Genomic DNA, 60,948 nt, shown 5'->3' on the forward strand with positions numbered 1-60,948 from the left:
ACTAGAACTAATACTACCATTTCTAGTGGGAATGTTTTCAAGTTAAGAGAAGATGATTACATGAGTGCAAAAATCAGTATGTTAACTACAGAAATTGAGGCACTCAAAATGAAAGGAAGTAAAAGCGTTAGTGCTACCTTTAGAGAGGACCCGATGGAGGTGTGTAAAATCTGTAATGAGATAAACCATGCTAGAAATGAATGTGCATCACTTTCATCATTCTTAAATGTACCAGAAGAAAAAGTACAAGTATTTAATTCATATTGGCTAAATAATTCTTCATATTATAACAATTATAACCCAAATATGTGAAATCATCTGTATTTGAGTTATAAGAGTGACAATGTGTTGAATCCTCCCGCTCCAAGGAATTTTAATTAACCAAATGCAATCTTCATACTTAGGGAGAGTTATACCAGATTAAAAATGAAAAATAAAAAAATAAAAAAATAAAAAAAAAAAACCTTGAATTTGAATGCAGAAGAGTTATAAGCTTTATTTTTATATCATATGATGGAATGAATAATGCTAAGTTAGTTATACTATTTGTTATATTAAGATTCTTTCATGAAAAACACAATTGGAAACTTTTGAGCACAATAGCTACGTTAGCGGACGGTTGGATGTTGGATGTGCATGGATCATGAACAAACTAGATATAAGCTAAAACTCAACCCATATAGAGTCCTTGAGCCTTACTTTTTTTTGTGAGAGTATATCTTTATTTGAACTCTTAAATTTCTCCCATATGTTTCAATTTTTGTAAAAGATCTCTATATTTTTTTTTTTTTTTTTTGGTTGACTACTGGAAACATTATAGGGAGATATACCATGATCCTACTTATTTTTGTCCCTAGGCATGCTGGTTTATGTGGAATTTTAGGAGATGAGAGCCTAAGACCACCAATTTGTTGTCATCAGCTAAACAAATATTCAGTCTACTTTTACATTAATCATTGTCACCATCATTTGAGCCATAAGAAATACTTTTACAATACTACAAAACATTTTTATTTATGGATATTTTCATGGGGGTTCAAGTTTTGAGCAATTGATGTGTTTAGATATCACCATTGTCTCTCTTTTCTTTAAAAAAAAAGACATACATAATCAATCAATAAATCATTGGTGTCTTACACGTCTTTCAGAAGGGTTATATGATTGAATAAATGTTATTTTGATTCAAGTTGGTTGTTATCGCTATGAGTTGAGTTTGGCTTAAATTTTCTGCATTTGATTCATATACCTCATATTTCAAAGAGAGCAGTTTTGCCTTTACCTAGCCATAGGATTATACTACCATTGACCTTAAAGTCCTACTTGATTCTAAAGGTGCATAGTTGGTATGTGTTTGGGATAAAAACTAGAGATGAAAATGGTATTAACCTCATGTTTCCAGGAATTCAACATCCTTTCTAAGAGATCTTTTTTCATTGTTTTAGCGACTGTTTTTGTATACACATGTGATTTGAAGAGAGAAACCATTACTTCTATGTGTGTTCTTTCAGAGTGCTGATGACTTAAGAGAGGTTTTGGAGCGGAGGCTCTAATCTAGATTATTCTTGGTCTATGCATGTTTGGAAAAGCTGGTTTGATTGGATGGGCTATGCACATACACACTCCAAAAGTGAAGCTAGTGAAAACTTTTTAATATGATGAATAGTATCTCAACTCAAAATTGAAAGTTCATTTGTATGATATAATGATAATGCAGACTAACATTTGTTGCAGGAATTTTCAAGAAATCTTTGACTTTTGTGGGTAGAGTCACTGCAAACCCTCATGAGAGTAAACTCGTCCACTAGGGTGATTTAGGGGTTCAAAGACTTGTTACACATGGGAAGTGCAGTCGTGTAGTCTATGAAAGTGGCTTGTATTTTAATTTTTACTTTTAGTAGACATGGTGCTTTGTGGATTGCTAAGGACTAACAAGATTTAAGTTGGGGGTGTGATAATGTCTTAAAATGTATATTTGTTATATATTTATGTGGGTGTTATCTTCTTATCACTATGCTTAATTCGTATAATTAAGTCATGATTTGCATTAGTCTCTATTATTTATTTTTACATAATTTCTTGAATAAGATACTATTCATTGTGTGTAATTTTCTACTTTCAGAAAATCATGTGAGAAAGATGAATTTACAGGAATTTGTAAGAGAATGGAAGCCAAACTAGAACTAAAGTGGAGCTAAAGGACCATGCTTAAATGACTAAGGAGGTGCAGCTGGAGTACTTGGATCGTCTACCATGATTAGAAACTTCAAATAAGTAAAGAAATCAAAGAGGCAGAATCTAAAAATGAAAAATTTGATTTGAGTACTGATTAGTATTTTAGGCGTATCTCTCTCCTCAAAAATCCAATTGACACAAGGCCGGATGGGTTGGAACCGTGACTCAAATATATACAACTTTACAATTTTAAGTTTTTCGAAATTCTTAATTTTTGAATGTCGAAATTAACTCACAAGTTGCTACTATAAACCTGGACGGAAATTAAAATAATAAAGGCTTTATTTTCTTTGAACACTTAGACGTTAGAGTTTTGAAGGAAGGTTGTGTAGAACGAATTTGGCAGAGAAAACATTGTATTTTCCTTTCTCTAATGATAGCCTAAACCTTTTGTTAAGGTTAGGGGTTATATTTCTTCTATTCGATATAAATATTCAATGTGATTCTTTTTAAGATTTTAGACAATAACATATTTGACTGTTCAATTAGATTTCTTTTGATATATTAATTCTTTTATATTTTCAATAAATTCAATCATGTTTTTCTTATTGTTTAAATGAATTTCTAATAGTTTCAAATAGAAATTACGTTTTAAAGTGATTGGGTTTTTTCTAAAAAGTATTTTAACCGCATTATTAATCGAGGTTATCATGCGTTCTTAAATTGTTTTAGTTCAACCGAATTATAAGTTTTTAATTGTATAAGAACAATCAATTATGAAATATATATTTTCTTAGATCACAAAGAATCTCATATCGATATAGGGAAACATCCTAATGTCCTAGTATTTACATTATTGGTTTAAATTAGATTTTATTAACAATCATCAAGTAAAGTATTTTTCTTCTTCACCCTAAATTATTGTTTAATTATATTGTCTCTGAATTTACAATGTTCTTTGTGATTCAACATCAATACTCCGAGAATTATATTGCTACCATCTTCTACACTTGAGAGTGAGCAAACACCAGAGAGTAGGCTTGCTTTGAGTACTATAATTTCTTCAAAGTAACAGCACCAGAGGCACGGTCCGGCCAGTTAAGGCTAAGAGCACATCGCTGGTAGAAGGGACGAGCAAACCGGTGCACACTAGGGGCAAATCGCTCTGCCCAATCCAAGGTTCAACTACGAGCTTTTTAACTGCAACTTAAATATACGATATTGGAGATGGAATTACCGCGGCTGCTGGCACCAGACTTGCCCTCTAATGGATTCTCGTTAAGAGATTTAGATTGTACTCATTCCAATTACCAAACTCGTGAGGGCCCGGTATTGTTATTTATTGTTACTACGGTAATAAACCCTAAACCCTACTAGTGATGTAGAACTAGTTAATTTAAGCAACTTGGAGGTCCTCATCTTGGGAGAGAATCGCCTTAATGGAACCCTGCCATTCAAGGGTAAACATTACAACATCTATTGTTAACAGCTACAAAAATTTGCTTATGATTAGACAAGTCTTTTTGTATAAACTAATTAGCAATATTAAAAAAATTTGGGATAATTACACATTACTCACCTGTGGTTTACCTCTAATTCTAAGTGCCTACCCGTGATTTGAATTTTGACACTTTGCCCACCTGTGATTATCTCCGTCTATGTGCCGTGTGCCTACCTCTCCCTCACCGTTACTCTAACATAGGAAATAGATCAAAGGTCACTCCCATCCAGATCAAAACAGTCTCTTTTCCAAAAACTATTCAGTCACTCTCGTCCAGCTTACTCACCAAAAATCACTCAGTGTCACTCCCAAAAATCACTCAAAATCACTCACTCACTCACTCACTCCCATCGTTCATGCAAACCGAACCGACGAAGACGGCTTCTCCGTTCAGCTGTGGCAGGAAGACTCACTCCTGGGTATCGCGCTTCGCTTCACTTGACTGGGATTTGAAAGCTTGAGGTCGTGCATGCAAACCGATTTGAGTAAGATCAAGATTATTGCCTCTGTTCTGTTCAGCTGTTGTAGGTAGATTAGGATTTTGCGTTTTAATCTTTGAAATTTAGGGTTCTAAATTGGGTCTTAAAATGCCGGTGGATTTTAAAATGCCGGTGGATTTTAAAATGCCGGTGGTGGGTTTTAAAAACCCTTTTTTTTTTTTTAACAAAGTCGAAGAAATTTCCAGCTGAAACCCAATTTTGTTTTTACAGTTGCTCCTCATTTTTTTATGTTGGAGGCTTTGATGATTGTTCTGTTTAGTATTACCCGCCTCTCCCTCACCCGATCATGCTCATGATTGTTCTGTTGTAGGCTTTCTCTCTGTCGTGATTTGTATTGTTTAATTGTTTTTGTGGAATGTTACCAAATTGAAATCAGTTTGATCATTGGTTACTGCTTCTGTCAATTTGAAATCAGTTTGATTTACTGCTTCTGTTACCAAATTGATCATTGGTTCTGATTTTCAGATTAATTAGAATGTTACTGGTTGAGTCTGTTGTGGACAACATGTTATAGTTAGTGTCTAATGGACCAGTGAACTAATGGACCAGTAAACTAATTATGAATTTGACCAGTGAACTAATGGACCAGTGAACTAAAAACCCTCAATTCCCTTTAAAAGTTGAATAATGCTCATGATTTTATTGAAATAATTATTCAGTCAATTATGATATAAGCTGGATGGTTATATATGCATTTTTAAAATAAGTCCAACTGCATTCTGAGTTCTCTTGTTTGCTCAATTCTGTTTTGAAATAAATTTGTGATAATAATCAACCATTAACTAATGGTGCTGCTCTTATTACTACTCTTATCTATATAGGTATTGAGTCTTTATTAACAATAGAACTAGATGCCTCATTTTTATATGTATGCTTTAAGACTTTGATCATCTTTCATTTATAAATTTTATCATCTTCATTTATTCTGTTGTATTTTACATGCAGATGGCTGACTTAGTATTCAATTTTGAGATTCATCATGGTGGACAATTTGTGTGGAACCCAGATTTGGTATATTTAGAAGGTAGTACTTCTTTTGTTGATAATGTTGACCCAGATAGACTTAGTTATTTTGAAATACAGGATATTTGTTGTGATGTGGGGGCACTTAGTACAAGTAGATATCATTATCTTATTCCTGGAGGTAATTTGGAGCAAGGGTTAATGCTTATAAATGAAGATGATGATGTTGTTTATATGTGTGAGATCCATGCTGCATGGCCTACAGATAAGATAACACTATATGTTGAGGGTGGTGAGGAGCCACCTACTGTTGAACAACCATTTGGTAATGAGGAAGTAGCAAATGATGATGATGATGTGCATGAGGTGGGTGAGAGTGATGATGATGTGCATGAGGTGGGTGAGAGTGATGATGATGTACATGAGGTGCATGAGGGAGGTAATATGGATGCTGAAGAAGGTGATATTGATTGGTTAGAGGAAGGGTTTGAGGGGCCAAATTTTGATGATGATGTTTTTGGAAATGTAGATGATGGGCCATCTACACATGCAGCCCCACATAGGCCCTCTGAAGGAGATGATGGGCCATCTATCCATGAGGATATATACATGTGTATGCAGCCCCACATAGGAATACTGCAGCTGACAATGACCCACCTCTTGAAGATAACATGGAAAGTCTAATAGGGTCTGATGATGATCAGCCAGCACCAGTTGCAAAAGAACCTGAGTTTAATGTCCAAACTGACATGAGAAAGTCAGAGTTAAGGAAATGAATTAAGTTTCCAAACTCTAAAGTATTTAGGGAGGCATTGAGGGAATATGCGATAAAGAAGCCAGTAAATATCAAGTTCAAGCTGAATGAGAAGAAGAAGATATCAGTTTATTGTATCAATGAATGTGGATGGAGGTGTTATGCATCTCAACTACCTGAAGAGTTGATATTCCAAATAAAAACATTCAATCCGGAGTGCACTTGCCCTAGATTCTTCAAACACAGCCAAGTGACTTCAACTTATGTTGCAAAGAAGTTTATGCAGGAGTTTGACAAAAACCCCAATTGGAAAGTGGCTGGTGTTCAACATCATGTGAAGCAAGCACTTGAAGTTGACATAAGTTACAGTCAAGTGTATAGGGCAAAAAGGAAAGCTACTGACTTGGTTACTGGGGATGAACAGCTGCAATATGGGAAACTTAGGGATTATGCAGAGATGATAAGATTGACTGATAAAGGAAGTAGAGTTATTTTGCAAACTGAAATGGAAGATGAAAATGCACAGCCGAAATTTAAGAGAATGTATATTAGGTATAATGCACAAAAACTTGGGTTTTTGGGAGGTTGTAGACCAATTATTGGTTTAGATGGGTGCCACTTGAAAGGCAGATTTGGGGGGCAAATACTTTCTGCCATAGCTAGAGATGCAAATGACAATATTTTTCCAGTTGCATTTGTTGTTGTTGAGTAAGAAAACAAAGATTCAAGGGTATGGTTTTTGCAGCAGTTTTCAGATGACATTGGGGATCCAGAGCAACTTAATCTGGTCTTCATCAATGATAGACAAAAGGTATGACCTACAATTGTACTAACATATTTAGTAGACATTTTTAAAGTTCAATAATAATTGAGATGCTGTTTTGTAACAATTGTACTAACATATTTACTTGTTCTGTTTTTTAACTTGTATAAGGGCCTTATACCTGCAATTGAGATGTTATTCCCAACTTGTGAGCATAGATATTGTGTGAAGCATATCTATAATAATTTCAAAGTGGATCATAAAGGTTTGGAGTTGAAGGATGCACTGTGGAGATGTGCTGGAGCCACAACAGTCAGGGAGTTTAAGAGAAGAATGCAGGAAATGAAGGATTTGGATGTCAAGGCATGAGAGTATCTTGCTGACATCAACTCTGCACAATGGTCTAAGTCTCACTTTAGTAGTAGAGTTTTGTGTGATTGTTTAGCTAATAACTTGAGTGAGTCTTTTAATGCCATGATTTTAGAAGCTAGGGATAAGCCAATTTTAGCAATGTTGGAGTGAATTAAAGTTAGGCTCATGACCAAACAATACAAAAAGATGAGAGGTATAGCAAAATACACTGGAAAAGTTTGTCCTAATATTCAAGACAAATTAGAGAAGTTAAAACATGAATCTATACCTTTCAGTGCTACTCCAGCAGGCAGCTTCATGTATGAGGTTAATAATGGTCGTGAGAAACATGTGGTTGACCTGACTAAGAAAGCATGCGGCTGTAGGATTTGGGATTTGACAGGACTTCCCTGCAAACATGGGATCTCTGCTATTGTTAAGAACCTGGAGAAAGTGGAGGACTATGTGCATCCTTGTTACTTAAAAGAGACATTTGCTGAAACATACAAAGAGATAATACAGCCAATGCCTGGCTAGTCTGAGTAGGTTAAGACTAACCATCCTGCTCCTATTGCTCCTCATGTGTATAAACCACCTGGCAGACCACCAAAGCAAAGAAAAAGAGATCCTGAAGAGCCAAGGAACCCTTATTGAGTTTCTAGGATGAACAAGACAATCAAGTGTGGGCAATGCAAGAAAGAAGGACATAATGCAAGAGGGTGCAAGGCAGGCATCACTAGTGAAACTCCATGGCAGAGAAGAGATAGACTTGCTAAATCAACAGCTGTAAGTATTTCCATGCTTTGAACTATATTCATTTCCTTAAGTATTTCGTGTGCATACAGAGCTTTTGGTCACCAAGTATTCAGCCACCAAGTACTGGATCTCAGAGTGCATACAGAGCTTTTGGTCAAACTACATCTCAACCTGCACCAAACAATAGATCTGAGGCTGCAACTCAACCTGCAACTAGATCTAAGGCTAACCGGTTCTCTTCATCCTCACAACCAAGCTTCCATACCCCTAGAGAGACATGAGATTCTTTACCATCTCAGGCACTTCTGGCTTGTTCTATTTTATTTATTTTTTTCCTCTTACTTGCTATTGTTGGCTCATCTTGCTAACTGTTGGATTTTGGTTATGTAGCCAAGTGCATTTGCTAGGGGGTTTAATGGTAGAAAGTTTCAACCAGTTGGTGGAAATGGCAAAAATGCAGCTGGCAAGGGCACCTAAAGTAGTAAATGACAACTTGGAAGATGTTAAAGTTTCAACAACTTTTTTGTTATAGTTCACTTGTTTAATGTATATGTCAAGTGTAAAAAATAATATTGACAATTTCGGTTGGAAATGTGTATGTCTGAGCACTAGTGGACTAGTTGGTGGGTTTTAATTGGAAGATGTGTAAAGTCACAGGATGTGCCAAAAACAATGTTGGCAATTTTGTATGCATGTGATATAAAACTTTGTTAATGTCTTCACTTTTATTTTGTAAAGTCACAGGATGTTAATGTCTTCACTTTTATTTTGTGAAGTCACAGGATGTTCTCAATGACTCTTCACTTTTATTAATGTTAATGTGCATTGAAATAGGAGAAAGTATTTTGTTGTGTTGTGCTTGTCTTGTGCTTTTGGTGGACTCTATTTTTCTTGTCTTGTGCTTTTGGTGGACTCTATTTTTCTTGTCTTATTCTTTTGGTGGATTTACACAGGTGTATGTATTCACACAACAAATCATGTGTCTGTGTAAAACATGTTCCATTTATAGGCAGGTGTGCAACAAATCATGTATATGTGTAAAACATGTTCCATTTATAGGCAGGTGTGCATTGACACAAGTGTATATATTGAACCAACATGTTCCATTCAAGTTATTATGTTATTAACATTTCCACATAACGCTTTGTGCCAATATATATCAATCACAGGATGAAGTAAAAAGGAATTAAAAAATTATACTAAACAATATTTGCACAAAAACAACACTTTCCATTTCAATTACTCAATAACATTTCAACATCCCACCAAGCATCATGGCAGATTAAGGTTCCTTGCTCTTACATTATTGTTCACTGAGGCAAAACACAACAACAACATTACAAAAATGAAAAATAACCATGACAAAACTAATGCCATCTTGTACAATCTCTCACTCTCTCTAACTCTCTTAAGTTTCTCTCTAATTTCTACATAAAACTCATGAGTTTCTCTTTCCCTCCGGTTACATCTTTTTTCCATTTCCTTAGTTGTCATTTCTCTCTGATTTGCAAGCTGCAATTCATTCTCAAGCATACTTATCCTTTCACGGCCACTCTTACAAGTTTCGTTATCCACCCACTGAAAGAAGCCACATTTGGGACCAACCTGAGCATTACAATTATAACAATTAATTTCACAGTTCACAATTAATCACAACTAATAATTCAATTCAACTCAATTCAAATACAACAATGTAATTGTTACTTACATTAAATTGACTACAACCAACGAATCTTCTTCCATAGTTACCAGCTTTTCGACTTGTTCTTAGGACACAATTCTCAAGGGTACATAAATGACCATCTCCGGCACGGTAGAAACCACTAGTTGTAGAGCCATTGCCAGTTGATGAAGACATAGCAAAAATTTGTTACAAGCTTATAGACCAACAAATCTGTTACGAGTGGCAAGAATCAACTCATCTAAATTTAGTAACAACTACTCATGCTACAACCACATTATTAAAAAAGTTGATGGGCCACAGACCTTTATTTTAAAGTAATAAGAAAATGCAGATATACTCATAATTGTTAAGCCAGTAATAAGAAAATGCAGATATAAACCAATTCCATGGTTAAGCAAGAACCGAATTTGGAAGAAAGAATTTGGAAAAAAGACTACCCAATTTTAAAACTCACAGGAATTTTAACACTCACCGGGCATTTTAAAACCCACCACCGGCACCGGCATTTTAAAACCCACCACCAGCATTTTAAGACCCAATTCAGAACCCTAGATTTCAAAGATTAAAACGCAAAATCCTAATCTACCTGTAACGGCTGAACAGAACAGCAATAATCTTGATCTTCCTCAAATCGGTTTGCATGCACGACCTCAAGCTTTCAACTCCCAGTCAAGTGAAGCGAAGCGCGATACCCATGAGTGAGTCTTCCTACCACAGCTGAACGGAGAAGCTGTCTATCTCGGTTCGGTTTGCATGAACAATGGGAGTGAGTGAGTGAGTGAGTGATTTTTGGGAGTGACACTGAGTGATTTTTGGTGAGCACGCCGGATGAGAGTGACTGAGTGGTTTTTGGAAAAGTGAGTGTTTTGATCTGGATGGGAGTGACTTTGATCTATTTCCTATGTTAGAGTAACGGTGAGGGAGAGGTGGGCACACGGCACATAGACGGAGATAATCACAGATGGGCAAAGTGTCAAAATTCAAACCACGGGTAGGCACTTAGAATTAGAGGTAAACCACAGGTGGGTAATGTGTAATTATCCCAAAAATTTTTGTTGACAAAATTTCTCGTCATCTCTCTTAATAGATATGGCAAGTTTTAGCAATTTGGAGATTTTAGATTTGAACTTAAATTATTTCACTGGAAGTATTTCTCCACATATTGCAACACTATCTTCTCTCAAGGCTATATCATTAGAAGCCAATAGTCTACATGGAACTTTAAATCAAGGTAAGAATCTACCAAATTGACATGCCTTGCTGATTCTTATGGTGGCACATATTTAGCATAGACATTGCTAATCCTTTTGCTTTTGACAGAACTATGTTCACTAAAAAAACTCGAAGAGTTAGATCTTTCTTCTTTTGAAGGGATCCTTCCTCCATGTTTAAACAACTAGACATCTCTTACATTGTTCGATATATAATACAACCGGTTCAGTGGAATCATATCTTCAACTTCAATAGCTAATCTGACAACCCTCATTGATTTGAGTAATAATCTTTTTGGTGGAAACTAGTCTCCAACTATAATAGCCGGCATGACATCCTTGAGAACATTGATCTGAGTAACAATTTTTTTGAAGGTTTATTCCCTTTTAGCTCATTTTATAATCACTCCAAGCTTAAGGTGATTTAACTAATGAATGACGACAACAACAAACTTAACATAGAAATTGAAAACCCCAGTTGAGACCCTTTGTTTCAATTATAAATCTTAGTATTGTCTAATTGTAAGCTAAACAATCCCACTACTTTTGCAAGTTTCTCTCAAGTCCACATGATTTAGAAGTTCTTTTTTTGTCCAAAATGAAGTTGAAAGGAAGCTTCCCCAGTTGGTTGCTTAAAAACAATACTGGACTACAATGGTTGAATCTTCAAGATAACTCTTTCATGGGTCCATTACATTTGCCATCAAATCAAAGTATAAATCTTAATTTTTTGGATGTCTCTAATTATAGCTTTGATGGATAGCTTCAAGAAAATATAGGAAAAATTATTCCAAAATTAGTGAATCTAATTTTATCCAACAATCTTTTTTAAGGTAGACTCCCATCCTCAATTGGTGACATGAGTAGTTTGAGAATATTGGATTTGTCCTCCAATAATTTTTCTGGAGAGTTACCAATGGAAATCGTTGCCAATTGCACCTTATTGAGGGCATTGAGGTTATCAAATAATCACTTTCAAAGTGAAATTTTCTCAAAGCACTTCAACCTATCCTCACTGGAGTTTTTGGAATTGAGCAATAATCATTTCATAGGTTCTTTTCCAATGGTACCCTTAAAGTACTTGTTGTACATAGATGTTAGAAACAATCACATGTCTGGTACAATTCCTGAATAGATAGGAGGAAATCAAAGTTTAATATTAGCATCGACTATTAACTTGAGTAGCAACTTTTTTGAAGGTCAGATTCCATGTGGAGTAAGTGCATTTTCTATAATAGACCTTTCTCGGAACTTGCTTTCTGGATTGTTACCGTCTTATTTGAATTTACAGAAGGTTCTACACCAACTTTTGCATGGGAACAAACTCACAGGATCACCAACAAAAGCCATTCTCAATTCATCATATCAGTCATCACCGTGTTCATGAATCTAGGACCTTTAACAAAGGTCGAACATGGTGTAAACTGACGATCACCCCAATCAAAAGGGCGCACGCAGAAAGTTGAAATCATCTCGTCTTTGGACGCAGTCCTCAAATGCTCACATTCGGGGTAGTCAGGATGCTCTACCCTCGAGACACGGAGCACATCGGATACCAACTCCGGTGTGACAACAATGCGTGTACCTCGAACGCGAGTATAAAAGAGAGGTACTGAAGAATCAAGTTCATGCATGTTGGATTAAAACTCCTGGATCAGCACGGAAAGACATGTGACCGAGACGTCACATAGTGACTCCCAACCCCGACTGTGAATGACATCGGGTAGGTCAATGTTGGCGAAGTCCGCCAAAATGACTCGGCGTTCCGAATGAACACCTCGTCAAGAAAAGGGGGTAGGATCAGAAGAAGACGATGCCCTGGAACGAAGAGGGTTCCAGGACGAAGCAGATTTACGTTTCGGTGCCATTGACGCACTAACGTAAACTAGAGAGAGAAGGGGGGAAGAAAGAAACACTCAGAAAAGTCCCAAACAGTTCAAATATACGCAAATATATTGAATGTAAGGTACGTATGCATGAGCATGTAACGTGCAAAGTAAAAAGCATCATAGGCTCAGCCCAATCCAAACCTACCAGCACACAAACAGTTCAACATGTATAACACATAACTAAATGCATGAAAATACAGTTACAATGCACATGAAATGCAATGCATGAAGTTTTTAAGATTAAATCTTCAAAACCCATCCCAAAATTTCACAAAAACCTCTTTGATTTTGAAAAACCCCAAATTTTGCAAAAATCCCAAAAACTTAAGTTTTAAAGAATGAAATGCATGAAAATGAGGGATTAGAGACTTACCAAGTGAGGAAAAACTTGATTAAGCTCGAAAATTGCTTGAGAAAGAGGTTTAAGGGAGAGAGGAGAGTGTTTGGGAGATGAACAACCATAGACAAATCGAGAGAGATCGAGAAAATGAAGTCTGGATCGCACAAGAATCTATTTATAAAACCTTAGTAAATCTCAACAGATCAAGGTGTCAAAAGGTATCGAGACAGGTGTCGAGCTTTAAAAGCTTCTACAGAAGCAGCTATTGAGATGTGTCCAGGTGTCCACACCAAAGCAAACTCGATGGATCGAGGAGGTATTGAGGAGCTATCGAGAGGGTAGAAGATTTCTCGATCGATCCACCTAGTTATCGAGAGGTGTCGAGATTGCAATAAGAATCAACTGAAAAGCTCGATAGATAGGCTAGGTATCGAAATTGCTTAAAAACAGTTTTTCAAGAAGGGAAAAACACAGATATGAATGCAATCAAGTATGCAACACAACTAAGGATCCAAACATCATTTTGAACTCTTCAAAACATCTCTCAACAATAAAAATGTTAAGCACATAGATCCCAAAAACACACACACACACACACACTAAACAAATCTAACCAATTTTATATTTCAAAAACAAGTCAAGACAATTTAGTGAGCATACATTAACACATGTAAACCTTATGATGGTCAAATCACATTGTATCTGCACATGTATCAAGAGTAGTAAAGAATATTGCATGTTGTGTGTGAAAAATATCGCAAGATTGCATAAGTATATACATGTTATGACGATTTGAGATATGAGAAAATCACTTTAACTCACACACAATCATAACTGTTTGATAGGGACTATCACCTTTAATGTACATCCTATAACTCCCACATCTCTTAGAATACACGCTTGCAATCATATATAAAGCATTTTGATCTTTTTGCTTTTTATTTTTTCTTTGCATATTTTTCTTTTAAGCAAATCATGCATGGGCATATAAGAGATAAAAAAGAAATACCCAATTATGTTAAGCATTTGACATTCCAATTTTGCTATGCCGAAGCACACAAATGTCATTCATGATTGGCGGGCAACAGTGGTGAGATGGTTATTTATGCCTTTCTCTTAGGATTTTCTAATCCTTCCCGTCAAAAAAAGTAATACGAGTGTTAAGTAAAAGAGATTACTTAATATTACTCATCACAAACACGAGTCACAAAACTCACTTACTTGGTTATGCATAGAGATACTCATCTAAGTTACAAAAGATACAAAATTTAGAAAATTTTGTTTCAATGGCCATCCAAGGTACACAAGTACCAATGTATACAAAACACACATTGTTTTTGTATTTTTCTGATTTTTCAATTTTTTTTATATGAAAAAATAAATAAATAAAACTGAAAATAATAAACAAAAACATGTTAAACAGAGTAAAATATAAAACTAGACTGACTCAAAATAAAAGCAAAACACATAAGTTATGAAAAAACAAAAACACGAAAAGAGAAAAGAAAGTGATAGAATCACTTGAAGCCTTTTTCCTTCCACACTTTAGAAGAACCTTTCCTTTAATTAAAACCTTAAACCGGCGGTGAGGGGGAAGAATTGAAACCGTCCAAGTTTGAAAGGAATATAAGGGCTTTGAGAAGATCTCCAAGGGGAGCAAGAGAGGATTGAAGCTGATTCTGGCTTCCAGATGCTATCGTACCGTTGCTCTATTGAGTGGCTAACCACTTATAGCAATTTGATCATGTATGACCGGCAACTCCACAATGATGATAGAGATGCTGCTTCTTCTATTTAAGCTTTTGAGAGTTAGCCTTCTTAGCCCTAGGGTTTTCAGCTTCCTTCTTATCTTGCTTAGGGGGTGCTCCTAAGATAGATTTACCCTTATCTAAGTTCTCACTAGCTAATTCATTTTTAACAACATTGTTCTCATTTTTAATATTATTAGCAGGATGAACAAAAACAATAGTACTAGTAGAAGCAATACTAGGAGAAGAGAAATCAGACCCTAAACCAGTTCGATCAGAAGCAGATTTCTGAAGACTGAGCATCTCATCAAGTTTTGCACTTGAAGTCCTCTCCAATTGAGCTCTGACTTGGAACAGCTTCACTTCGAGGTTCTCGGTCTTTTCAGCCAAGAAATTATTCTCAAATCTCAATATTTCAATAGTCTGATTGGCTTCATCAAACTTTGTGGAAAGCTCTTCTCGCTCAAGCTCCATATCACTAAGCTTCTTGGAGGCCAACCTATACATCTTCTCATGCTTCTCTGAGACCTTGTATAACTTTGCATAGGTTGTGTGGATATCATCTTGTTCATCCATCTTCTCAAACTTGGACTCCACCAATTCCTCTTCTTCATCCACATCTTCAACAATACCCTCAGTAGGATTGACAGTGGCAGTGAAGGCATTCAGGATTCCATCATCCTCATTGTCGAAATCATCCTCAAGCTCAATGTCACTTAAAGTAGTAGCAAGTGCTTTGCTCTTCCCAATGCTCTTCAGATATGTAGGACACTCCTGTTTCATATCTCCAAAGCCTTAACACCTGAAGCACTTTGATCTTGAGGTAACAGTGTACTGAACACCATCCCTAACATCCTTCTTCCCTTTATCTTGGCTCTTGAACTGAGAAGAACTGGATTACCTACAGTCCTTGTCAAAGCCCTTCCCATTGGCATTCTTCATGAACTTCTTGAATTGCCTTGTTATGTAGGACTTCATCTTAGAATCTTCATCATCTGAAGACTCATCCGTGTCATTACTCTTAGCCTTCAAAGCCATGCTCTTGCTCTTGCTCGGCTTACCAATTCTTGTTAACCCTAGCTCGTAGGTCTGCAGATTACCAACCAGCTCTGTCAAAAGAATCTTGTCAATATCCTTTGATTCCTCAATTACGGTGATCTTGGTATGGAATATCTCGGGTAGAGATCTGAGCACCTTTCTCACAATCTTAAGTTCAGGAATGGTTTCCCCAAGATTGAAAGGTGAGTTCACTGTGCCTTTGAGTTTGGCATAGAACTCATCGAACGACTCATCTCCATCTTAATCTCTTCGAAGCTTGTAGTGAGCCTCTGAAGTTTCGAATCCTTAATAACCTTAGTTCTTTCATAGGTTGTTTGGAGGATGGTGAATGCTTCCTTTGCAGTTTCCGTGGAGGATATCTTCTTGAATTCCTTATTAGTGACTGTACTAAACGAAGCATTCAATGCCCTATTGTTAAAGTTTGTCGCCTTGATCTTAGCTTCATCCCAATCGGTCGGCGCTTCCTTTGGCTTGGTCCAGCCTATCTCAACATCTTGCCACACCTTCTCATCTAGAGACTGCAAGAAAACTCTCATGCGTACTTTCTAGTATGCATAGTTAGTGTCATCAAATAAAGGAGGTATAATTAAAGATTGTCATCTATCAATGACAAACAAGGGTCAATGGATCAACACAGTAAAGATTAAAACCTAATCAGAGTGTGTCTGCTCTGATACCACTTCATAGACCAAAAACGAATTGATCCCATGTGATAAATTAATTGATTAATTAGCCAAATTTATTAATTAATCAAATTAACATGCAAATGCGTGGTAACACAAACAAATCATCAATTAAACTAAGCACAGTAGAAATTAAATTGACACGGTGATTTGTTTACGAATGGGGAAAACCAACACAGCAAAAACCCTACCGGGTAATTTTAAGATCACCACTCTCGAGAATCCACTATTATCAAAACAAGCGATTATAAGTAAAGGAATCCCAGTACCTTATACCAACCTACAATTGAACTCTTACCCCAATACGCAATTGGATTTGTTCTGTAGTGACAATCTCTCCTTGTAATGCACGACTCCCAGTACCTGACTAACCAATTACGCGAATCCTAGTACGCGACTTCAATCACCAACGAGAGAAGGTTGTTGGCTGCAAAGTTCTTCAGTTCATCCAGACGATGAAGATCAAGAAGATGCTTGATTACAAAACCCTACGGTGCACAAACACAACAACTTCTTCACAAGAATGATGAACTATGGCAAAACTGTGTATCTACTCACAATTTGCTTGAATAAATTTTGTTCAATACTAGTGCAACTTGTGTCCCTTTGACGGTCCTTAAAATAATCCTTTTATATGTCTAAAATTGTGAAAAAAGAAAACTCAAACACATAATCACGGATTAGAGTCAAAACAGAACTGAAAATTTGCTTTTCTTAAACCTCGACAGATACCCTATCTATTGGGCTACTGTCGAGCCACAGGGCTGGAACAGCTCTTCAAGCTCGATAGATGGCTAGCTGTCGAGTTTTAATGACAAGCACTTTTCAGACTTGAATATTGGACAGACTTGCATGGTTACACTTGATCTTGAAACAAAGTTTCTTGAAGTATTAAACACATCCTAGATCTACCCAAATACAAGTAAAGTGCGTTTTGTCAAAAAATTAACCAATTACATAAAATAGTGACATGTTCCTAACAAGTGAATCACATATGTCCTGACATATTCTATTGACTAATAAAATGATCTTTTTTTTTGGTAATCAAAATATATAGAAAAATATTTTATATATATATATATATATATATATATATATATAATTTTTTATTTTTTACAAGTTAGGGCTTTCTTTTATTTGGGAGTCTTAGGCGATCGCATCAATTGCACCTATAGTTTAGCCGATTTGGTGGGTTCAAAGAGCCATGCCTTGGTGATGGCCCATGTCATTAAAAATGAAAAAAAAAAAAGGGGGGGGGGGTAATCTTTGAAAATTACTATAAACAATTTTTTAAAAGGCTCGATGCTTTCCGTTTTTCAAAAAAATATTTGTCAAGGCAGATGTAGACTGACCAAACACTTTGCTCAAATTGCCAAGTCATTAATTTTCATTAGCCTTACATACAAAATTGTTAAACCTTTTTCCCTTCAGATGTGCTATGCAATTCCTTCTTTAAAATTTATGTTGTTGATATCTCGTAAATGGATCTTGTTGGTCTGATATGTCTGTATGGTGTGGTTAAGGTACTGCTCACTACACCTAATTGGACCCAATAAAAATTATTTAATTATTACAAAGAACAAATTATCTTCAACAAATTTTAAAGAAAAATTTATATATTATATTACAGTACAAAATAATTATTTATTCCCATGCATCGCATAGATCTGTAATTAGTTTATGCAATTACTATAATGAAGACTTGTTTGTAATATAATTATGTTTATTTATTAAAATAAATTCAAATTTGCATATGAATTGAAGGATATGCAATGCGGACCTTCTTTGTGATAATTTGTCCACAAACTACTTAACGTGTACAATTTTTTAATATTGGTGTTAACACAACACAAATTTACAAAATAAATTACACATAGGCACACAAATTTCATTACTGACAACGAGGATTATAATTTGTATAAACTGCACATAGGTTCAGAATTTTTTCTATTAAAAACAAAATGAGGATCATAATCTACTCATGATAACATCTCACACAAATCACTAGTACCTCATTACCAAACCAATTAGCATATAAACAACCATTAGAGCACTTAACCAAAGTTTAAAAAACATGATTCTAAACTAGAAAAATTGCTTGACGTTGTGGACCACCCGTTCCCTCCACTTGCAACACTTCTATGAGTTGAGGGATTTCTTGCACCATCAATTTTTGTGGTTGGAGCTTGCAATACTTGATCTTCTCGACCTAATACAATACTTGTACAAGACATCTACATGAAAACAATTACACAACACAAGAACTATATCATGCATTTCTAATATTTTTGAAAGAAATAATCAAGAAAAAAAGAGAAGAAAAACAAATGTAAAACATCAATGAATCATAAAGCAAGCTTAGCATTAGATGTACTAAATTATCCTATTGTGCATTTAAATTATAGCTAAAACCTCTACTGTATTTCTACCAAACCTGAAAAATTTTACATAACCAAATAAAATGGTTTAATCAAATCTCAATTTATCGTCATCAACCACAACCCATTAGTCAAAGGCGTAAAAAATATCAGGGCAAACTTCATAGTCTCTACTCTCTTATCTTCATTCCACCTTGCTTAACTAATGTTCTATTGAGTGTGTGCGCATATATGGGAAGCCAGTATGCTAGCGTATTAAGTGGTTTTCACAGTTCTAACATTCTATTCCTTTAGCCATACACATAGGCAAGGTTCTTCATTTGGACAAATTCAGTCTTTTGGTAACTTTTTATCCAGAAATTTCATTTGATAAGGTTCTTCTATTGCCTATTTCCACTTTCTATCTAGAAATTTTTGTATATAGTTCATCCAAATGGCACAAACGAGTATGTTTACAAGAATTGTTTTGGTTATTCAGTTATTTTATTGATGAACAAACACATTACATCTAGCAGAGTAAAGCCACTTTGAAACTCACAGTCCTTCAAGGACAACCTAACAAAGATTGCTAGCTTACATAACAACAAGATTAAATATACAAAACCAAGTCATTTAAAGCCAAACTAGATTAGAGAAAAGGCTTAGCATAGACTCCAGGATCTGCCAGCTACAACCCCACCAAATTAAACGGAAAGAACATATCACATAATCATTGGGACAATTTATCAAACCGTTGGAATGCACAAATAATGAACCTAAGTTGAGAACTCAATTTACAAATGGAATCCTAAAGACCCAACACAAAATTAATTAAATCGACATCACTTGATCAATATCTAATGATAATCATCTCAAAAATCCATGAGTATCAAAGGAACTAAAAAACAAAACCAAAAAAAAGTGGAAAGAATTTTACACAGCCAAAACTTCCATGGACTTAAACTTCTTAAAATTTCATCTTCAAAGAAAAAAATAAAGAAAAATGTAGACTCACCCTATTCATTGCTTGAAAAGATATGTGATTATTTGGATCTTGGAGCAAATAAACCCCAACCCCAACAGAAACTCGCACATAGCAAAGAGTACTTGCATTAGAAAGGAACAATACTTGCATTAGAAAGGAAAAAAAAAAAAAAAAAAAACCAGAGCCTGAAGATATAGGTGGCAAGACGACAGCCGGATGAAGAACTCAATGCCGCTCCACAGTGGCTCTAGTTCTACAGCCTCTCTCTCTCTCCTCTTTGCCAGTTAGACCCAGGTCTCTCCTCTCTCTTCTTTCTATGTGTGATATTTAGTTTTTAAAGTTCACATGCTTCTCATGTGCTCTTATTCCATTAGTGTTTTAACATGAAATTAATTGGAGTATTGATTTGGCAGGTGTATATAGTTTAGGAAGTAAATTGGCCAATAAAAAGGTTTAGACGGTATCTTGGCCACTAGTCCAAAGTTCAGGGAGTGTATGAGTATTTTTCCGGAAAATTAATGAATGCCTCCTATAACAAAAGTTTGCTACAGTGACATGCTGAACAAATTTACAATAAGCCATTCAACTATAATTTTCTTTTGGTGTTCAAGTAATAACTTTGTTATATTTTTCATCATTAAAATAGAAAAGGCATGCAATGAGGTTAATAACATGATGAAATGGATAAATGGTACCTAAAAGAAGCACAAAAGTGGAACACATTCCTTTAGAATTCAAGAAAGATACTATCTATTCTCTTGAGCAGCTCCATCTCCCCCTCACTGGCAATTCCAGGATCAATGTAACACAACTGAAACAAAAACAGAATATCATGCCCACTGTTAAATTATAGTAAGACCAAGGACAAAAGCTTACTAAAGATATATAACCTGGTATTGTGGCTTCTTCAGTGTGTGAAACCCTCTTTTTATAAGCTTTTGCCACCCATCATTCTCTTTAAGAGATGTTTTTAGAGCTGCTGTTCTCTATAATAACGTGATGCAAGACTGAGAAAACTATGACATTAATGGCATATACTACAAGTTCTAGAAGGTATGGCAAGAACATTCAGAAATTAAATTGAACATACATATAAATAGCTAAATAAGTACATGAAAAAAAATATTATTGAGTTCCTGCAACAGGTCCAAAGAATATATATATTAAATGGAATTTAAAATCATCCTAAACCACCCCAAAGAAAATCCTTTTGTATTTTCTCAAAGCAATTTGCAATGCTAATAGGAATGGGAAATAAAGAGAGTAAATATCTTGGGAAACTTGAGAGAGTGCTCTCAAATTGATTCTTTTTTTTGATTGATAAGTTACACACGCATCTAGTGGGTTTCGAACCCACAACCTCACCCTCCACCTAACACTTATAAGGGGAGAAGGTACCACTTGAGCCAGAGCTCATTCGCAATTGCTCTCAAAGAGAAATGTTTGGAATCCATATTATGCAAGGAGACATTGCTTTTGCTAATTCGAATTGAAGAGTGATATAAAATCGGTCTATTTCCGGCAACATATCCATAGTTAGTGCATTCGTCATATCCATAGTTAGCGCATTCATCATAGTTAGAAGCTCTAGCTCCGTATCAAGGTCACGGTCAATATCATCACTATCATCAATAAGAAAACCATTAGGCTAAAGTTTCTCCATCCAGCTAATCTTCATTCCATCTTCTCCAAAATCGAGTCCCATATCGATTTTGATTTATGTGCAATGGCAAGCCCAAATATTTCCTGGGCAATAAACAGATCTTGCAAACAAGATCCTTTTCCAAATACATCTTTTTATTTTTATTTTTTTAATAAGTAAATACTTCATTGAACAAACCAGAGTGAAAACCATGTAATGTATACAAGAAGTTCCTCTCTTTTTTTCTTTTCTTTTTTCTAAGCTTTGATAAGTAAATTTTGGCCCCTAAGGATTGTGTTTCTTCAATCAAGAGGAAATAAATTTCAAATGCAAGTCTATTGGGCTGGTTTTTATTGTATTTCAATCAGTCACTAATATTCAATATAAAGATCCTAAATAGTTAGGAATTCCGTATGTTGTTATATTATTTAATAAATAATGCACAAAAAAAAAAAAAAAAAAAAAAAAAACAACAACAACAACAACAAAATCTGCTAAGATAGCTCAAAGATAGAAAATTACATGAGCAGGGTCCAAAATTAAGAAACTGAATTGCTGCGTCCCATTCTGTTGATGTTTAACTTGAACTCCAACAACTGTTCTTGAATGTCCATCGTGTTGGAAATACAAGGGTCTGCTTAAAAAATTGAAAAGTCAGAATGCCATCAGAAATGAGTCGTTTTCTATGATAAGTAAGTTGTGTGAATGAAATCCCTACATGCATTTCCGTGCACGAGCAGGATAATCAACATTCCATCCTCAGGCTATAGAAACTAATTAATTTATCACTTACGGTTTCTCACTGACAGCAACACGATGGTGGCCAGATTTGCTTAAGCTCTCATCAGAAAAGTAATTCCACACCCAATGAACAAGAACTTCCGAACCCTTGTTTTTTCTGGCACATTTATTCAGAACATTATCACCACTTCCACCTCCTAAATTATTACCAAGCTGCATACTAGAATATCTAGAATTTTCATCCCCTCTGGAACCTGCTAGGGGAGTATCATAATGCCTCCCAAGAATGTATTTATCCATCGGTCCGTAAACCTGAACTACTTTCCTCTTGCCTCTGTCATTTATTTTTGATACCTGTGCCCCAAGACTTGAACCAGGAACAGAAAGACAAAGCGATTCAAGTTCTTTTGGACCAAAATCGACTATTCTTGCGCGAAGCCCAAAAGAACGGAATAGAGCAGCACATTCAGTAGCTCCAATCCAATTTCTTGAACCATAAATTTTGCGATTGAAATGTTCAGAGCCAAGTGCATCAAAACCCCTTTCCCAAGCAATCTCAAGCCATCTCTGAAGCGATGCTATATCGGGAACAAATCCTGAACCACCAAACAAAACCTCTCTTGCTTCTTGTCTTCGCATAAGCAAGTGAGAGCTAAGCATTTGAATGTTACGCCACCCACAACCCCACCCAACATCCTCAGATTCAATGCTATGAAAATGATCGACATAACCTGACAAAATACTTGTCGAATTTCCTGCTTCTAATTCCAAACAGTTTTTCAACAAAGCCATCAAACCAGTTTCAACTTGGTAAAAAGGGCTCCTAATCTGCAAACCAATCAAGCAAGCAATCTTTTCATCAATATGTGATTCTCCACAACCCCTAACGGCATCATCACAGCTCGGCTCACATGACATGTCATCCATCACTAGATTATTCTGCAGAACCATAAATAAGAGCAAAAGAAGTCAATAGATTAAGCAGCATGATAAACAATGAAACAAGACAAGTGGTGAGTGTAAAGAGGAAAAGCAAATGATGGTGTTCCCATTTTATATGTGCATGTAGGAAATATAAACTCTATGAGAGGTGTTCCCATTTTAATTATAAATAGAAATAAATATAAATTATTTGAGAGAGGGGTCTGGGGAGAGAAGAAAAAAACTGTTAGGAACCCGGAGGTTCCTAATGAGGATAGATGGGAATTGTAGGGAAAGGGGCGAGAATTGCATGGGTTTTGACTAAATTCGAGGTAGTCACCGTCCAAAGAATTGTTAAGAAAGAAAGGAATGGACTAAACAGCAATTGGGCTATTCTTCATTCAATGCCTAATGATGAATTAGATTACAATTGGATCAAATTTGTGTCCATTTTGAAGACCTGAATGCCTACTTTTCAAAAGTTTAGATCAAATTTGTTACAATGTAAAATATATGAGCAAAAGATCATCAACTCATTGTCTTTGAACAAGTTATGAACCAAACTCAAGAGTCAAAACCCTAACACAATTCAATTGATACAACCCAAATTTGAAATGTTTTGGCACTAGGATTTACCAACACGTCTATGAACCTTAACAATCTTCCCCTTTGATAATTTCATGAAAAAACATTAGAATACAACTCAATTATATAAAAATGACCCTATCAAATGGAATGCTCCTGTTACACGAGTTATGGTGAATTTTTCTCAAAATCCCTAAATCTAGACTCGCAAAAAAGTTGATCTTCACAGTCTTTTATGGTATATGATGAACAAATTTGCAAAATAACATGAACAAACGTACCAAGAGTGGTATTGTCCATAGAGAACTTACAAAGTAAAAAATAGTAATTACTCTTCCCTCGATGTGAAACTTCAACTCTCTCCCCCTTAATGTCACAAGTTAACAAAGGGTGAATGGAAGTGAACAATTAATCATATGAACAGGCAATGCAAGAAAGTAGGAGTATATACATGCATAAAAAGAATAGGTTCAACCAAAAAATAAAACTATTCAATTCAAATGATCCTAATTAATTACAATATCAAACATTGTGTTCAATCTTTCCTATCATTGTTCCAATAAGGAAAATTGTTTAAATATAAAGCTCCATTGGAATTTTTAAAAGAGTTTTTTTTCCCTATGAAGAAGATTATTTGATTTTAAAAACACTCATTGAAATGATTAAGGTAAAAAAAAAAAAAAGACTCTGAAAACAATGAGAGTTCACAACAAATATAAATAGTTTCTACATCATTATACGCACACTCAACACCATGTGACCCATGTACATGTGAATGTAGGCAGTTTTGGACATAATTATCCTGGACAACGCATTAGACATATTAAGATATAAAAATTCAAGCATGCAAAGTACTTCCAAATGTTAAATTGTCTTGTGAACTCAAATCAACCTTAAAAGTAGAGAATATATATATAGTTAAACTACTAATACCTCCTCCTTATTCTCAACCTCATTATATTTTCTTCAATTTTGTGCATTTCTTAAAAAACTTATTATAGGATACTTCAAGTCCATCCTCCATGATCTTGTGTGCACCCACATTAAACTCATCATAACTCCTTATAGAAGGTGTAAAATCTAAGTAGTTTCCATCAAAATTAGGGGAAACACTAGGGACTAGGAGTTATTTATCGACAAGAAGCTCAAAGTATCACACTCAAAAACTAATTACTATCTGTGTGAACCTATGCTCTGATACCAATTGAAAAATCTAAATTGACCTCAACGTTCTAATTAACAGATTAATTGTTGTTTACGCTCAGAGTTAATAATTTAATAGATATCACAGCCCCAATAATAATCACCACAATCGAAAGTATTCAAAAGAAAAACCACTCTTGAGATAAGCAACCGGTAGGAAATTTCATCATAAAAGAAACAATTAAATTTCTGTAAATTCACTCAAGAGAGGGTCAAGAAAACTCTTGGAAACAAGTTATGCTAACTTGGAATGACCATATCTTTCTCATTCAGAATCCAATCTAATCAAATTAGTGTTCATTTTGAAGAAAAGATATAGGGTCATAAAAAAAAAATTAGTGAGGGTGCAAAAGAAAAGATATAGGGTCTAATTCATCTTCTTTGAGCAAATGAAAACCTGAGCATCTGTGAGACGATTGTGAATCAGAGTCAAGTCTAACACAATTGTATGGATACAACCAAAAATTGATATGTTTTTGCAGTGGGCATTTGGCAACAGATCTATGATCTATAGAGTTGAATAAAGAAAAGTAGTGTAAGAAGGTGAGAGTTGTAGTCATGGGTTTTTTGTATGCGGAACGGGGAAAAAAAAGACTTACAGAGTGAGAATGAGGTGAAGAAGGGGCAAGAGCAATCTGCTGGGCCAAGTCCCTGTCCGTAGCGAGTCTTTTTTGCTTTTGCTGCTCATCTTCCAATTCAAAGTGACTGTTAGCATGCCTGCTGCCAATGCATTAACCAAACTAATTAACGGAAAACTACAACAACAATAACAAAAAAAAATCTCAATATGCGTTTGCGTTTGCGTTTGTCTCTCAAAAACAAAAACAATACCTTTCCAGTTCTGCCCACGGAACCGTTACATCACAAAAGGGGCACGGAGCTGTCATTGATAATGATATCAAACTTGAGAGAGAGTGTTTTGATTTTAGTTGAAGATGCGTTCGGTTCAACTCTTTTTCTTTTTCTTTTTCTTTTTTTGATTTTGTGTTCCTCTGCGACTTCCCAACTCGGACTCACTCACTAAACTCATCCGTGGACCGTGGGTGAGGGTGATGTGGCCATTTGGATTCAATTACACTGTACACACATATTTTAGTGACTTTTGTTTTAAATATATATATTAATCATCACATGTTTATCATTTTTTTTATTTCGTAATTCACTAGGAAAAAGATATTTGAGTTGATAATTCATCTTTATAAAGTCATGGGGATGAATAATCAAGGTTTTCAGACTCGGACCGTTCATTAAATCGTAAAAGGAAGAGGTTTAAGGTTTTTGAGGTCGAACCGGGATCGAACCGTGATGACGTCATAATTAATTTAATAATTATTTAATAAATAAATAAATATTGTAAATTAGAAATAATAGAAAATTTGACTAAAATAAGAAAATATTTAAGTACCAAAAACGTAATTTTATAAAAATAATTTTTTTGATAAGATATAAAAATAAATTATATATATATATATATTTATGAAATCTACGTCTAAATTAAGCCCATGCCTTAGGCACAAATTAAATCAAGCCTATTTGAACTGTATACTTTTCAATGAAATTTAAAGTTAAAAAACAAAAGAGATAAAGGACTTAAAAAGAAAAAGCTAGAAGTGTACTCATTAAATAATAGCCACTCATTAAATAATGGCCTTAATAGAAAACAGAGCCCAAGGATAAAGTAGTTGGTCAGTGAGTAGATGACAGCCAAGTATTATTACTTCACCATCTCCATCGTTCTCAGTCCAGATGCAGAAACTCTTTTTTTTGCTGAAAGTCCAGACACAGAAACAGAAATGGCAAAATGGCAAAAAAACGTAGAAAAATTAGAATGAAAGCGTGAGTGAGACAGAAAAGAAGAAGAGAGGCGATGCGATCTAAAGGTCTAACAGCATCACATGGCGGTTTGAAGCATCAACAATAGTGGTAAGTTCCAAAAAAAAAATTCAGATCTGAACCGCAAGAACCGTCAACGGTTTTCAAACCCGGGAGGTTTGACCGCGGTTTGCACGGTTTACTGCTTTTCTTGTATAGGCCGGTTCTTGAGAGTTAAAAACCCGCATTGATGAACGGTTTTCAGTTATTCCGGTCGGACCGTACGGTTCGGTCCGGATTTCACAACCATGTGAATAATCTCTTCTTCTTTTTTTCTTTTTTTTGGATTAATGTTATAATGTTTAAAAGTGTGTTGATACCCATTTTCGTGACACATTTCGTACAAATCCAATTCAGGCAAGTCCTACTTTCTTGTAAGCTTAATTCATGTATTATATTATATTTTATTCTTTTGAGCATGGCCCAAGCCCATGCAACTTATGGGGAAATTGAGAAAGTGTGATTTTGAGGGTATGGGTCGGTTCCTTTCGGACCTTTTACATGAACCCAGCTCATGCGTGCTACCAAGTGGGTAAAGGATACTAGTAGTACCTCAGGCTCATGGAGGAGGTCTTGAATCCAAAATTTCTACCCCAAAACAGCTTTTATGCTCTGTGTGACTGTGGCCCAAAGTTTCTGTCTGAACCTTTTTTTTTCTTTAAACATAGTTGGCTCCTATTGGCTAACTCCATTTGCTAGCCCTCACTTAGCTGAGCCTCCCAATGGTCTGAAATTTCTGACCAAAGTCAACCAATTAAGAGTAAACCCACTTTATTTCCAAAATCACGCTAAAAGCATACCAAATTCTTCCCTAAACAAAAGCAACCCAAGCCAAAACACCAAATTAGTATCATGAGGGATAAAAACCTCTTCCACTACTCAAAAACCAGTCATTAGCAACACCCCAAACTCTATATAAAACTCTCTCTTCAGCTCAAAAAGAGGGGCAGCCACGTTTTACCCACAAACCTGAAACTTCAAAGCAAAACTCCATTCATCCAGTCAACAATCTCACAATTCCAGAGCTTGGGGGTGGAAATATAGGTACAGGGGAACCTTTCCTCTCTTTCTCAGGACCTCCCTCAATTTCCTTTTCCGGGTGACTGTGGGTCGAAATTTCAAACCTGTTGAATCACGTTTTCCCCATAGAGCTGAAACTTGAGAACAAAAATCCACGGAGCCAGGAAACATTTTCACAATTCTGAACCTTAAGAGTGGAAATATGAGTACAAGGGAACCTTCCCTCTCTTCCTCACAACATCCCTCAATTTCCTCTTCTGTGTGACTGTGAGTCGAAATTTCAGACCTATTATATTTTTATACTTTTTCTGCACTCTCATTATTAACATTTTGATTCTCTCTTGTCAAAGCACCATTAGCCTTTGTTTTCTATATATTGTGAATTTTGGGCTTGATTCTCCATCATAAACACTTCTAAAGAACCCAAGGGGAGATTTGGGCCATTTTCATATTTTCGACCGCTTTCGCATTTTCAGCCCTTTGTCGCAAAAACGTCCTCGACAAAGTGATATATAAATAACTGTTTCTTTTTTTTTTCTTTTTTTTTTTTAAGAAAGAAGTAAGGCAATGTGCCAACATGGAATAATGTTTTAAAATGAAATAGTGAAAGTATCCTAAGTTTTAGCTAAATGGAAAAAATAAAGGAAAAAGCCTAAAATTTAGGAATAGTAAATTACTCTTTTTAATCGGTTTGTGTTTTTTAATTTAAAATTATTTAGCTAGAAGATATGAGTATTTTAGAGAGTTTAACACAATTGTATGGATACAACCAAAAATTGATATGTTTTTGCAGTGGGCATTTGGCAACAGATCTATGATCTATAGAGTTGAATAAAGAAAAGTAGTGTAAGAAGGTGAGAGTTGTAGTCATGGGTTTTTTGTATGCGGAACGGGGGAAAAAAAGACTTACAGAGTGAGAATGAGGTGAAGAAGGGGCAAGAGCAATCTGCTGGGCCAAGTCCCTGTCCGTAGCGAGTCTTTTTTGCTTTTGCTGCTCATCTTCCAATTCAAAGTGACTGTTAGCATGCCTACTTCCAATGCATTAACCAAACTAATTAACGGAAAACTACAACAACAATAACAAAAAATATCTCAATATGCGTTTGCGTTTGTCTCTCAAAAACAAAAACAATACCTTTCCAGTTCTGCCCACGGAACCGTTACATCACAAAAGGGGCACGGAGCTGTCATTGATAATGATATCAAACTTGAGAGAGAGTGTTTTGATTTTAGTTGAAGATGCGTTCGGTTCAACTCTTTTTCTTTTTTTGATTTTGTGTTCCTCTGCGACTTCCCAACTCGGACTCACTCACTAAACTCATCCGTGGACCGTGGGTGAGGGTGATGTGGCCATTTGGATTCAATTACACTGTACACACACATATTTTAGTGACTTTTGTTTTAAATATATATATTAATCATCACATGTTTATCATTTTTTTTATTTCGTAATTCACTAGGAAAAAGATATTTGAGTTGATAATTCATCTTTATAAAGTCATGGGGATGAATAATCTCTTCTTCTTTTTTTCTTTTTTTTGGATTAATGTTATAATGTTTAAAAGTGTGTTGATACCCATTTTCGTGACACATTTCGTACAAATCCAATTCAAGCAAGTCCTACTTTCTTGTGAGCTTAATTCATGTATTATATTATATTTTATTCTTTTGAGCATGACCCAAACCCATGCAACTTATAGGGAAATTGAGAAAGTGTGGTTTTGAGGGTATGAGTCGTTTCCTTTCGGACCTTTTACATGAGCTCAGCTCATGCGTGCTACCAAGTGAGTAAAGGATACTAGTAGTACCTCAGGCTCATGGAGGAGGTCTTGAATCCAAAATTTCTACCCCAAAACAGCTTTTATGCTCTGTGTGACTGTGGCCCAAAGTTTCTGTCTGAACCTTTTTTTTTCTTTAAACATAGTTGGCTCCTATTGGCTAACTCCATTTGCTAGCCTTCACTTAGCTGAGCCTCCCAATGGTCTGAAATTTCTGACCAAAGTCAACCAATTAAGAGTAAACCCACTTTATTTCCAAAATCACGGTAAAAGCATACCAAATTCTTCCCTAAACAAAAGCAACCCAAGCCAAAACACCAAATTAGTATCATGAGGGATAAAAGCCTCTTCCACTACTCAAAAACCAGTCATTAGCAACACCTCAAACTCTATATAAAACTCTCTCTTCAGCTCAAAAAGAGGGGCAGCCACGTTTTACCCACAAACCTGAAACTTCAAAGCAAAACTCCATTCATCCAGTCAACAATCTCACAATTCCAGAGTTTGGGGGTGGAAATATAGGTACTGGGGAACATTTCCTCTCTTCCTCAGGACCTCTCTCAATTTCCTTTTCTGGGTGACTGTGGGTCGAAATTTCAAACCTGTTGAATCATGTTTTCCCCATAGAGCTGAAACTTGAGAACAAAAATCCACGGAGCCAGGAAACATTTTCACAATTCTGAACCTTAAGAGTAGAAATATGAGTACAAGGGAACCTTCCCTCTCTTCCTCACAACCTCTCTCAATTTCCTCTTCTGTGTGACTGTGAGTCGAAATTTCAGACCTGTTATATTTTTATACTTTTTCTACACTTTCATTATTAACATTTTGATTCTCTCTTGTCAAAGCACCATTAGCCTTTGTTTTCTATACATTGTGAATTTTGGGCTTGATTCTCCATCATAAACACTTCTAAAGAACCCAAGGGGAGATTTGGGCCATTTTCATATTTTCGACCGTTTTCGCATTTTCGGCCCTTTGTCGCAAAAACGTCCCCGACAAAGTGATATATAAATAACTGTTTCTTTTTTTTTTCTTTTTTTTTTTTAAGAAAGAAGTAAGGCAATGTGCCAACATGGAATAATGTTTTAAAATGAAATAGTGAAAGTATCCTAAGTTTTAGCTAAATGGAAAAAATAAAGGAAAAAGCCTAAAATTTAGGAAAAGTAAATTACTCTTTTTAATCGGTTTGTGTTTTTTAATTTAAAATTATTTAGCTAGAAGATATTAGTATTTTAGAGAGTTTAAAAATTTGTGTGAAACTATTTTAGTACGCAAAATGTTGAACCCCAAACAATGAATTCTGTTATTAATAGTATAAATAAATAAATAAAATTTGTCTTTTTATTGGGTGCTCTTAAATATTTGTTAATTGACAATTTTAAGAAAATTTGTAATACTTTTTTATAGAAAATATAAAAATTTGTCGAAATTTTCTTTTTTAATAAAAAAAATATTTCCTAAACTAATTCCCATAGAACATCTATTAACTTTTCTTTTATTAAAAAACACTAGACAAATCACTTTACTATAAATACTAGCAAAACATGATTGATTGATGTCTTAGACGGATGATAATGAACAATATGCTATAAGTTGAAATTCTATTGTATCTACACTAATAAGAAGAAAATTATTAAATATCTATTTATGTCCCATGCTTTTAGGAAATTGTTGAATACCTCTTTATACATCATGTTTTTAGTGTATTGTTATTCCTGTTAAGGATTATTCTCAATGGCAGCTCTATGAATTATTTTTAGGTTGGCCACTAAGGAACTTAAATTATACAAAATTTAATGGGGAAATTGCAATTAACCCACCTGTGATTTGGCCGATTTTAACTAATCCACTTGTGTTTTAAAAAGTGTCACTTAACCCACTTGAGGTGCCCTCCATTAGACCTCTGTAACCCACCTCTCCCTTTTCACCGTTAAAAATAAGGGTAAATGTGTCTTTTTCATTATATTTTTTGTCTTTCTCCTCTTTTCTCTCCTTCTTCTTCTTCTTCACATAAAACATAAAAGAAAAAAATCAAAAAACAAGTTAAGATAAAATTTGTTTCATCATTTTTAATATACATAATTAGCACAAAGTTTTACGAAAGAGGGTAGACAAAGGAAAAAAAAACCCTCTCTCTAAAATTCTAACCCTTTCTCTTTTGCTGGGTTCTCTAAAAAAAAAAACCAGATTTGCAAGTAAAAGAAAAATCTGCACACAAAAAAAAAAAAAAAAAAAAAAAAAAAACCCAGCAATTTAGCAAATCCAACACCACAACCAACTCACTGAACCATCATATCATAGTTTTACCAAACTACCACTTCCAACACCACCACCACCATTAGCCACCACCCAAAACCCCAGACCAGGATGCAAAAACAAAGAAACAAGAAAAAGCCAACAAAAAAAATCTGCAAAAAAAAAAAAAAAAAAAAAAAAAAAACAAACAAACAAACAAAAAAAACCCAACAATCTAACATATCCAACACTACAGCCAACTCACTGAATCATCAAATCATAGCCTCACCAACCTACCACCACCACCACCCAAAACCCCATATCGAGAAGCAAAAACAAAGAAGCAAGAAAAACGAAATCATGAGATCGGCTGAGCAGCAGAGCAACTTGATTGTCTAGATCAGCTAAGATCGAATTAGCAGAGAGTGGTGGATTCAAATTTTCTCGGGTTAATGGATTTGTGAGTTTAAATTTTCTGGGCTGATTAAAATTTTCCTTATGGTTGGCAGGTTCAAATTTTGTGGGTTTAATGGATTTGTGAGTGTGATGGTTTTTCCTATTGTGAGTTGTTAGGATTTGGCATTTTTGTTCTATTTATGGCTTAAAAAGAAGATGGAGAATCTTCTGGGTTCCTTTCCCAAAAAAAAAAAAAAAACAAATGGGTTCCTTTTTGTTTTCCCTTGTTGTCTGGGTTCCTTTTTGTTGGTAGTATATACATCAAGAGGGAACCAATTATTGTGTTGATTGAACAAGATTCAGGTCACAACATGGGATTTGGGTTTGAAGATTTGATTTTTAAGATGGCGAGAGAGAAGTTGTTCTTCAATATGTTGCTTCTAATTCTATTTCTATTGTGACTTATATAATAAAGGAGATTTTTTAATGGAAATGGAAGAAATGGGTAAGGGGTGTCTAACGGAGGTCATCTCAAGTGGGTTAAGTGATAACTTTTAAATCATGGGTGGACACTTTTAAAATGGGTCAAACCACAAGTGGGTAAAATGCAATTTCCCCGAATTTAATAAAGAGATAAATTGAATATATCAATGCCACGAAGAAAAAAAACACACAAATACATGAAACATTACAATTTCTTTTTATTAACAAAGAGAAAAAAAAAAAAAAAAAAAAAAAAAAAAAAAAAGATTGATAAAAGATAAAGTGGGAATTGAGGATATTGATATGAGAATAATAAAGTGAGAGATAATCTGAAATGGTAATAAAAAAGATTGAAATGAGGAGAGAGAGAGAGAGAGAGTAGGGGCAGCTCTACATAGAGTACAGGGTGGTCACAGGACCACCCTTACCTAGGAAAAAAATAAGGGATAATTACATATTACCCACCTATGGTTTAGTCTGAATTTAACTTACCCACTTGTGATTTCATTTTTGACACTTTACCCATTCGTGGTTCATTTTGTTTATGCTTTGTAACCCACCTCTAATTTTTCCGTTACTCTAACAAGTTTCATCAGAAAATCAAACAAGAAATCAGAACATTCCTCTCCCACGCACTCTCTCACACTTGCTCACCCGCCTGAGATCTTAGATGCTACAATGGCATCCACTTGATTGATTAGTCCGAGAATCATCATTAAAGTTGCGTTTGTTTTGCATGTAAACTAAAATCTGAAAGTGTTTTACACTCAAGTGTGTGTTTGGTACCAGTTGAAAATATAGTCAAACTAAAAATAGAAATCAGTTTGACTGTAAAATAAGCTTCCTATGCCGTAAATGAATTTCCCTTTCTATTTTACCTTCAATAGATTTTCGGATTGGTCACTCCTCACACACACCTCGAAACTCATCCTTAAGCTCATCTCAGCTCTACCCCCACGCACCGAGGACAAATAGACGCGGCTCCACCCCACACTCCTTTGAAGGTCCGACGTCCACCCACACTACAATGCCAGTCTAGTGAGTTTTCTCCCTTTTCGTCTCTTCTCTCACCTCTGCCCACTTCGAGCTCTGCATGTACCCGATCCATCAAGGTAAAAATCTCCCTCACGCCAGTGAAGCCATACCCACCTCTAACATCTCCGATCCGTTGCCATCGAAGCCAATCTATGGGTTTGGGTTTTGATTTGTGGAAGAGGAGCATGACTAATTTGGGTCTGGGTTTTGAGGAGCGTGACGTGTAGGTTGCAATTTGGGTTTTGGTGGTGGTCGATTTGAGATTTTGGGTTGTCACGGTGGACATCAATGTGGGGTCGTGGTGTTGTGGATGGACCTGGGTTCATGGGACCGTGGGTAGCAGCTCGTCGTGGGTCTCAGGATTGAGATCTATGGAGTGGTTTATTTGAGTTTAATTTTTCTGGGTTTGAAAAGTCCTGAAATTTATGTCTGGATTTGAAATTGGGGTTTCAAATATAAGCCTGGGTTTGAATTCATTTGTTCTTAAGTTCCATTAAAGTTCTCTAAATATTTTTTTTTCTTTCTTTTTCTTCCAACATAGAAGTTGAAACTGTGATTTTTCTCTCTCTGCATGTTAATTTTCAATGTGTTGCTAGCAATTTGTGACTCTTTTTTGTGGGTTTAATTTTGAAGCCAATCTAGTATTAAACGTAGGATCAAATGTTGTGCTATATTTTGGGGTTGTATTTTGATAGATTTGTGGTTTGTACTTTAATGGTATTACTTTGTTTGATTTGTATTAGTTTTCTGGGTGTATGTTCTTCATGATTGTGTATGTTCTTCATGGTGAGAAACTAATACCATATTTTAATCTTGTTTTTCTTGTTTTGGGAGGAGAGAGATATAAAATCAGGTGGGTAAAGTGTTAAAAATGAAACCATGGGTGGATAAGTTAAATTCAGACTAAACCACAGGTGGGTAATTTGTAATTATCCCAAAAAATAATTATTATGTATAAATTTTAAAAAATTAAATTTTGGACAAAATTTGGCAATAAACTTGGTTGTAGACTAAGGCTACAACTTTATTCAATATTTTTTTTTTATTGAATGTGAATTTAACATATCCACTATTTAATAACATTTTCTTCTTAAATCCTCCATATTTGTAAAATTTCAAGAAGATAAAAGATCAATCACTATGTCGTCAATCAAATATTTAAATTTCAAATTTTTTACAATCTAAATTTATACATAAAAAATAATTTTATGGATCGAATGATAAATAACATCCGATTGGCATGAAATTTTGATGTGCTTTAAAAACATAAAGAACATGCAATTCATCGATTAGATTTTCAAAATATGTAACAGTATTAATTCATTTATTGAGAGTGACTACAACTAAGTTTGTAGCCAAATTTTGTTCTTAAACTTTGATTCCCTTAACAATATATTAGGTCATTACATATAAAAAGAAAAAGTTCAAGAAAAATTTTATTTAACTAAATTTTTTAAGAGATGTAGTTTGCAACATTGATAATGAGACTATCATGTAATAATTTCAAATTTTTTTCAAAAAAATTGTGAACGAAAATTGTAAGATTTTATGTATTCGTGTGTGTGTGTGTGTGTATGTTTTTGTCAATGTATGAAGTACTCTTTTTATTAGATTTTGTATAATTTAAGTTTTTTAATAACCACCCTCAAAAAAAATTCTTAGAACTATCACTGAGAGAGAGAGAGAGAGAGAGAGAGAGAGAGAGAGAGAGAGAGAGAGAGAGAGAGAGAGATGGATGAGAGAGAGAGAGAGAGAGGTGGATGATATTTGCTACAAATGCAAGTCAAATCCAGTTGTTAAGGATTATTGCAACTACAAAGAGAGCATAACTGTTGACATTGTCAAGGAAAACTCATGACCACAATTTTTTTGGGTACATTTTTTAATGAAAAATGAAATTAGGGATTATTTTTATGTAATAGGTTGAATGAGTTACAAATTTAAATGATTAGAGATTTTTATTTTACTTCTATTTTTGTTTTTTAATAGGCTTTTTGTTGAATAATTTGTTCACTTGTTATTTGGCCTAGTCTCTTTTTGTGTGGTTATTTTTATTGTTATTTGAGCCAATTTTATTGTTTTTATTTAAGCTCTTTTTAAAAAGGGGTTAAGGATTATGTTTGACAAGGGGAGAAAAATTTATACTAAAGTAATGTTACGTTTATAATACTTTCACAACAAATTTTATGTGACAAGTTGTTATTGATGGGTTAAAAAGTAATGTTAGTATTGAGCCAAATTAAAATTAGTAACAGTTTACCATATAGAATTTGTTGTGAAATTATTGTCAAGATGTTGTAAAGGTAACATTATTCTTATTTTTGTGAACTCAAATTCTTATGATTCTCAAGTCAAGGTGTTCAACATTTTTACTAAGATGGTCAAAATAAGTTAGTTTGTGTATAAATATATTTTTTAAATATATAAATATATATATATATAATTTAGGGTGTTAAATGTTGATACTTAGATATTGCTTTACAATGTTAAATGTTGATATCGATTTGGAGCTTTGTCAAGTTTTGAAAGTCTAAAATTTTGATAAAAAATAATCAAGGATGGCTCTACGTATAAGTCAAGGTGGTTACAAGACCGCACTAACTTGCGAAACAAAATGTATGTGTGTGTATATAAAGTAAACCTATCCGTCAAACATTTTATGCTCCTGCGATGCAAGACTTAATTAAAAATATCTTATAATAAATTGAAATTACATAAGATTAGCAAAATAAAATAAAATAAATCTTCTAAAAAAATGTATAATTTAAATCGTGTAATTGTGATGATTTTTAATTGTACCTGTGTATATGCATAAAGTTATTAACCAATTTACCCAAATATGAGTCATCAATTCATTGTTGGAAGAGGAAATGGGGAAATAACATGTACTAGATTAGCAATAACAATAAGCATCCAATACATCAATTTTTGTTTTGTAGACAAAAACTTTACAAATCAAAACAAAATCTATTTTTAAATGTATAATTTTTAATGTATATAACATAAAAAAAATCATAAATTCACAAAAAGAACAAAAAAACATAAGGACACAATTCAGCCAAAAAAATTAAAAATTAAAACATACCATTACGCCGATTCGAAGTGCCTGTGACAATTTGAAATTCTCAAACTTATCTCTGAAGAAAAAGAACATCTATTTGGCACAAGATCATCATACTTTTTTTTTTTTTGGGTGCAATTACAGTTTTTAATTAAGTGACACTTTTATTATATAGTAAATATATGATATGATATAATTAGATAGACAAAATTAACTTAAATGAATTGAAATGTAATTTTATTCAGCAAAAAAAAAAGAATTGAAATGTAATTTTGAAAAAAAAAATATTCCTAAATTTGAAATATTTATTATTAGATATAACTTGATAAACACGGGATTCTACATTCGATGATCCTTCACATTAATAAATAAATATTTATTTATTTAGATTTTTGGTTGAGGGGTTTGTTGTTTGTGGTTCGATGTTTAGTCGGATAAAGTAGTAGTAGTAGGTAAAATAAAATAAAGGGCGAGAGAGAGGTGAGCACATATTGCCTGTAAATACAATAGAATTTAGAAACGAGAAAATGAAATGAGATGAATTAAGTAAGTATAACCCGAAGAAAGAGGGGGTCTCGCTAATCGCTAAAGCCTTTTAGGTTTCAGTCTCTGTTTTGTTTTGCAGTTCATCTTCTTCTTCGTCTTCGTCGTCGTCTTCGTCTTCATCTGATTGCCCACATGACATCACAGCCAAAGAAGGAAGAATACTAAATAAATAAATACCTTCATTTTTTGTCTGATGCTTCCGGTTACTAGGATCTGCTCAATTCAGCTCTCTCTCTCTGTGACTGTCTGTCTGTCTGTAAGTCTTTCTTTCCTTTTTCGTCTTCCTCATCTTTGTGCCTTTCTTTTTTATTTCTCATATCGACTGCTTCTTGATCTGACCTACCTCCCCTTTTACATTTCTCAATTATATCTGCCTTTCAATTTTTAATTCAATTCATCATGTTACGGATAACGATGTTGATTTGAAATTTATAGAAATTGTAAAGAAAAAACGAATGTAAATATTTGCAGGCTGATCTGATCTTTTTCTTTTTTCTTTTTCTTATTTCCACGCCATTGCTGGGTCTCGTTTACGGATTGGATTGGATAATTGTCTACTTAAATCCAGCTCATGTAAGAAAGATATCATTCCCCTTCCATATCTATCCATTTATCTACTATATATATATATTTTTTAATTATCTGTTCTCTGTTTGTTTGTAACAAATACAAAGTTAAAAAAGCTACAAGCATAAGAGAGAATTAGGTAGATATAGAGATAGATATGCAGAAGAGTGGGAGCCTTCCCAGAAATACTAGTACTAGTAATAGTATTAATACCACTTCACCTTTGAGAGTGATCACGCCCCAGCGCCGCTTGGGTTTGTGTTCACAAATTGCCACAGGGGGCCAGCACTCCTCCCCTATTGTTTTCCCTGAGAAACGTAGACAATCACGCCGCACCACCACCACCGCCGCCGCCACCATCACCAACAACCTCTCTGGTGTCCCCACCCCTGCTGATGACCCTGTCAAACCCAAGACCTTCGAGCACAGGATTGACATTGGACTAGGGGGGGCGGCAGCTGCAGCTGCAGCTGCAGGAGGAGATGAAAAGTCTGATTTGTTGGGATATGTGGTCTTCTCCGGAAAGCTGGTTTGGGATAAGAGAAAGACCTCCAATAACAATGCTACTGATGTGCAGCAAACCTCTAATACTGATGTTACCGGCCAAGTAGCCGTTGATGCTAAACTTACCAGCAGGGCTTTAGTTTGGGGTTCTCACCTGCTGGCTCTTGATGATGTCATCTCTGTAAGCTCTTTCTTCCATGCCCACTACATGTTACCTACTAGGAAAACAAAAAAAAAGTTTCTTTTCACATTTGGCTATTGTCATGCAGGACTCAAATACATTTATTCTTTGTCTCTTTGACAGGTTTCCTATAATAATGGTCTCAGACATTTTACAGTACATTCTTATCCATTAAAAAAGAGTTCATGTGGTCTCTCTTGTTTTATCAAACCTCGAAGAAGTCGCAAGGATTTTCGTTTCTTGGCTTCTACCATAGAAGAAGCTGTTCAATGGGTTGGTGGGTTTGCGGATCAGCAGTGTTTTGTTAATTGTTTGCCTCACCCTTTGGTTTCTTCAAAGAAGCAGGCTTCTTCAGAATTACTTCCAACTGATACTCCTCCCGAATTACTGTTCAAATGTAAGAATCCCCCGAAAATGCTTGTTATATTAAACCCACGGTCAGGACGTGGTCGTTCAAGTAAAGTTTTCCATGGCATTGTGGAGCCAATATTTAAGGTATGTCGATCACCAATAATTTAACCTTCACTTCAATCTGCAAATTCTGTTTGTTTCTGCTGATTCTCAAGCTGGGGTGGTCATATATTAATGCAAACCATTGAAATTAAATGTGCACGCATGTCTGCATGCTTGTGAAAGCGTTAATTTCCATATAGAAAAATGTTTTATATGATCTGTTGTCTTTGCTCTGAACTGCTATTGTAATTTTCAATTCCCCTAGTTCTCCTACACCCCTGCCCAAAAAAATGAAATAGTTCTTTGTGGACAGCTTCTTTTATGTGAATTTGCAGGCCTGATCATATGCATATGTTTTAACAGTTTTTATGCCATGAACTGTTTTACCTTAAATTGTAACTCATTCTATCCCTACATCTCTTGGAGCAACCTCATGGGCATGAGTTTTTGCAGTAGGACATTGAAGAGTCAACAAATTACGACAAATCCTAGTAATGGTGTAGATGACAATGATTACACTAACCTTATTGGAAAATATGGGATGGGTTTGTGGAAAAATATATAAAGGTGGAACAAATATTTCAATGCCGTTTGATGTGGGATGGAAGTCGGCTCAAGAAAATGCCCAAATTTGTACTCTATTGCCTTCTATCAAAACGTCTGAGTACCTGAGTAGTTTTTTACATTTCCTTTGAGGATTGCATGGCTTCTTGCTTCTAAATGATTATATAGGAACGTAAAGCTGACAAGCCCAGAGGTAGCTGATGTTATGGAATAAGTGAACCAGACATTCGAAGTTATGTAAAAACGTTAATGGGCTAGCACTAAATTAGAATTCTTGATATGATCTTTAAAGATTCTTGAATGGGGATTCTTGTTTAGGGACTAGGTAGGTTAAGTTTTAAAAAGGTTTTTTAAATGAATGTTGAGGGAATTTGATGGTTGTGTGGTGTTTAAACAGTAAATTGACTTCTTGGAACTAAACTACTTAGAAATCTAATATATACTCAACTTGACTTCTTGGAAATCTAGGAGTTTGACTAATTTTAATAATACTACTTAGCAATAGATTAAATAGCTCTTTATTCCCACATCTCAAAGTTCTTTATTCCCGTCAAGACATTAGATTCCTACTAGTAAACCTAAAGCCTACCTATATAGGCTTGGGCCTACAGGTAGCTCACTTATTGCCTCATCCACCTTGGCAAAGGGGTTAGTAAATGGCTGAAACAATGCTTTCCCCTTAAGAGCATGCTGGACCAAGCCCAACTGGCAGTAAGAGACACCTATATGCTTGGGCAGGGATAAAGCCTTGTGACCCTTGAAAGCTTATTTTATGGCCAGGAAATTGCTCAATCTTGATTAGTATCTAGAGTTGAACTATGGTTTTTGTTTCTTCTCCAAATCTGGGTCTAGAGTTGAACTATGGTTTTAAGATGCGCCCCCAAAGTCACTAGGATTATCATCATGAAAAATTTGCAGCAACAAAGGCTCCAACTGAAATGTTCCTATTAGAGAATGAGGTCAATGTAGGATTGGGATTAATGGTTCCAACTTGGGATGGATGATAAATTGCGTTGGAAACTCAACAGGGACGATTTTTTTTTCCCCAATCCGTTCATGCCAAGTTCTCCTTGGAAGGCCATATTGAGGGTCAATTCATGCAAGTAGTTGTTTTTGTGTGGACGACAATGTTGGGAAAGACACTTACCATTGATAATCTTATGAAATGAGGGATGTTCATGGGCAACCAGTGTAGCATGTGCAGGAGGCATAGTGAGGATCTAGATCACCTGCTACACCAATGTTTTTTATGCGAGGGAGTTATTGGAGGTTGTGTTTAATTTGTTTGGAGTTTTGTGGAATGCCTAAATCTGTGCACATGATACTTCAAGGTTGGAGGAGGAAACCAAGTACCTTCAAACACAGAGCTTGGAATTTAGCTTCATCGTGTTTGTTTTGGACTTTGTGGAGGGAGAGGAATCAAAGATTATTGAATGGGTGGGAGCTGTCCATGGTGAAGATAAATTTGATGCTTCTTAGTGTTAAAAATATGTGGTTAAATGATTAAATATACCATATCCCAATAGCTTAAACTTTTGGGACAATCAGTAATTTAACATGATATTAAAGTAGGAGATCCTGAGTTCAATCCTTGTCTTTGCTCTACCTCCCATTTAAGATGTTAAATTCTCACTTGTTGGGCCCCCACTTATTAAGGGGAAGTTTAGGGCCACAAGTGAGGAAGAGTGTTAGAATTATGTTTAAGTGATTAAATTTACCATTCCTTGATAGCTTAAGCTTTTGGGACAATTGGTAATTTAACACTTAGCTCATTGTTTCCTTGGCTTTCAGTTGATTCCTGTAGTAGATTTTATTGACTCATTATAGTTCTTTGGTGTTTTGGTGGGTATACACCCATTAAACTCACTAATCTCAAGAATTGATGTACTGGCTGTATTGTTCTTAATAAAAAATCATTTATTACCTTTAAAAAAAAAAAAGGATGGAGGTCATGGCTTAAGATTTGTCATGCTAGTAATCACTAAAAGTGCAAGATCATGACAAAAATCATCTACCAATCAAAGATTCATCATTGCAATCCATTGCAATCTCTATATTCTTTATTCTCCTATGGTTAAGATACTTTTATCGGCAAGGGGGATATTTTAAACATTCCATTAATTCTTGATGTAGGAAGTGTAAGGAAAGATTTATTTTAATCTAGTCTTATTTGATTTTAGAGTCAATTGTATTTTTATTGGTCAATTATATTTTATTTTAGGTTTTAGTAATTTATTAGGCTTATTAGTATTTTATTTCATTTTCCTAGAGTCAATGGTATTTTTGTAATTCAATAACTAGAATTTCCTAAGTCAATTAGAATTTGGATTTTCTATGTCAGATAGAATTAGGGTTTACGGAGGTGGACTATTTTGATGATGAATAAAATTTCTCTTGAAAATGTCGTAATGGTCTAATGTTGACTCTTATAGGTTCTCTTATACTTGGCGATGACTCCAAGTAAGCCTAGGTGCTAACTCTTAGGTTCTTTATCTTTATTTTTCTTGTTCTTAAATATTCATGTGGTATTGTTTTTTTCTTTTTTTTTCTTTTTTTTTTTTCGGATTAGTAATAAAGATTTATTGATATATATAAAAAAAAAAAAAAAAAAGAAAAAAGAAAAAAAAAAGAAACACCCAAGGGGTATACAAATCAAATACAGAAATTACATAAATCAAGTAAATCAGGAATTGAAGATAAGAATTGGTTTCTCCACACTGACAACCAGTCCAATACGGTTCTAAAAAAGAATAACTTGAGATTAGACAGAGAGCCCTCATTATCTTCAAAGCACATGCTATTTACACACATCAAATAGTGTGGAACAACGATCCATATATGTCCATTACAATGGCGACCAAACTGACCTTGTCAGCAAGCAAGAAGCTCAACAACAAACTTTGGCATAACCCAATTTACTCCAAATAAACCCAAAACCATAGCCCACAAATCCGTAGCAACTGGACAATGAAGGAAGAGATGGTCAACAGATTCACCATTACACTTGCACATATAACACCAATCCATAATACATAACTTTTTTTTCTTAAATTGTCAATCGTTAGACTTTTGGTTTGGTTTTGTCCTATGTCATTTCTGCTTCTATTTTATTTTTTAAATGAATTATAGATCTTGAACTTAATGGTTGCTTTAATCCTACTAAGGTAGGAAGTAGTTCCTTGAACATTTTTCGTCCATTTTCATATTCATGTGGAGTTGCAACTGTGACAGCTTGCAGGCTTTAAATTGGAGGTCGTAAACACAACATCTGCTGGTCATGCTAGAAAACTTGCATCCAGTGTTGACATCAGCACTTGTCCTGATGGTACTATCCCTTGACTAATCATATCATGGCATCCCTTTTGTTTGCTTTTGTTTTGCTTTTTGATTGTGTTCAACATCTTTATGGTTTAATCAGTTTGTACAAATTGTACTTTTTTCAGGAATCATATGTGTTGGAGGTGATGGAATTATTAATGAGGTAAGTCATTTGCGTTGGTCATTCTTGTTTATTTTTGACAAGTATTCTACAAATCTACAATTTTTCTTTTGCGTGTATTACTATTTGTATCGCTGTCAAAGATATGGGAAGGTATATTGACATCAATCTCAGAAAAATGAAAGAGTGTGAGGCTTGCTGTATTTAAATTTACATCAAATGACAAGAATATTATTCTGAAGCCAATGAGTACATAACAAATGATAAATATTAAGAACAGAATCCTTTGGTGGTTAAAATAAAGAAAATCCAATCCACATATTTCCCATGAAAAAGATTTGAATCTTCTCCAGATTCTATTTATTGCAACAATACTTTAATCAGCATAATAGAAATTTGATAATTCAAGGCTTTTGCTAGTCTACTTTCGTGATATACCCAAAGATGTATGATTTGAAGAAAAAGAGGGGAGTTAACTAAAAAGGAGGACAAGGCAACAAAATTCTAAGTTCTTGATAATATTGGAAACTCATAGAATTTATAGAAGTATTAGTTTTTGTTTGGTAAGTCCTAATAGTCAAACACACTAATAAAAAAAAAATCCTAATAGTCAAACATAAGTGTAATATACTAATATGTAGAATTTTGGATATGGGTTCTTCTTGTGGTTTATAGGTTTTATTTTGGGTGTAATGTTATTGGTCTTTATGCTTCAGTAATTCAATACCACTTTGCTAGTGAACTTTCTGAAAATGATTTAGCTTCTAATTTAGAAGTTCTTAGCAAATTGGTCAATACAATATCATATTGGGTGGTATTTGTCGTACTGGTTGATAAACCAGTACTGAAATCCTCTTGAATTGTATTGTTCAAAATACTGGTTAATTCCCGACATATGAGCTGATATTGGGTGTTTTGGCTGGTAAAGAAAAAATAATAATAAAAGAAAGAAAGCAGCAAAACTGCAGAAGCAGATACAGAGACATGTCGCCACATTTCTGGTCGTCAGCCTCATATTGCCAATCCCCTCTCCTTTGTTAGCCCCTGGTCCTTCTTCTTTCAGTTTTGTTCATCCTTTTCTTCTTGGTTCTTTTTTCATTTTGCTTTGTGTGCCATGAGTCCCTAACCCTTCTTGTGAACTTCAAAATTCAAACGAATGAAATTTTTGTGTGCCACACTGCACACTGCCATTTATCAAAGACTCAAAAAAGAAAAGAGGTTTATGTTATTATTTTATTATCATTATTATCATTATCTAGGTACACCAATTCTATTAGGCTGATATGTTTGTTAAAAGTTAGCATATTAAGACATTAATATTGTAGGGGGCAAAACAAGAATCAGGCCCAATCTAAACAAGAATGGGTTGACAAGCAAGCCCAGTGCAATTAATTTATAGAGATGGGTTATCAGGGACAATCCTTTTAAATCTTAATAGCATAACTTAGTGATGCTAAAGAAAGGAAAAACATCCCATACAATAGTTTAAAAAGAAAATAACAAAGTGAAAGGCAGGGATTCTTATTCAAGATCTTCCTCGGTTTAGCCAAGGAGAGATGATTCTTTGGGTTACACACTTCTCGGTAGTACAGCTCTTAGTTCTTCTCTCTACTTTCCTTGTTTTCCTCTTTTTTCCTGATCCCCTCTCTTAGTGGAGCTTCCTTTTTATAGTAGCTGGGGTTGCATCCTAGCCTTCCACTTGGACTGCTATGGATCCTCACTTGGATACTTGTCCCATCAGTGTCTTGTTGGTGGTGGTAGAGTAGGTTGCAAACTGTAAAGACACTGTTTAGGGGTCATTCTACCATTAAATGCGGTAGGCTGAGTTGGTAAAGTGCATTTAATGCGGAGGCGATAGGTGTTTTATCAGAAAGCTTCCTCCTTCCCCTACCTGCACGTCTTTACTTTCTTCCTCGCCTCTCCATCCTTTTATTTCTGGGCTGGGACCCCGGTCCCCCAAGGGAAGCTTACTCTGAGCTTCCCTCCTTGGACTGAACACTCCCCTCTGTTTTTGGTATTTGGTTGTCTTGTCTGGGCTGAACCCAATCTGATGAAGAGTGAAGCCCAATTGCCTCCTCGGGATGTTCTAATGCCACGTGCCTTTGCTTCTCAGGTTCCTTCCTCCCACAAATATTTATATGGGCTTTAATTAATTAATGAATGAATGAATGAATAAATAAATAGATAAAACAAGATCATAGCAAAGAGAAAATAATAGGATTGAAGTCGGAACAATAGAATATCAATTTCTAAGCTCAAAGAGCTCAATAAATATTCAGCTATAACAGCTTTAAGTGACCCTAGAATCTGAGCCCTTCATCTTACATATAGTAATTAAATCCATCCATTTAATTTCATCAAAAGTCACATGCTAGTTACATGACCTTTTAACATAATAAAGACAACAATAACAATAATAAACATAACATAACATGGATAAATAAAAGACAGTAGTCACAATAATATAGTGAGTGAGCCTTTTCCCTTGGGCTTATATTCTCTTACATCACTATATGCAGTGTAAATGGTCATTCATGCTGACAGAACATTTTAATGCTGATAGGCAGCTTTTAAGTTCTGTTTACAGGTTGTGATTGCCTTGTAGATATCTTTCCCCTTAATTAATTTTGAAACTGATGTGATTGTTGCCTGAAGCAAACCAGACATGAAATTGTTGAACTACACATATAAAAACCTTAACTCCATTTTCCAAATCACTATTCATGTAAGCTGTAACCAACCTTTCAAACCTTAATAACCATACTACAGAGTGGACGGATCCAACATCAGTTGCATTGAAGGCATTTGCAGGGCTCCTTTTGCTATTCCTGTTAGTTTGTATCAACAATCTTGCACCAAGTTTCCTGGTCTTTGGCTAAAGGAGAATAGATATTCATATCATCTGTGTCTGATGACTTCTCAAACTTACGTATTGAAATTTCAGGTTTAGTTCTAGCTACAGATACAACATTGATGGTTGGTCTTGTTTATGGGAATGGGATAAGTGAGACCATGCAAGAAACCTTCTGTTTGTCGGAATTGGCTGAGTTTTTTTTTTTTTTTTTTTTTTTTTGGGAGAGAGAGAGAGAGAGAGGAGGATTTTGACAAAACTGATGTGGGAATAACATTACCAATTTGTAGCGCATATAGATTGTCAACTTTCAGGTTAGTTTTGTTCAGCTTTAGGCTGACCAAATTGAGTTGCACCCTTGTAGCAGAATTATTAGTGGCTAGTTTTAGGATCTTACTCTTCTGGGTGGGTCTGATGGAAGCATTGGAATAGAATTTCTACAGGAATAATATAACAGACTTTTCATTCCTACTAATGCTTAACAGCAGCATAGTTTTATCCATTCTCTCTACAATGTAGCGGTGGTTTTATTCTGCAACTGTATTATACACATGCAAAAGCATGTAGTCTTACTTTTTAGTCTTCTACTTTATTTATAAATTTATGTTTATTATGCAGGTTCTAAATGGTCTACTTACTCGGGACAACCAGAAAGAGGGAATTTCTATACCAATTGGAATTATACCTGCTGGTTCCGATAATTCATTAGTTTGGACTGTTCTTGGAGTCAGAGATCCTGTTTCTGCTGCAATGGCTATAGTGAAGGTAACGCTTTTTATTAAGATGTCCATAGCTTCTCTTTTTAAGTTTTTAACAGCAGATTTTTTTTATTCGTAATTAATTACACACACACCCAATGGGTCTTGAACCCTTGACCTTACCCTCCACCTTGCCCTTACAAGGAGGAGGACCTGCCATTTGAGCTAGAACTCATTGGTCTTGTAACAGACTTAATATGAATGGTCTTTGATGACAACCTTGCATTCACTATACTTCAACACTCTTTGATTACTTTATGAGCAAATTTATTCCCCTTCTAGTTGTCAAACAATGCCTATATAGCCATTACAATGACTGTAATTTCATTGTTTTGACTCTCTCTTTTTTTTTTCTTTTTTAAATTGGTAAGTCACGTACACCTGGTTGGTCTTGAACCCACTTTCACCTTTTTCTACCAGGGGAGGAGTTGCCAATTGAGCTAGTGACTACAGCTCAATGGTACTGTTTCAACTTTGCTATCATCATCCAACATTTAACTGGCTGACCTTCTAGATGATTGATTTATTGTCTTTTATTATAGCCAGATTAATTGCAGAAACATCTTTTGATGAAAATCCCTTTAATGAACTCCTAACAACACCCTTGCTGATATATGTTGAAAATAAAATTTGAAGATAAAAAGAAAGTGTAGCTCATTCTTATTGAATTCTAAAAATGCTTATTAATCAGCCAACCTGGAGAGTTGACACCAATAATGTAGTAACAACCACCATAAACCACTTTATAAAACTCATTATTGACCATGATCTCCTCCAATGGGGCATCGAAGGCAAGAATGATGGCAGCAGCCAGTAGTGCAGTTGTCTGATAGTTTCACCATGAAGCAGCCATGCTATTCAGCATCATTATGTTGGATTTATTAATGATGTAATTAAATGAAATTGTCAAAATTTGCAGATGGCTACCATTGTCATTATTGCTCCTAGTTATAGAATCAAAGATGTCTAGGGGTAAGTGATATGGCTTGCAATGGAGATTACCAGCCAAAAACTACAAAGTACTTGTGGAGGGCATAGCATAACTTGCAAGAATATGTACATGTGTTTTATACAGATGGAGGGTGTATGACTTGTGATTGATCATGTTCTTGCAGAAAGAATTGGAGTTTATAGGAATGATTGGCTTCTGGGAATACACATAAACATTTAGAGTTTATGTTGGATCATTAGCATAATTGGCTTAATATACTGTTTCTTATTAGATTGAGTGAGTTCTTTCCAGTTTCGATTTGATTCTTTTTCTGTAAGTAATAATAATTTCAATAAAAGCTAACATAAAAATTTAATTGCTCTATTATTATAAATATTAATTTCAATAAAAAGAAAGATGGTAATCAGTATACACTGTACCAGACTACACCTAAAGGATTACAAACTCATATTTAGGGAGTCAATGAAATCTATTAAAAAAAATGACAGGAATGAATGTTGACAATAGCATACTTCCTCTTCCATTCATAAGAACATCTCAGCATAGACTTTTTGACAACATGAATAGGATGTTCAACCCCATCAAAAGTCCTACTATTACACTAACGCCACATTGTCCACATATAACATTATGGGACTGCCTTCCATATTTTGCCACCACTACTGACTATGGAAATTTTCTTTCCAACAAGAAAGCATTCCAGGACACCATCTTTGGCATAACCAAGAGTCTCCAAATGATGCAAACACGAAGGGCCAGATATCCTTGCCACTGAATGACTCAAAAGATCAGTTTCAAAATGATTTTTTCTACCTCTTTTATTGTTTTTTGTTTCCCTTTACTTTGATATGTTATTATGGGTAGGTTAACTAACAAGTTGTAATTTTATTTGCATCGATTTCTCCTTTCATGTCGTTACTTAACAATTAAAGGAACTGTTTTGTTTTTTTGGTTGCAAAATTTAAGTTTCAGATTAATATTTTAAACTACCTTCTTCTCCATAATTTTTATGGGCTTTTAGTAAAATGTATTTACCTACTTAGTGAAAGTCTTTGTTGGTTTCAGGGAGGCCTTACTGCTACAGACGTTTTTGCGGTTGAGTGGATTCAGACTGGTGTTATTCACTTTGGGATGACAGTCTCATATTTTGGTTTTGTTAGTGATGGTAAATCATGATCCTTGGAATTGCCTTTTTTTTTTTAAATCTTGACTTGTATTGTGGTCAATTAATTTCACATCAGGCCTACATTACAACTTACAAGTAGCAAACACAGTGAAATAGAGCACATTCACAATTTGGTGCTACAAGTACCTGCGTTTTGTTTTTTTTCGTGTTTCTGGATCACCTGTATTTGAATTTTCTTGTTCCTTGATGTTTGCTTTCTGGTGAAGTTTGAAGAAGAAATGCTTTGTCGCCATGCTTTTGAAGTTTCAGACTTGTAAGCGTGTCTAACACTTGATGCTTGCCTTACATCATTGTCAGGCATTTACCCTACAAGTGATTCATAAGCTTACTTATTTTGTTAAAAAAAGAATTGGTGAATACATTTTGTGGTTAATTTCACACTATGCTTAATTGGGTACTAAAGTAGGAAAAGGAATAAATTATTGTTTTATAATTCTAGACAATAACGTCCTCAACAATGCATACTAAATTATCCTAACGTAGTTGAAGAATAATTTCACATATTTTTCCATTTGGGAACTGGAGATATTTATATTTTTCATTCGAATTCAATCAATGGTGCAAAACAATGCCTAAGCTTATTTTGTTTTGGTAATGTGACATATAAGTACATGTGTTTGTACTATCAAAACTACGAATCTAAGTTTATTTGCAGTCTTTAGAATTATCTATATGGTTGTATTTGAGCTAATTATGGTGACTATGACTCTTTTGGTAAATGAGTGCAACATTAATCCATGTATGTAGTCCACTATATCATATGGTAGTTAATGTATGCGAGCTTTTCATGAAATGACATGTTTCTTCTTCTTCTATTAGCATGGTCATGCTGCTTCCAAATTATTTTCTATTTTTATTAAACATGTGAACATGATTGAAATGATCTTTTAGCACAGTTCCAGACCTGCCATTGCTTGTTAGCCTGTTAATGCACATATATACTCCCTTGTTGCACTAATCCATTTTAATTGGTGTCTCCAAGAAGTGAGACTGATTCTTATTCTGTAATCATTGTTCGTTCTGCAGTGTTTGAATTTAAAGCAATGATTTGTTGTCAAAAAGATACTGATTTTGAATCTCTTGTATACAGGATATTTTTGTCATTTAGAGTGCCTTTAAATTAGCTAATGTTATGTCTGATTAGCAGTCCTTTGATATCATTGAATTATATTGATTGCACTTTGATCCATTATTTTAGTTTTTAATGATAGATTGAGTAGTGAAACAGGAATAAAATTACCAGCTAAATATTAAATGGAATGAGTTACTTACTGTCAATGGTTATGTATCACGTGCCTGTTACAGTAGTAATTATCTACAAAAAAAGCATGGTACAGTAATGTCTGATTAGTTTTTTAGTATTTGTTGCTCATGTGTCTGTATTTCCACTCTGTTGCAGTGTTGGAACTTTCTGAGAAATATCAGAAGCGCTTTGGTCCTCTGCGTTATCTTGTTGCTGGATTTCTCAAGTTCTTATGCTTGCCAAAGTACAACTATGAAGTGGAATATCTTCCAGCATCAAAAGAGGATCAAGAGGGAAAGTTTGCAGCTGATCGGGGGGTAGTTGACATGTCAGAACTTTACACAGACATTATGAGGAGATCAAGCAAAGACAGCATTCCTAGAGCCTCTAGTCTATCTAGTATTGACTCAATAATGACCCCTAGTCGAATGTCTGGAGGAGATTTGGATACAACCTGTAGTAGTACCCATGCTAGCACTGAACCATCTGACTATGTGCGTGGCCTAGATCCAAAAGCGAAACGCCTATCATCTGGAAGGGGCAATGTAACAGCAGAGCCAGAGGTTATTCATCCTCAGCCACCTCTGTCAACAACTCCAAACTGGCCAAGGACCAGGTCAAAGTCAAGGACTGATAAAGGATGGACCGGCACAAATGATGCCTCTAGATGCTCTTGGGCTAATGCCACAACAAATGATAAGGAGGATATTTCATCAACGCTGTCTGATCCAGGTCCAATATGGGACACTGAACCAAAGTGGGATAGTGAACCTAATTGGGATGTAGAGAATCCAATTCAATTGCCTGGGCCATCGGATGATGTGGAAACAGGAATGAAAAGGGAAGTCACCCCTCATTTTGAAGAGAATTGGGTTGTTATGAAAGGACAATTTCTTGGCATTCTGGTTTGCAACCATGCTTGCAGAACTGTTCAGAATTCTCAGGTGGTGGCACCAAAATCTGAGCATGATGACAACACCATGGATATGCTCTTGGTTCATGGAAGTGGCCGGCTGAGGCTGTTGAGATTTTTCGTACTGTTGCAGATGGGTCGACACCTTTCACTGCCGTATGTTGAATATGTAAAGGTACGGGGCATTGCTCTACCTATACTTTGCATTGAGGACCATTTTTCCCCCTTTTTTTCCTTTTTTTTTTTTTTTTTTTTTTGTGGGGGTGGGGGGGGGGGTTGGGGGGAGCCTGGGATTTTGTACTATTCCTTTTGTGGGGAGTTTGATCTTCATAAGTAGATCAATTTGGACTAGCGCCATGTAACTAAAGTTTCCATTCGGATGCAGGTAAAGTCAGTGAAGATTAAGCCTGGAAAGCACACACACAATGGGTGTGGCATTGATGGTGAGCTCTTTCGACGCAATGGGCAAGTAATTTCTTCTTTGCTTCCAGAACAGTGCAGACTTATTGGTCGCTCTGCTAGTCATGTATAATAATCTTGTTTCCTTTTTTGTATTCTTTGATGGCTCTAGGGACATTATTGCTTTGTTAATTGTGGTTGTGGAGTATAGAGAACACCCTTATAGCAAAACTAGAATACCTTGTGCTGTAATTTCTTTTTCAGCCCTCACCATTGCACCATTGAACAGCTGAGGTCCATGTAAATTTTTTCGCCCATTTGTTTCTTTCCTTCTTTCTCCTATAATGTATCTTTGCTCTGCTGCCATGTGGGAGTAGCTCAACGTGTTGCCAATTCTTGTAATTCTTCCCCTGCCCCCTCCCTTGTGATCGTCTTGAGATTGCTCCAGAGATACTTGTTTTGTAAAGCATTTGGTTATTGATTAGCCATTTCTTTAAATCTTTCTCCTTTTGATGTCTTTAACTCTGTTCCAAACATGGGTATATATATTTAAGACACAATAGCTCCTACAATCCATATATTAACAACTGGAGGGCAGTTTAGCACTCCACGAATTGATACTAGTTGTAATTTAATCCTGCAAGAATTGGTGCCAAAGAATAGAAGCTGATTTTGCTGCTAAGACTTTAGCTTGTTGGGGCTTTAAAAAAAAAAAAGGATACGTTTTGGCCCAAATTGAGGTGGGCCTTCTTCCCCGTTAGATGGAGTAATATACTAAAAATATTAATACCGGGATGTTGAGGGGTTGTTTGGATTTAGAGCTTTTTATAATTCATCACTCTGTTTTTTTCATTTATAACTCAAAATATGTGGGTCTAATGCATACAATGGTTGTTTGGCTCTGTTTTCATTTTTGGTTTCCATCACTCATATCTCACTTTTTTTAGAAAAATTTGTTGTATTTAAGTTATAAAAACTGAGTTACAATGGCATGATGGTAAATTTTGTCACACTCTGGACAGCACAATCAGTGTGTTGTCCCATCACCGAATTGCATCACCAACGGCTTTATTCACACTCTCTCAGACCGTTACACTTCACATTTTATCATTTCATTCTCATTGCTTTACCCATCAATTGTTTCATCTCTTAAGCTCCACGAAGTCACTCCATCCCCACCGCTCACTCCCACTTCAATCTAGCACTCCAGCGGCTCGAGAAGGAAAGGATAGCTAGTTGATCCACAGCTTAAGCACTCCAGCGTCGCTTCCTCATCACTGTCGATCTCCTTCATCGGACAGTGGGCCAGCTGAATGGTGGTCAAGCAGGAGTAAGGGTCAAGCGCAAACGGCGTTCTCCACAAAGTAGACCCACAGCCTCTCTTCCTTGATCTGTCGGTTTGGGTGTTGGGTTCCTTTTTTTTTTTTGTTATGTTATTCTCAATTTCTTATGTGGATATTCTCTTCCTTGATGTGTCGGTTTAGGTGCTGGGTTTCCATTTTTTTCTTCTGTTTTCTGAATTTCTTATGTGGATGTTTGGTCGGGTAGCTTTATTCCCAAAATCTAGAAGTGTAGATATGTTTGGTATGTCAAACTCGAACCATTGTTTGTCAATTTTTTGCACAAGAAGGGTGGGAATTGATTGGTTTGAACTGTATAAAATACATAGCAATTTGGGAAAATGTTTTACAAATTGACAAATAGATTTAAAAAAAAGGTGAACATATGAGTGTTTAATGCCATTTATATTTGGAACATCCATGGTACACCAAAAAAATGGGTTGAAAAAAATTAGATGGACGTAGGGAATAAAAAAGGTGAAATGGGTCTGGGGTTTTTCCATCACGAGGGTAGCCTAATTGTGAGCAGACACAATGCTCAGTCAATGGGTCCCACATAAAGGTGAGTATTTTGAGTTTGAGAATGAAAACTCTAGCCAGGTTGTACTGCCAAACATGCCAGGGTGGGATTTTTAAGTGACAAGTGATTAGTTATTGAGTAATGAGTAATGGTATTTGAGTGATGAGTGAGTATTTCTACCATACAAATGCCTTTGATTAAAAAAAAAAAAAAGGGATAGGATATTTATTTATTTGGAGTAAATGGAGAGAGATATATATATTTATTTAAATAAAAGCGGTGAGATAAAGGGAAAATTATTAGGTATTTCTGGAGTACCATAAATATGTACTCTCCCTCTCACATGAATGGTGGGTCTCATTAATTAAATTCATAGTGAGATCCACCATTCATGTGAAATGAGGGAATACGCATTTATAGTACTCTGGAAGTACACAATAATTTCCTGAGAAAAAGTGTATGGTATTAACCATATTTTGTTGTCAATGTCATGAATATATGGTGTAAGGACACGATTCGTGGCAGACCGTAACGGTGTTGGGTTCGCACGTAAAAAGGCCCAAACAACATCATTTGTAGAGCGTGGGTTTGAAAGGCTAGGCTTTCTCGCAAAACGGTGGGTTCACGTGATATACATACATGGTTAAGTCGTCCTCGCCTTAGGAGTCTTTTTCCTGGAGGCCGACTGGGAGGCTCTGGTTTTTGGCCATTTTTCCCAGCCCCCTCTCTAGATTACTTACTTTTCCTTTTATACTAGCCTGCGTTCACTGTCCTTCGTCCACGTGTAGGGTCAAACTTTCCAAGGCTAATACTTGTTCCATCAGCCCATACCCAAAGTCGTTGGGGGTGGTTGTAAAAGCCGAAGAATATGGCTCTGTCAGGTGTAGAGTATTGAATGGCAGTAAGGGCAGTTTTCCCTGGATATTTTAGATTTTCTTTCAAGTTTAGTCCTATACCGTTTTTGCCCCTCTTTCCGGTGGGACTTTGGGTCTGCCGAGGACTGAACCGTCCTCGGCTGTATCCCAAGGCTATCTTATGCTTTATATTATTAAGCTTGGGCCATAGCCCTCCTCGGCTTGGGCTTTTGGACTCCCCACGAGTAAATGGGCATGACCCATAAACTATTGGGCCCCACAATAGTCCCTTAAAACCCTGCTGTCCGACCTCTTGGTTGGAAAGGGGGGTTTTGGTAATACCGAGCCTTTATTATGGCTCATTTAATTCAGTCTTTCATTGATGTTGGCGGTTCTCCACCTGCCCAGGGAATGTACCGGTCTTCGAGATGTTCCTCTTAATTTATTCACGACGCGCTCATGCCGTTTGGCTATCCAAAGTGTGTTTTTAATATTTCCTTTTACGAGACCTTTCAGATCTATTGGTTATTGATGATGTGGGGAAGTGGAACGGGCATATTCTTGTTTGCAGATTTCCTTGGAGATCTGAACATATTAAGTTCCTTCCGCTTCGCCCCTCATATAAAAAGAAAAGGCGAGAGTTGTTTCTCCCATACATGAACCCCTTTAATCCCTCGAAAATCTGAAACCCTTAGACTCCTCCCAGAGTTTCCTTTTACCCTCTGGTTATACCTTAAATTGTGATACGTTCACCATAGTAATAAGCAATGAAGGAACCATACCCCTCCCACAAGCACCATGTTCTAATAAAGTTCGAAATGGCTCGGTCAGGGCAAGGATGGCGGAGACTCAAGATTTGTCTCACCTTCCTTTCAGCCAAAATCCGAAACAAGGACTCGTCACGTCAAACTTTCGGCGTGACTGAGTCGAGGACACCCATTATCAGTACCAACCGCTCTCTCATGAGCATACCTAACACGGCACCAGTGTGTTAGGAGTCAGGACTGAGGCAGGGACTAAGTGCCCCTACTTCTTCCTCTCTTCGTTCACTGGTGCCTCTTTTTGCCTCTCTTTCTTCTTCTTTCCACCACCAGATCCATCCTGGTACTTTTTCTTCTCCCTCTTTTGCTCATTTTTCTTTATTTTCATCTCTTCCCTCTTCTTCTCCTCCTTCTTTTCATTCATCTCCTCCATCTTCTTCATTCATCTCCTCCATCTTCTTCTGAAGAAGGTCCTTCTCTCGATATGGGCGCTACTGAGGCAGAGTTTTGAAGGACTTCGGAGACGAGTTTAAAAAGAGATCTGACTGTTTACTTAATGTATTGCTTTTTTTATTGTTTTGGCAATCTACCTTTTGTATAGGCTTGTTTAAGCTCCTCTTTGTACGTTGTAATACATCTTTATATTAATAAAAATTGTTATCACTTTATTTCACATGTTCTCTCTCTATATTTTCGAAATGATAACGCAATGCACAGACATACAATCTTGTGAATTATTTTTATTTTTAAACCGTGACCGACGTCTAAGACCAAAGTCCCAGTTAATAAAAAGATCTTGCTCTGTGTTTATAGAAACAATTCGGCTTAATAATACTGAATCAAACAAATGATACTTAGGGCTGAAGCTCCCATTAGGCAGGCAAAGAAAGGACATTATGATGAGCTTACTAAGTTGGCCTGGCACAATACCGCCGACCTTAGAGTACAGTACTTGGGGCCCTAATCCTTTATAAAAGAGAAGGGCGCTATTATGAATTTGCAAGTGCTGTTCGGCACAATAATATAGCATTTGAATCAATGACACCTAGGGCCAAAATGCTTGCTAAGAAAAAGATATCACCAGAACTTTAATAGAGTTGTTTGGCACAACAATGCCGACCTGTGAAAAATGATACTTACCCCAAAACTAGCCGAGATGATAGCTGAATACTTGATGCGGTGTAGGAAGTAACCATCCGAGGACATATCACCCGCAAAGTGAACAGCCCCCCTAGGCTACTGAATAGTGGGGCGTTTCACCATCTTCTTAACACTCCTATTAGCATTAACCTTTTACAGTATTTGAGCCGAGGATCGAGTAACTTAGAATTTTTATTAAGTAGCCAACCTTACGAAACTCAATCTTTTTCTCATCCAAGTAGTTGGTTTCCCCACAGGCTTGGTTCTGTCCGAGGACCATGCAATGCCTTGGTTCTGTCCAAAACTCAGTTTTCTCATCCAAGTAGTTGGTTTCCCCATAGGCTTGAGTCCGAGGACCATGCAATGCCTTGGTTCTGTCAAAAACTCAGTTTTCTCATCCAAGTAGTTGGTTTCCCCATAGGCTTGAGTCCGAGGACCATGCAATGCCTTGGTTCTGTCCAAAACTCAGTTTTCTCATCTAAGTAGTTGGTTTCCCCATAGGCTTGAGTCCGAGGACCATTCAATGCCTTGGTTCTGTCCAAAACTCAGTTTTCTCATCCAAGTAGTTGGTTTCCCCATAGGCTTGAGTCCGAGGACCATACAATGCCTTGGTTCTGTCCAAAACTCAGTTTTGATAAGTAGTTGGGGGAATTATCCCCTCGGCTATGGCGTAGGATCTTGGTTTAAAGGGACCAGCCACTCGGCCAAGCCCCTGGAACCATCCGTGCTATTGACGCTACAAAGCGCAGCCCCTAGTGAAGAAACGTAGCCCCTAGTGTGACTTTACTCTAAAACACTAGATCCAACTACTAAAAATGATGTGAAGGATGATATCAACCCACCACCAGTGCCAAGACACAAGCCTTCCCTACAGACGGCGCCAATTGTAAGAACACGATTAGTGGCGGACCGTAACGGTGTTGGATTCGCACGTAAAAAGGCCCAAACAACATCATTTGTAGAGCGTGGATTTGAAAGGCTAGGCCTTCGTCGCAAAACGGTGGGTGCACATGATATACATACATGGTTAAGTCGTCTTCGCTTTAGGAGTCTTTTTCCTGGAGGCCGGCTGGGAGGCTCTGGTTTTTGGCCATTTTTCCCAGCCCCCTCTCTAGATTACTTACTTTTCCTTTTATACTAGCCTGCGTTCACTGTCCTTCGTCCACGTGTAGGGTCAAACTTTCCAAGGCTGATACTTGTCCCATCAGCCCATACCCAAAGTCGTTGGGGGTAGTTGTAAAAGCCGAAAAATACGGCTCTGTCAGGTGCAGAGTATTGAATGGCAGTAAGGGCAGCTTTTCCTGAATATTTTAGATTTTCTTTCAAGCTTAATCCTATACCGTTTTTGCCCCTCTTTCCGGTGGGACTTTGGGTCTGCCGAGGACTGAACCGTCCTCGGCTGTATCCCAAGGCTATCTTATGCTTTATATTATTAAGCTTGGGCCATAGCCCTCCTCGACTTGGGCTTTTGGACTCCTCACGAGTAAATGGGCCTGGCCCATAAACTATTGGGCCCCACATATGGTATTAACCGTGTTTTTATTTTTTTATTTTTTGGGTTTACGTGTTTTACTCATGCCAGTTTTATTTTATTTTTTATTTAAAAAAGTTGTATTAGTACTTATTACTAATGCGAGAGAAAAACGTGGAGGTGAGAAAAAAAATAGTTTAGTGATTAAACAAATTGTACATTTGTGAAAAAAAAAGTTTTACTATTTATATATATATATATATATATATATATATATTTTTTTTTTTTCAAAAAGAAGTTGTATTAGTACTTGACAACTAACATGAGAGAGAAATGTGGAGGTAGGAGAAAGAACTTTATATATATATATATATATATAAATTTAGCTAAAAATTAGGATTTTTTAAATTATTAATTTTATATGTCTAATCCTATGATTTAAGCCTTAGAAACAGATGAATTTAAGGGTATTTTGGCCATCTAAATTGAGAATCTCAAACAGGAGAAGTCCCTTAATAGCAGTATCTATACTACTATTTAAGGGACTTACTACTATTTAAGGAGCTTTCTCTATTTGGGATTCTCAATTTAGATACCCAAAATACTCTCAAATTCCCCTATTTAATACATTTTTTTCCCAAAAAACTAGCACATACTAAATTCAACAATTTACTCCATTTCAAATCATAAATTTTAGTTTCTTAAAAATCAAAAAATTTCAAATCCTAAATTTTAGTTTCTTAAAAATCTCTTCTCGTGTAACCTCAATAACAGTAAAAAAATTCAAATTAAAAAAATCATATTAAACTCCAAAAAAAAAAAAAAAGTCTCATTCCACGTGAGCGCATGACGAAACTAGTTATTATAATTGTGGGGACTATGGCCCAAAATAACAGGTTGGGCCTTAAATCCGTCCGAAGACACCAGCCCATCCGAGGAGTCAACGTGACTCAAGCAATCCATATTCAAACACCACTAGGACAAAGAAAACATGTTCGAGGAGGAATTTCTCCTCGGACACTGAAAATTCGGAGCAAAAGTACATCCCAGCCACTGAAGCCCCTCTCCTAAATACGTGAAAAGGAAGGAAACTCGAAATATCTAAACAAAGGCTGTCACCACTACATTAAATGCATTACAGCTACTCTCCTGACTGCATTAATGTGGAGAAGACTCCTGAACAGTGCTACCTTGGCTACCGCAACTCACAAAGAACTGAGAGAGGTGTCTGATGGGACGTGTGCTCAAGTGGGGGTTTAGATGATCGACAAGTGTAAAGCTCAGATGACAGGAAAAGGCCTATATAATGTGTAGAAGTCCCCTTAAGAAAAAAAGAGAATGGGGGAGTGAGGTATTGTAGCATGCAAAGGAATCCTACTGCACTAATCTGTATCCATAAATCAAGTTTAAGCCCTATCATTCCGGGTGATCTTTCGATACAATGGCATCTGTTCTTATTCGTGTGTTCCCTTACCCCATGCAATATTCCATTTAACTTGCTTAAACCGAGTTCTTTAATCCATACTCTACAAGAATTCATTGTGTTGGGCCTTTTGGACCAAGGCTTGTAACAGTAAGGATTTGGTTACTAAATTGTGCCCCTACAATCATGATTAATAAAAGAGAAATGAGAAGAAGGAAATATTCAAGAAGATGGAAGTAGGGGTGTGCATGGGTCGGGTTGAGAAGATTTTTTGACCCCACCCACCATGGTAGGTCAAAAAAAATTCAACTCAACCCAACCCACATGGGTCAGGTTGAACTCATGGGTTTGACAAATTTTATTATTATTATTATTATTAAATTGAGTAGAAAAAAATATAAATATTAATATATTAAAAAAATTTAAAAATTACTATCAATATAACTCCTTAAAGGAAAACAACACTAATGACTAAATAACAATATTAATTTATTAAGATTTGTGTGAACTAATTAGCTTTTATATAGAATAGGAAGAACTGGTTATTTAAAAAAATTTATTAATTATATAATATATATATATATATATATTAAATTAGTATTAGTAGGAGAAACCGAGGAAATGCTGTTGTACAGCTGGTTTTTTATTTAAATTATTAAATATATAATATATTTTAATATATATTAAATATGGGTGAGTCGGGTCGGATTTGACGGGTTTGTAATTTTATGATCCAAATCCAAACCCAAACCCAACCCAACCCACTATAAAAAAAAAAAATTTGTAACCCAACCCAACCCACCAAGCTTTAAAAACTGATCCAATCCGATCGGTTGGGTCAGGTCGGATCTGGTTTGACGGATCAGTGGGTTTTCTGCACAATCCTGGATGGAAGGAAGGAGAGAGAGAATGAACTAGGAAACGTGTGATGATCCCATTAACACGCGTCCCAGTCCGAAATAGAAAGATAGATATTTTAAGATAAATAAAATCTCTCGGTCAGGGTCTCTCTCTCGCCAAGGGTTGGGTTGGGTTGGGTATGGGATAGAATTAACATCTGGTACCGGTAGAAAGAGAGAAAACACAAAACAAACAAACAAAGTAGTGGACTTCACTTCACTTGGATCCATATTTGCATTTCTTTTCTGATTCTCTGAAGAATCATTGAAGAAGAGAGGAATAGGAATGACTACATCACCATTAATTACAACTGCTCCAGCAGCAGCACCATCACCCATCTCTTGCAATAATAATTATAATAATAATGTCTCCATGAAGATGAAGAAACCGATGATGATGATGACGACGACGACTTCTTCTTCTTCAAGTTTAGCAGTTTCATTTTCACCTCTTATTACCTCCACTGCCACTGCCACTGCCACTGGGATTGTCCGAAGAAGAAGAAGCACCAGGATGATTTCTTGTGAGGTCGCTCTCGAATCGGATGCCACTTCTTCTTCTTCTTCTTCTTTATCCTCTGACAAAGACGTCGATCCATCATCAATAGCAACAGAGAAGATCGGAGCGAGGGTTAGGGTTAAGGTTCCATTAAAGGTACACCATATTCCGAGAGTGGCGGAGGTGGATATCACTGGTATGGAAGGTGTGCTGAAGCAATACGTTGGGGTGTGGAAAGGTAAGAGAATCTCCGCCAATCTTCCTTATAAGATTGAGTTTCTTACTCATATTGAAGGCCGAGGCCCTGGCCCTGTCAAGTTCTTTGCTCATCTCAAGGAAGACGAGTTCGAATACCTCTAATCTTCTCTCTCTCTCTCTCCAAACCCAAACAAATAAAAGACCCTCCTCCTCCATCATTTTCTAATCATCATATCATATCATGTTTGTTCTGTTATTATTATTAACTACTACTACAAATCTGCTTCCTTATTATTAATTTTATTTAACTTTCTGCTCTACAACATCTTGCTTCTTTTTTATATTGCTTCATTTTGCAATCTTGTCTGTAATCTAATTAAATGCTTCCTTCCATGTTCATACTTACTAAGGTTGATAGATAGATTTCTCTGTAATCTCATCTCCCCCACTGCTGTGGAACTAACCCTTCTTACTAGAAAAAGTAGAATTATCAAGTGTAAACCTGAATGAGATAATATATTGGGACTGATATTAGAGGAATATTGTACCAAGCGTAGGGAGAATCTAACTCAATGCCAATTCCATTGTACCTGCAT

The 60,948-nt window shown here is 35.7% G+C and overlaps 5 protein-coding genes across 17 annotated transcripts in view; 4 read left to right on the forward strand and 1 right to left on the reverse strand.

The window, feature by feature from the left end:
* The window catches only part of LOC115965084 (COP9 signalosome complex subunit 3-like), a 13,715-nt gene extending 11,314 nt beyond the window's left edge, over window positions 1–2,401 (forward strand). For 2 of the 3 annotated variants that reach the window (XR_004086016.1, XM_031084304.1), the window contains one exon: window positions 2,120–2,401. Coding sequence is in view for 1 of the 3 variants with exons in the window: in XM_031084304.1 (XP_030940164.1) it covers window positions 2,120–2,131 (12 nt within the window). In the remaining 2 variants the exon portion in view is untranslated. Of the gene's footprint in view, window positions 443–2,119 lie in introns of those variants that run through there. The other variant, XR_004086013.1, reaches the window with a different exon arrangement.
* A 2,717-nt stretch (window positions 2,402–5,118) lies between these two features.
* On the forward strand, window positions 5,119–6,602 carry LOC115991968. Its single transcript, XM_031115983.1, has 3 exons — window positions 5,119–5,749; window positions 5,803–5,893; window positions 5,942–6,602. Exons 1-3 carry the CDS (start codon window positions 5,119–5,121, stop codon window positions 6,600–6,602), a joined length of 1,383 nt encoding a protein of 460 aa, XP_030971843.1.
* Window positions 6,603–18,287: 11,685 nt separating this feature from the next.
* Window positions 18,288–37,726, reverse strand: LOC115965322. 11 transcript variants are annotated; one of them, XR_004086056.1, is made up of 8 exons: window positions 25,640–25,862; window positions 25,408–25,525; window positions 23,887–23,971; window positions 22,152–23,038; window positions 21,881–21,992; window positions 20,607–20,702; window positions 19,747–20,527; window positions 18,288–18,608 (listed from the first exon to the last, which is right to left on the reverse strand). XR_004086056.1 is itself a non-coding variant. In XM_031085174.1 (8 exons), the coding sequence occupies exons 2-7, from the start codon at window positions 28,889–28,891 to the stop codon at window positions 20,444–20,446; spliced, it is 1,353 nt and encodes a 450-aa protein (XP_030941034.1). In that variant the 5' UTR covers window positions 28,892–28,968; window positions 37,720–37,726; the 3' UTR covers window positions 18,288–18,608; window positions 20,412–20,443. The 11 variants fall into 11 exon arrangements, 10 of the variants coding, with proteins under 10 accessions (XP_030941034.1, XP_030940710.1, XP_030940853.1 ...); XM_031085174.1 differs by lacking the exons at window positions 23,887–23,971; window positions 25,408–25,525; window positions 25,640–25,862 and adding exons at window positions 28,611–28,728; window positions 28,836–28,968; window positions 37,720–37,726 and having other exon boundaries at window positions 20,412–20,527; XM_031084850.1 differs by lacking the exons at window positions 25,408–25,525; window positions 25,640–25,862 and adding exons at window positions 28,611–28,699; window positions 28,836–28,926 and having other exon boundaries at window positions 20,412–20,527.
* On the forward strand, window positions 37,128–51,766 carry LOC115965247 (sphingoid long-chain bases kinase 1). The gene is made up of 10 exons (XM_031084440.1): window positions 37,128–37,493; window positions 37,806–37,810; window positions 37,912–38,489; window positions 38,613–38,984; window positions 42,738–42,831; window positions 42,950–42,987; window positions 46,415–46,561; window positions 48,572–48,671; window positions 50,092–51,023; window positions 51,234–51,766. Exons 3-10 carry the CDS (start codon window positions 37,962–37,964, stop codon window positions 51,378–51,380), a joined length of 2,358 nt encoding a protein of 785 aa, XP_030940300.1. The 5' UTR covers window positions 37,128–37,493; window positions 37,806–37,810; window positions 37,912–37,961; the 3' UTR covers window positions 51,381–51,766.
* Window positions 51,767–59,778: 8,012 nt separating this feature from the next.
* LOC115965934 (ferredoxin-thioredoxin reductase, variable chain, chloroplastic-like) lies at window positions 59,779–60,677 on the forward strand. The gene has a single exon (XM_031085282.1). The coding sequence runs from the start codon at window positions 59,942–59,944 to the stop codon at window positions 60,512–60,514; it is 573 nt and encodes a 190-aa protein (XP_030941142.1). The 5' UTR covers window positions 59,779–59,941; the 3' UTR covers window positions 60,515–60,677.
* Window positions 60,678–60,948: the final 271 nt, after the last annotated feature.

This window comes from Quercus lobata, chromosome 1 (genome assembly GCF_001633185.2).
Source record: "Quercus lobata isolate SW786 chromosome 1, ValleyOak3.0 Primary Assembly, whole genome shotgun sequence".
NCBI lineage: Eukaryota > Viridiplantae > Streptophyta > Magnoliopsida > Fagales > Fagaceae > Quercus > Quercus lobata.

Excerpts from the sequence above, each read along its gene's own strand:
- LOC115965247 (XM_031084440.1), top strand. The coding sequence starts at position 37,962 with ATGCAGAAGAGTGGGAGCCTTCCCAGAAATACTAGTACTAGTAATAGT. Across the intron at positions 46,562-48,571 it reads CTGCAATGGCTATAGTGAAG|GGAGGCCTTACTGCTACAGA; the intron begins GTAACGCTTTTT and ends TGTTGGTTTCAG. Across the intron at positions 48,672-50,091 it reads TTTTGGTTTTGTTAGTGATG|TGTTGGAACTTTCTGAGAAA; the intron begins GTAAATCATGAT and ends ACTCTGTTGCAG.
- LOC115965934 (XM_031085282.1), top strand. The coding sequence starts at position 59,942 with ATGACTACATCACCATTAATTACAACTGCTCCAGCAGCAGCACCATCA.
- LOC115991968 (XM_031115983.1), top strand. The coding sequence starts at position 5,119 with ATGGCTGACTTAGTATTCAATTTTGAGATTCATCATGGTGGACAATTT. Across the intron at positions 5,750-5,802 it reads CCATGAGGATATATACATGT|ATAACATGGAAAGTCTAATA; the intron begins GTATGCAGCCCC and ends CACCTCTTGAAG. Across the intron at positions 5,894-5,941 it reads GTCCAAACTGACATGAGAAA|GGAGGCATTGAGGGAATATG; the intron begins GTCAGAGTTAAG and ends TAAAGTATTTAG.
- LOC115965322 (XM_031084613.1), bottom strand. The coding sequence starts at position 28,726 with ATGCTAACAGTCACTTTGAATTGGAAGATGAGCAGCAAAAGCAAAAAA. Across the intron at positions 23,039-23,886 it reads TATGGACAATACCACTCTTG|AATAATCTAGTGATGGATGA; the intron begins GTACGTTTGTTC and ends ATGGTTCTGCAG. Across the intron at positions 21,993-22,151 it reads GTTGCTGTCAGTGAGAAACC|ACCCTTGTATTTCCAACACG; the intron begins GTAAGTGATAAA and ends TTTTTTAAGCAG.